At 38.4% G+C, this 62,336-nt stretch overlaps 1 protein-coding gene and 1 pseudogene across 1 annotated transcript; both read left to right on the top strand.

Moving 5' to 3' along the window:
* Positions 1 to 3,571: 3,571 nt before the first annotated feature.
* LOC113047993 (neuronal cell adhesion molecule-like) lies at positions 3,572 to 39,733 on the top strand. The gene is made up of 32 exons (XM_026209474.1): positions 3,572 to 3,638; positions 5,880 to 5,951; positions 19,834 to 20,055; positions 20,838 to 20,855; positions 21,265 to 21,370; positions 22,648 to 22,841; positions 22,952 to 23,074; positions 23,336 to 23,506; positions 24,771 to 24,882; positions 25,025 to 25,209; positions 25,435 to 25,566; positions 26,048 to 26,191; positions 26,272 to 26,383; positions 26,474 to 26,637; positions 26,785 to 26,932; positions 27,846 to 27,970; positions 28,153 to 28,182; positions 28,824 to 28,925; positions 29,053 to 29,250; positions 29,342 to 29,412; positions 29,735 to 29,960; positions 30,717 to 30,832; positions 30,952 to 31,156; positions 31,247 to 31,369; positions 31,481 to 31,657; positions 32,242 to 32,277; positions 33,774 to 33,842; positions 34,083 to 34,205; positions 34,491 to 34,646; positions 35,140 to 35,271; positions 35,496 to 35,574; positions 36,891 to 39,733. The coding sequence occupies exons 3-32, from the start codon at positions 19,950 to 19,952 to the stop codon at positions 37,123 to 37,125; spliced, it is 3,918 nt and encodes a 1,305-aa protein (XP_026065259.1). The 5' UTR covers positions 3,572 to 3,638; positions 5,880 to 5,951; positions 19,834 to 19,949; the 3' UTR covers positions 37,126 to 39,733.
* On the top strand, positions 38,653 to 50,033 carry LOC113048668 (contactin-1a-like; annotated as a pseudogene).
* The last annotated feature ends 12,303 nt before the right edge of the window (positions 50,034 to 62,336 follow it).

Below are 62,336 nucleotides of genomic sequence, written 5' to 3'. Positions count from 1 at the left end.
CTTTGCTACTGTTCAGTCGGCTGTCCACAGGGCGAGTGTGTCCGGTGTGATTCACGAGCCTCAGGGAGTTGATCTGGGAAGATTTCTCATCAGCTGAGTTACTGGCTTAAGGAGAAATCTCTCTATAGTGGACCTAATAATAGCCATCACATAAGCCTTCCTGACCCTCTCCTCTCTCATCCATCAGATGCATAGCTCCCTTCAGAGTGAAATACGGCCCTGTAGTTCCCCACTCTCTGTTTTATAACCACCAGCTTGTCGTGTTTTCTTTTGAAGAATACTTTTCTCATCAGGTTTCTCTTGAGTGACTCTCCCTCTGTGTCTGCTTCTTTTTTTTGGTTTGTTCTTTCCATGCTTGCTCATTGTATGTTACACAAGATTAGTTTCTCTCCGGAGTGCCGGCTTAATGTCTGGTGGGTCGGGGTCGCCGGGGTGGCCCCACCATCGCCGGGCCTTGTTGCCATAGTGAGTGAGTCTCCCTGGTGATGATGTTGTATGATCAGAAGAGACTGAGTTGAAAGAGAGACTGAGTTATGGCCATTCTGAGATAAGAGCTGATTTCTGCCATTGCTGTTTACCGCGTGTATTATAAACCCAAGGGTAATCTTGATTACAGAACAAATAAGAATCAGTGTGAATGAGCGCTTGGCGTGGAAAATATGGCCAATATGCTGACCTTATCAGAGAGGGCTGAATGCTGTTGTATTGACTGTTTGGAGAACTGTGGCCTTTATATAAACAGGCAGATCAATAAAATGCAAGGCACATAAGTCATCAGCGGGTATAATGAGCTGTGAGAGCTTTCATACACGGTGCGCCTGAATAATTGTTTAAAACAGAAAAAATCTGGCCTCAAAATGAAAAGTCGTTTTAAAAGTTATGCCAATTTTTTTTAATAGCCATTATGATATATATATATATAAAGCTAAATTAAATTGTTAAAGAAGATAAATAGACATACATATATACATACACACGTATATATTCACACGTATATAATTTTTTTTTTTGCTTTAATATACATTTCTAATGATTGCTTTTAGTTTTTATTGCATTTTTTACATCATTATATTTTTTAAACATATTTATTTATGGCATATCTTCTTATTTCAGATCAGTTTAGTGATGCTAGTGGGACAGAAATTATTATACCTTTAAAACACAATGCTACACCACTTCTTTTGTTGTCTGTAGATGATTGCAGTAGATTTTTAAGAACTGTACGCTCGTGTGTGGAAACCCTACCACCATCCCATCTCTCTCTTAGCATGTGGCCTTTGCTCAAACCACATCATTAACATAAAAATCAAATAACCATTTCTTATTGCAATGTGTGGCCTCCCCAGGGGGCATCATGCCAACAGTTCTAGTTCACTTCCTTTTGCTTTCTCTTTTCTCCTCTGTCTTCCTCATAATGCCATTGTAACTCAATACTTAAATATAAAACGTATTACTATAATATATAATATATAAAATATGTGATCCTGCTCAAGATCAAGTGGATTGTGAACTTAAAAAGGTAAAAAGAAATCAGGTCTTTTGTTTCTTTTCTAGTGCTGTTGGAGGTCTGGTGGGAATTATGTCCATGTATTGTCCGCTAGTATTGATAACTGTGTCCTCAGAGCTGAAGTGGAAATGACAGAGAGTTCAGTGGCGACTGGTCTCTGTGCTGAAAGCCCAGCTGGTGTGTGCTAAATCTGCTGTGTGAAAAGGCCTCTCCATGCCCCTTTGTGCAGCTCTCCAGTGCTCTGTATATTCTGCCATTTGTGTGTGTGTGTGTGTGTGTGTGTGTGTGTGAGGGACCCCAGTCTGACGGATGTTAACACTCAGATAGAGTATATTAAAGCTGAGAGCTGGGGAAAGTAATCAGTGCTTTTCTTTCTGGTCATATATACTCTAGACTGTATCTACATGTCCTCACTCATATGATACTCAAAAAGCCACAGTACGGAAAAATGAGCCCTTCGTTATTGGATATGGGTATTACTTTTAAGATACTGAAATATATCTGTTCATGGTGTAAAAAATATACAATACAGGAAGGTACAGGAATGTACACATTGGTATATGTCACATATAACATTTCAATATCTAGTTTAACACACACACTTGCGACTGCGTATCAGTTGATATCTACAATAATAAACCAAGTTGCTACGTTGCATGGCAACCACTGTCAGCCTACAGTTAGTTTCATTAGAACTATATTACTTGGCCGCAGAATTATTATTATTTTTTTCTGGTTTATCTTTTTTTATATATTACCAATGTCACAATTTTATAAAATACTTTTCACCATGGCTTATTGATGATAAGAGATTACTAATGGCACTGATTAATTTTTCTCAGAGAAATGTTGTCTTTATTTACTAACCAGAGAGTAGGATGTATTTGAGCACTGCAGGAAGGTAAATTATATTAAATTATAATTTAATATAAAAATGAATAAAAAATTACTCCATTTACTTTCTTAGTGCATATTGTGCACAACAATATATATTATGCAGGATTTAGTCTTCTAAATACTCAATCAAAATGTTACTAAATCAAAACTTCCTCTGAAATTATTTTCATTTTTCACTGATGCCATTTTAGTTAACAGTCTAATAGCAAGTTAATCATTGTCATCCAGATGGGTAGAATTAAGTCCTGTCCTTCAGTTTCTTTTTTTCTCTTTGAATATGCGTGTGCTTAAAAATAAGCCACTTTACAGAAGCAGTGTGCACTGCAAATGAGAATACATGTTGACTTTGTGTAAACAGATGCTCTGAACCTTTATAATGACCATCATATGACATTATATGAGTCATTATGTCAACATTGAAGGCTGTTTTATGAGCTCAGAGGGCTGTAAAATCACATCTAGCTACATTAGGATAAATGTTTTGGTTGCCATAGAGCTCTGCTTTTATAATATGAATTTTATTGAAGACTGTAAAGAGAACAATAAAGGCTTTTATTGTTTATCCAGAACCAGTATTGAGACAGATGCCTGTTGGTGCTGATTCAAGACCTTCTGGTTGGTTATGAAATCTGCGCACAATCTTTCACCACAGGATCCTCAGTCATTGATTGAGGCTTTTGTCACTTAAGTGTTGAAGCTCTGCACAGCTTTTGTACTTGACGGTCATTTTACACTGTCTTCAGCACATCTGCGATTCTGTTCCATTTAAAGGAAACGCTCAAGCAAACACTTGACAGAACGAACAGATCTACTAAATGAGTCTGATTTGTATCAGTAGCTCATTGTACAGTGTACAAATATCACTTTACCTGCACTATATATCTTATTTTCCGTGTCTTTGTTTCTCTACCTCTATTTTTCCCCCTTTCAGTCCCTCAGTCCCTACGGATGCTTTTGATTTGCTCCAGGACATGCGTTAACCCCCTTTATATGGTGACAAAGGGGTGTGTTAATCTCACCGAGTTAGGAGGCAGGCACATGGGGGTGGATGCCATGCAGGGAGAGTCGAGCGGCCATGTGTGTGTGTGTGTGTGTGTGTGTGAGGCAGATGCCTGTCAGAGTGTTCACCGGCCACACACATACTACATGAGCCACAGAGAATGGTTTGCGAGATTCTCAATTGATACACACCGTGACCAGGAAAGGACTGCTGTTGACTCTGCAGTGTATTAAGGTAATGGTGTTTTTTTTATACCCAAACTTTATTTGCTTTGTTGGTTGGTTCTCAGTGATTTGATCTTGAGGGATTTTTTTGTATTTATTAGGGTTTCTCACACCCTATGGGTCAAAGTAACACCTCCAGGGTGAACTATTTCCTTTCACTTGTGTGACTCAGGTTATGTGACTATAGTTACTTAGAACAAACAGCTTTTTGTCCATTGTGAAGTGCACTCCTGGTGTCACCTTTCCTGTTAAAACCAGTCAGATTTGTCTTTGTGTGTGCTGATTTGTTTATTCTGAAATCAGAGTGTGTGTTGATGGGATGTCTGTAGGTGCACAACTAAAGCCAAAGGTTTTATGGCAGCATGTATTTTTGTGATGGGACAAACCTTTTATGTTTTATCTGCCTATCTATCGTTAAGTAGTCTATATAATTATATATGTGTTGATTGATTGATGTAGGTGATACAGAATTTTTTAGTGATTAGTATACAAAAATCTATACCTGTGTGGACAAACGAATAAATGAATAAAAGTGTGGATAAATGAAAAGATGATGGATGAATGGATGGATGGATGGATGGATGGATAAATGAATATATGGGTGGATGGGTGAAAAAAGAAATGGATGAATGAAAAAGAAATCAATGGATGGATAAATGTATGAAAAATGAATTTATAGATGATTGATGGATGGATGATGAAAAAGAATTGCATAAATGGATGGTGGAATGTATGAAAAAAAGAAATAGATGGATTAATCAATGGATAAATGGATGGATGGATGAATTAATAGATAAATGAATGTATTGTTGGGCGGATGGATAAATGGATGTTGGGTGAATGGATAAAAAAGAAACTGATGAATGGTTAGATAAATGGATGAATATGAATGGATGAAAAAATAAATAAATATAGATGAATGGATGAAAAAGAAATGAATTGAAGGATAAATAGATGGATTGGTAAATTAAAAATAAATGGATAGATGGATAAATGGATGGATGAAAAAGAAATGGATAGACTGGATGAATAGATAGATAAATGGATGAAAAGGAATGGAGGGATGGATAAATGGATGAAATAAATAAACGGATGGATGCAAATAGAAGTGGATGGATGGATAAACAGATGAATGGATGGTTAGTTGAAAAAGAAACAGACAGATGATGGATAAAAGGATAACTGGAGAGATGAAAAAATTGGGATCCATTGAGTGATAAATTGATGAACAGATAGATAAATGGATGAAAAAGAAATGGATAAATATATGGAGGAACAAGGGAAAAAAAGGATAAATGAATGGATGGTTTGATAGATGGATAAAAAACAGAAATAGATGGATGAAAATAGAAATGGCTGGCTGGCTGGCTGGATGGATGGATAAATGGATGAATGTTGAAAAAAGAAAAAGATAAATGGATGAAAAAAGAATTGGATCGACAGATCTGCATTTTTGGCATTTGACAATGTAGATGCTGACATATTGTAAGATCTGTCTCTCAACATCACATATTCCATTCTCTCAGAACCCCCTTCATCTCTCTCTCTCTCTCTCTCTCTCTCTCTCTTTCTCTCTCTCACCCCATCGTGCCGGTATGCGGCCCGTCTCCATGACAACACCTCAGGTCAGCTTTGAGAGGTGGGAGGTAGTCGGTGTGAATTTTTTTGTTGTTGTTTTATTGCCTGTTTCTCTATCTTTCTCTCTCTCAGTCTCCCTCTTTCTGGTCTCTGTGAGACAGCAGCTGTGTGTGACAGCTTTACTAGAGGCTGGAGGTTTCCTCAGTTTGCTTCAAGTTCGAGAAAACAATACAGTAAAGCGACGCGGCTCTCCATCACAGCGTCTTTGTGGCCCGTCTCTCATCAAAAGATGGGGGGGGCTTTGTCAGCGGCCATGTTTCTGTTAATGTGAAATGAATGCGTGCGTCTCGAGGGAAAACGCTAATATATGCGCGACCATGAACCAGCACGTGTGATGTAGAGGTGCCTCTGTCACTCTATCTGCTGATCTACGGCATGCCTGTATGCACAGAGGCAATAATGTTTAGAAATCCCAGCGGGGTTTAGAATAACACATTTTGCATGTTTTTTTTATTGGATAGCACTCACTTTTTGGTGCATCAGTGAACTGGCAAGCCTTTTGTCCTTTAGTTGTAATGTCTATCAGTGTTTCTCAGACTAGCACAAACTTCAGTCACACGCTTTTGTCATGTAAGAATCCCTCTTTAAACAATGCCATTGGTTTTTTTTACAGCACCCACATTATTCTGAGCTGCTGTGGTCTGGTTGGAACTGAAGGAGCCATTCTTTCATACAGTCTAAACAGGTAAGATGAGGCTCACTAGATGCTTTTTGTGTTATTTTAACTTATTTTTTGATGCATGCATTGTGATTCAGTGGCAGCTTCGTTTCAGACAGAGAGAGGAACAGAGTAGAGGCATAAAAAAGAAAAACAGATGAAAAAGAATGAGTTATGTGCTTTTATGATTTATGACTTGCATATCCTTCTTCACTTCACCAAGATGAGCTAAAAGGCTGTCACTAAAATCGAAAGAAATTGTGTGCCGACAGATCATCATGTTGAAAACTGAGAAATGGTTTGAGTTACTAGTGCAGTTGGGTTTTTGATCTTTTTAATTTATTCTACATTAAAATTGATTTCGTAAATATATAATTTTTATTAAAATGTAATTAAAAGCTAAATTATTAGCATTTTAAAGATTAAATGCTTTAGTCCAAATTTGTTGCATGAAAATTGGTGACGGGATTCTTCAAAATCTCTCATTCCGCGTTCCACTTCCACTTACGGATTTGGTTTGGAAAAACATTTTTGTGTAAACTATCCTTTAACTAATTTTAGGGCTCTGAAACCAAAACAGATATAACGAAAGAAGAAATTAAGATGCTGTGTAGTAGCTAAAAGTGTAAAGTACACTAAAACGCAATCAAATGTACACATTGTGGGGGAAAAACTATTTGAAAGTGCTGTTTAGTGAATGTGCTGAATCTGCAGTTAAAGAAACATATGCTGTTCTGTCATCCAAAAGTGTTCGATTTGGCCTCTGAGGGCACACACCAGCTGTCAGCAGTGTTAGGCAACAAGTGAGACACTTCCTACAAAAAATCCAATGGATCAATTAAGCCTTATATAATCTAATCTGATTTAATTCAGGGAAAAAATACCTCTGTTTTTCTATTGAAAAAGTATTAACCTGTAGAAATCAAAGTTGAAGACATCTTTACCTGAGTGTAAAATGCTAACTTTTCAATGCTAACTTAATTAGTCACTTTTATTGAGATTAACTAGAATCCTTCATATTCCCACCAAGACTATTACTTGATTTCTTGTTCTAGGAATGCAAGTGATAGTGGTTCAAAAGCAGTGGAGTTGCATGTAATGTGTTGAATACATGTTTTGCGTGCTCCAGATGCTGATACTATGTGTTTTAAAGATTTAACTTGAAACGAATGGACTGAATGTGATTCTTCCCTAATGATGATCCCTGCTGTGCTTAGACTTTCCTGAGAGAGCCTGGTCCTGTTAGAGCAGATATACACACGGGGGGCTTCAGAGCTCAGCTGTGTTTAGAGCAGATAGAAATAGACAGTGATCTCGTGCCCTGATGATGATGCCGCTGGGAAGTTGTTTTTGTGACATATAATGCTGTCAACATTTTTGTGGTTTGTGTGGACTGAGACACATTTTGTGACATATTTCCATGATGATTCTTCTTTATAAGCCTTTTAGAACATAAAAGCAGAATGTGGATGCCTTTTTTTCCATTAAAGTGTGTGGTGACCACAAGATTTCCAGTGAATGACTACATCAAGCACCATAAAAGCAGTTTTTTTTTTTTTTTTTTGTGAACTATCTCTTTAATCTTTGTCTGTGATGCAGATTTGAAGTCTGGCTTTATGACTACAGCTAAATGTATTTCCTGGAAATTCTATTCTTTCTCCAAACAAGGATTAGATGGCATGTCAAGTGTTACATCATAACACATTTGAACCAGGTAATGGCAGTGATATCAGCACATACTGTAAAAGCTCTTGTTCACCCACATACAGCTTGTGGACAGATGACCACGGGTTATCTGAGCACCCAACAGATGGAACAGAGAGAGCAGTGTGCCAACCCATCCTTTCCTCCTGTATGCACTAAAATAAACTGTGGAAAGGGATTTTATAGAACATGGTGTAGAAACGTATAGAAATGTCATTCATTCATTCATTTAAATAATGCATGCAGTATATTATAAACAAAAACTGAACTGGTAATATTTTGGAACTTCTTGTATTCCTTTCCTCTCGTATTCTCTCAAATAAATTGTGAAAAGAGATTTCACATAACAATGCATAAAAATAGAATAGTAAATTTATTTATTTATAAAAAAATTGTATTTATTTACTTAATGTAACGTTTAAAAATAAATTATAATATATTCTAAACAAAAACAAAACGGGTATTACTTTGCTAACATATTTGTAAAAAGAATATTTTTATAATAAATATATTCTTAAAAATAAAGTATGGTAACAAAATTATTATTATAATTATTATTTACATTTTTTAATTAGTTTAAAAAATACTTAAAATATAATAGAAAAGATCCAGTTATTAATTCTTTCCTTCTGTATTCTAAAATACAACAGTAAATATTTGTAAAAAAAACCAAAGTCATTGAATAACATAGTTATGCACAGAGACATGTGTTTTTTTTTTATTTCTTTTTTTACAATTTCTTTTTTTATTTATACATTTTATGAACAAAAATAGAATTGATACTATTTTGGCAACACTGTTAAAGTGTAAAAAACAAAACAAAAAACCCTTCTAAATAAGAACAGCCATAGCAGCAATAATCGACATTCAAACCATGCTGGAACACTATAAATACTTCTCTCACTTGCTGTGACCTCTGCCGTTTTTCTAGAGTCATCATGTCTTGTCATTGAGATACATCTCACCCTCACTGTGTTTCTGCAGAATACAAATAAGCCTGGTTTACAGCGTTGTTGCCTCTCTTAGAGAAGATCTTTTATGAAACACACTGCCCGCCCCCTCTGTCTCTCATTGCTGATGGGAAGAGAGTATAGATTTTGCACAAGAGGACATCACTGAGGCAGAATATATAGTCTGATCATCAGATTGGTGGACAGTTGAGAGCCCTTTACAACCAACCAGTGTTGAATAAAACATAACGTCCCCCTGTTACAGTCACACAAAGCTGCAGAAATGAAGTCATTATGACTTGCAGACTTCAGAAACCATTGAGTCATTTCTGGACATTCCCGGCTACTTTTTAAATAATTAATGCTTTGTAGTTGTTTCTGAGAGCTCAGTCTCTGTATTCAGTATTTTTTTTTACATTTTAAACAGTAATTTCCACCTTTGTGTGTTCCTATTCTTCTGAACTCGATAACAGTGCAAATGATTGGTATTTATCTGAATGAGAAACTTAAAAACAGGCTGTCTGATTATTCTAGACTATTTCCCATGAGCCCTTAAATATATAAAACATAATTTTCATTGAAGTATCTAAAGGTCTGATAGACTGAGAGATGTTTTGTTACTGCATTTATAAATATATAATGTGGTAATGTGTGACCAGTCAATAAATATATTAATTTTTTTTTTAACTCTTACAAGTATCACAAGTATGAGTTTACATTATGAAAACCGGTTCTAAATCTGAGATCTTTACAAATTTTCCCAAGTTTCCAAATTGCGATTTTAGAGTGGGTTATTTATCTCTAAAGTGAATAGTTCTGCTCAGAGTGACTGGGGTCACATTGTATTTTCAGCTTTACTGAACTATAAACAGCATAAAGCAACAATACAGTTCATGAGTTGCCAGACAGGAGCGTGCTGACAATCAGCAACTTCCCAAAGCTCAGGAGAGAAAGAACGCTCTCTCATTCTGCTGACACTGCAAGAACGAGTGACCCTTTAGCTGTGGATAACCTCACACCAGCAGCTTGTTAAATGAAGTTAGCTCATTTATTTAGATAGTAACGCTAGGCTAACTCCCGGCAGTGACCTTCTGAAACAATGCAGTGCTGTGATTTAGCATTATCTTGCTTCCGAAAACGTCAGTTGTTGGTTTTTGAGCAAAACAACAGGGTAATGGCAGACAAACTGCAGACGGAGCAGTTTGACAAATACAGTTAAACATTTGTGTGCTTAGTCTGTGCATCCAGCCACTTTCAGAAGACAAATTTGTGTTTGCTGTGTCATACAAAGTGTTAACATCTATAATGAAATGCACGCTGTGAAGCCAGCTCAGTTCGTTCAGACAGATTGAATTGAAACAATTTTCTTGACTCATTGATTCAACTTCATTTTGTAACGACAGACAAAAGAGGAGGAAGCAATTGCAGGCAATCAGATGTTGTTTATTGATAAGGAATGTCCAGAGTGTTGGCAATGGCAAGGAAGGTCTACGGTGGCGTGCGAAGAGTGGGATGGTGAAGTCAGCGGTGCAGGTGAAGGTGGTCAATGGTTAGAACCAGGAACAGACCGGAACACTGACACGCGGACGACAACACGAATCCAACCAGCACACAAACACGGAAGACGGTAATCCAGTTAGTACGTGGAGACATAAGAGAGGATCTGACAACAGAGAGAGAGCGAGGTGAGTATAAGTAGCAGAGGTATGATGACGATCAGCTGGAGCGAGACAATCAACACCCAGGTGATGACAATCAACTAAACGAACACATGGAGACAACGTAAGTACAAGAACAATAACAAAACATGACACGGAGGAAACACTGGATTTCCTACCGTGACAGTACCCTCTCCCCTAGGACGTCACCTGACGTTCCCAGCCTGCTTTACCTGTAGATTGTAATCATCTATAAGGTGGTGATCCAATATGTCCCGAGCAGGAACCCAACTCCTCTCCTCCGGACCGTAACCTTCCCAATCCACCAAGTACTGAAAACCGCGTCCCCTCCGTCTAGAGTCCAGAATACGATTAACCAAATAGGTGGTTTCCCCATTAACGAGACGAGGCGGGGGGGGAACCGGAGCAGGCGGATTAAGACGGGAAGAAATCACCGATTTAATTTTGGAGACGTGGAACACGGGATGAATCCTCCTGTACGCCGGAGGAAGGCTAAGACGCACGGTAACCGGATTAATAATCTTGGTAATAGAAAACGGGCCAATAAATTTGGGAGCAAGTTTGTTAGAAACGGACCGCATAGGAATGTTCTGGGTAGAAAGCCACACTCTTTGACCGACGACGTAACGGGGAGGCTTCGACCGGTGGCGATCGGCCTTAGCCTTGGTGCGCGACCTAGCCTGGAGCAGAGCTCTGCGAGCTCTGGTCCAGGTGCGGTGACACCTCTGGACTAATGCGTGTGCGGAGGGGACCGAAACCTCGGATTCCGTACTGACAAAATTAGGTGGTTGGTACCCTAAACTACACTTAAATGGAGACATGCCCGTAGATGACACTGGCAAAGAATTGTGTGCGTACTCCACAACTGAGAGTTGCTGACACCAGGACGAAGGATTATTGGAAACCAAACATCGCAAAACCCTCTCGACATCCTGATTGGCTCGTTCGGTTTGACCATTGCTCTGGGGATGGAACCCGGAAGAAAGACTAACAGTCGCTCCTAACAATTTACAAAACTCTCGCCAAAATTTGGACACAAATTGGGGACCCCTGTCAGAAACCACGTCTGTCGGGAGGCCATGTATGCGGAAGACGTGGTCAATGACAGCTACCGCTGTTTCCTTGGCTGAAGGTAATTTGGGCAAGGGAATAAAATGAGTCGCCTTCGAGAACCGGTCCACTACGGTTAAAATCACCGTATTGCCTTTAGAGGGCGGGAGGGCGGTGATAAAATCTAGCGAAATGTGGGACCAGGGTCTTGAAGGGACAGACAGCGGTAAGAGTAACCCATCTGGAGGTCGATTGGAAGTCTTACCAATAGCGCAAACTGAACAAGCCAAGACGAAATCGTGGACGTCACGAGCCATACCAGGCCACCAAAATCGTTGCTTGACCAGAAATCTAGTTCTACTAACCCCTGGGTGACAAGCAACACTGGAACAATGACCCCACTGGAGAACGTCTGACCGTAACCTCTCCGGCACAAACAATCGGTTCGGTGGGCAACGAGCCGGGGGCGTTACCCCTTCTAAGGCGGTCAACACCTTCGATTCGACCTCCCATCTGAGCGCGGAGATAATGATGGTCCCCGGTAAAATGGGCTCGGGAGTAGCAGTACGATCGGAACGCTCAAAAAGACGGGATAAAGCATCGGGTTTGATGTTTTTGGAACCCGGCCGGTAAGAAAGTGTAAAATCGAAACGACCGAAAAACAATGCCCACCGAGCCTGCCTGGAGTTAAGTCTTTTGGCGGTTCTAATGTATTCGAGATTCTTATGGTCTGTCCATACAATGAAAGGTACACCCGACCCTTCCAGCCAGTGACGCCATTCTTCCAGTGCAAGTTTGACTGCCAACAACTCTCGATTGCCAATGTCATAATTAACTTCTGCAGGAGATAAACGGTGAGAATAATACGCGCACGGATGCACCTTTCCGTCTGAGGATGCGCGTTGGGATAACACTGCTCCTACCCCCACCTCTGACGCGTCGACCTCCACTATGAATTGACGTGAGCGATCAGGGGTGACGAGAATGGGAGCTGAAACAAAGCAGCTTTTCAGTTTGGCAAACGCAGCCTCAGCTGCGTCTGACCACCTGAACGTCAAACTAGGGGAGGTCAAGGCGGTCAGAGGAGCGGCTAGTTGGCTGAAATTGCGAATGAAACGCCGGTAAAAATTGGCGAACCCCAGAAATCTCTGCAGGGCCTTGCGAGACTCAGGGGATGGCCAATTTACCACAGCCTTAACCTTCTCAGGATCCATGCGAACACCCTCAGTCGAAATGATGTGTCCTAGAAAAGAAACAGACTGTGCATGAAAAACGCATTTCTCCGCCTTGACAAACAATCCATTCTCTAGCAACCGCAGAAGCACTCGTCGTACGTGTTGCACGTGTTCCTGGAGAGACGAAGAAAAGATCAATATGTCATCCAGGTAAACATATATGAACAGATCGACCATGTCTCGCAACACGTCATTAACGAGTGCTTGAAAGACTGCCGGCGAGTTGGTTAGCCCGAACGGCATAACGCAGTACTCAAAATGGCCTCTAGGGGTGTTAAAGGCAGTCTTCCACTCATCCCCCTCCCTGATGCGGACCAAATGATAAGCATTACGTAAGTCCAATTTAGTGAAAACGGACGCTCCCTGCAACCTCTCAAAAGCTGAAGACATAAGCGGCAAAGGATAGGTATTCTTTACCGTTATGTTGTTCAGCCCTCGGTAGTCAATGCAAGGTCGCAAGGATCCGTCCTTCTTTCCCACAAAAAAGAACCCCGCCCCCGCTGGAGAAGAGGAAGGGCGGATAAACCCCGTAGCTAGAGAACTGGATATATATTTCTCCATGGCCGCCGTCTCTGGAACAGACAAAGAATATAACTTGCCCTTAGGCGGAGAAGTACCTGGCAATAACTCTATCGCACAGTCATAGGGACGATGAGGAGGAAGAGAATCAGCACGAGACTTACTGAACACCTCCTTCAGGTCGTGGTACTCCGCGGGCACGCTAGCCAAATCCACTGCTTCCCCCTGAAACACAGACTCAGAAACATTAACACCAGCAGACAAAAGACAAGACAAATGACATTCCTCGCTCCAGCTAACCACAGATCCAAGGCGCCAATTGATGCTGGGGTTGTGTTTCTGAAGCCAGGTGTGACCGAGAACGATGGGGGATGAAGGTGAGTCCGTAATGTAGAATGATATCTCCTCTGTATGATTGCCAGAGGTGGTGAGGGAAACAGGTAAGGTGGTCTGAGTGATGACTGGTAGTCTGTGTCCATTGAGAGCAAAGGGTGCAATGGGGTGTTTGAGGGAGGTGAGAGGAATGTTGAGCTTACTCGCAAACTGGAAGTCCATGAAATTACCCTCTGCCCCAGAATCCAACAAGGCGTGATGCTCGAGTGCGTGGGTGGACCACCGTAGACTCACCGGAAGGAGTGTCGATGTAGAAGAGGTCTTTCTGGCAGAGATCCCACCCGATAGTAGCCTCCGTCTTACTATCGGGCTTGGTCTTTTACCGGACAACGCTGGATGTGATGTTCTTGACTGCCGCAGTATAAACATAGTCCCAGGGATCTCCGCCTGATCCTCTCCTCCCGGGAGAGCCGAGCTCGCCCCACCTGCATGGGTTCAAGATCTCCCGGTGGGCTGACCGCAACATCTGAGCGCTGATACTGGGCCTCCGGTCTGTTCGTGAGAACTGCTCTCCCCCTCCGTCTGGTGGCTTGATCGAGTCGATTCTCCACTCTGATGGTTAGGTCAATCAGACTGTTGAGAGAAGTGGGGAGCTCGACGGCGCGGATCTCCTGTTGGATGCGGTCAGCCAACCCATGCAGGAAGTGATCCCACTGCGCCTCCTCGTTCCACTTACACTCCGCCGCCAGGGTGCGGAACTCAATCGAATAGTCAGAAACGGACCTTTCCCCCTGACGTAGGTCCGTGAGAAGCCAAGCCGCTTCCCTCCCGGCGGCGGAGCGGTCGAAGACCCGTCTCATCTCTTCCGAAAGTGCGTGGAACGAGGCACAGCAGCTGTCTTGGTTCTCCCACACCGCCGTCCCCCAGAGGGCAGCCCTTCCCGTAAGTAGAGATAAGACGAATGCCACCTTCATTTCCTCGGTGTAGAACGTGCGGGGCTGCAGGGCGAAGTGCAGAGAACAATGAGACAAAAAAGATCGACAGAACTCTGGCTCACCCGCATATTTCTCCGGGATGGGGAGGCGTGGATCGGGCTGGGAAATCCCCCCGGAGACGATCGGCGGTGTGGGTGGCGTGGGAGGCGCAGCGGGTGACGATTGTTGTTGTTGTTGCGTCTGGAGAACGAGCTCGGACACCTTCGTCACCATTGCTTGGAAGGCTCGACCCATCTCATCTATCGCCTTGTCTTGGCGATCCATACGACCCACAGCTCGTTGCAGAAATTCTTCGAGATGAGATGGGGAGCGATCGCCTGCTGCTTCCATGATGGTCAGATCCTACTGTAACGACAGACAAAAGAGGAGGAAGCAATTGCAGGCAATCAGATGTTGTTTATTGATAAGGAATGTCCAGAGTGTTGGCAATGGCAAGGAAGGTCTACGGTGGCGTGCGAAGAGTGGGATGGTGAAGTCAGCGGTGCAGGTGAAGGTGGTCAATGGTTAGAACCAGGAACAGACCGGAACACTGACACGCGGACGACAACACGAATCCAACCAGCACACAAACACGGAAGACGGTAATCCAGTTAGTACGTGGAGACATAAGAGAGGATCTGACAACAGAGAGAGAGCGAGGTGAGTATAAGTAGCAGAGGTATGATGACGATCAGCTGGAGCGAGACAATCAACACCCAGGTGATGACAATCAACTAAACGAACACATGGAGACAACGTAAGTACAAGAACAATAACAAAACATGACACGGAGGAAACACTGGATTTCCTACCGTGACACATTTATGCTCTTGCAAATGAGACAAAGCAATGTTTTTCATAAACCATTTGAGTAAACAGGGATTTGATTGGCCCAGAGGTACTTTATGAAACAAAATGCAAAACAAAACAGCTTATTGTCTAGAGAACGGATAAAAGCTTGTAAACAAACTTTAACCCTTTAAAAACGGCAAACGTGTTTAGCATAAAGCTGCTGTATCATCTGTTTTTCCACAGTTTTATCTTAATTCCCTCTTCAAGGGCTCCAGACTTTGGTGTGAAAAGAGACATTTAATCAAGTCCCCTCTCATTTGGCCTGAAGGCATCCTCTGCTAAAGTAAAGAGCGGTTCGTTCTTTTCAGTCTTCAGTGACAGTGGAGAGCAGTTGAGAGGGCTTCTCTCAGTAGTGTCCTCTCCTTGAATTTACATTAAAAAGATGGATGGGTTTGGCTGCGTTGTGTTTCCTATAATAGACATGTGTGTGTGTATTAAGTGTGTTGCTGTGGACACGGCGTGATCGTTAAATTAGCGTCCCGATTCGCTCTCTTGACTCAGGTCTTCTTCAGAGTGAAGGAGCTGTTGAGAAGAACTTGTACTGTCAGAGGAAATACGTTTCCCATGTACTCTTCCTGAGAGCACATTCTTTGGATTGCTGTGAACTACAGAAGAGAGAGTTTACAAATAGTTTTTTTTGTTTTGTTTTGTGTTTTGTGTTTTGTGTTTTGTGTTTTGTCTTGTTATGTTTTGTCTTGTTATGTTTTGTTTTGTTTTGTGTTTTGTTTTGTTTTGTTTTACAACCACTGTCTTAAGGGTGGAATACACTACACGGCTTTTTAAAACACTTCATACCCTTGTTGATTTTTGTAAATAGTTACAGAGGGAAAACTGGGCATCATACACTAAATGACTGAGGATCACACACTACCTGACTTTAAAGTCGATTCGAATACAACAAACTCATGCAGAAATATTTGCCTTATGTATAACAAATTAAAACATTGTACTCTAAAATCATCTCAAAATATCATAGTCCGAACATAAAAAATCAAAGCCTGTGACCATTATACACTACATGATTTTATATGAAATCTGTCAACTCAAATCTGCAGACTGGTTCTGACTTTCAGTTTTACAGTATTTTGTGGATTAGTGTATAAAATCTGCAATATTATTTTGTTCCTCATTATCATGGTAATATCCGGCCCTATTCAGAACAAACACTCAGAAAGGCCCTCCACGACCCGAGATGGATATTCTGTTGATGGTTCTCACACTTCTGTGGCATAGTACACATGTAATTGGTGAAAGTTGATTAATGGGATACATGTAATCATAGTATTCTGACATGGAGCTAGAAGTTTCAGCAGAAAAAAAGGTGAACAGTCTTGGCTTTTGTATGGTTAATGGACACAAAGTTTGATCAAAAGGTAGTTTATCTAGAAATAAACTCAAATAGTTTGGCTTCTGATCTCTCTCCTCGTGAAAGAGAATAAGCACTTGTCAACACAAACAACAAGTGAGCCAAGCCCACAAAAAGCAAGAGGAGGTGGTCAAAACAAACCCACATGAATGAAGTTCTTTGGCTGTACGGTATTGTCTCTGTTCACTTATTACAGTAGAAGGCCATTCGTATGTAAATTATGTCATTCTCAGTTTATGCAGGGATTATGCTGAGATGAATACTAAAATAGTCGGGTTTTGGATAAGCCCGTGGCAACATTTCTCTTGCTGAAAGTGAATCTGCATAACGACTTAAGGATAATAATTCAAGCTATGTGAATGAAGTCTCTAAATATAAAATAGTTGCATATATATTTAGAAATATATGGGAAATTGTTAATAAAAGGGTTGACTCTGGTGTATTAGAGCATTTGACACATATTCTTTATAGTGTGTTTATCTTTTTTGCCCATCAAGGGTGGCCTTCATCCAATAAAGAGGCCATTAGCCAAGTTGGTCCAGAAAAGGGGCCTCAGCAGCCTGATTCATTCTCGATTGAGATCTATCTTTTAGGCAGATGCCTGTGCCTTTTGTCCTTCATCCAGCCAATCAGAGAGTGAATAGTGGTCTGTGTTGGATTACCTACAGCATGCTGACCGGCATCTTTCCTCCATCTCTGTTGATTCTCTCAAGATATGAATGACTCAGCAGTAACCAAATCACAGTGTTCTTCTGTTCTGTGAGTTACCCAAAGCATCCCTCTGAGATATTGTAAAGTCTAATTATGCCAAAGGTCCAGGGCTACAAGCCAGCATTTAAAGCAGATAAACTTTTATGATTTATATAAAAATACATAAATATTTTCATTTATAATTATTCATATAAATAATTTTTTATTAAAAATAGTTATACGTAGAAAAAAAATTATTATATATATATATATATATATATATATATATATATATATATATATATATATATATATATATAAATATATATTATATTTTTGAGCAAACCAACATTTTCAAATCTCTTCCCCCACCTTCCTGTCCTCACATCCTTTCCTAATCAACAAAAGTGTCTTAAAGCCAAATATATAAAAATAACAAATCTATAATGAAATGAAAATGTATTTAAAAATTAAGAGATGTAATTGAATTATTCATTATTATAAGAATGTTAATAGCATGAATTCGGGGAAAACATCTGTTGGTTAATTAATTCAGTCATAAATCATGCATTATTGCAGGAGAAAATGTGTTGAACATGTAATTATTAGAAATCTATGTTTGTGCGATTCAAGTTCATAATTCAGACATGACTGCACATCTTTACCATATGACAACACAGACATGAATCTAGGCTTTGTCTTTGTTACATCTCATACTCTCATTTTAAAAGGCCCAGATGCCAATGTCTACTACATTTTTTCACATATTCTTATGTTCGAGAATAGCTAAAGTTCAAGCTGATTGCATGGCAACAGGAAATGTGATTGACAGTTTCCATTTAAGACAGTGTCACTGTCACTCTCTCTACTGCAAATGACCGGTTCAGGTCTTTCCAAAGGGTGCTTGAGCACATACTGTCACCATAGCAGCCATCAGACACGCTGTGCACATTGTCTGGAATACTGAAATGTGGTAAATCTACTTGTCTTTGGGTACTGAGGGAGTCTTGCCTTTTCTTCAGCCAGAAAATGTGTTAATAAGCCCTTGGATTTCTTTATTCACTTCTGTCATTACTTTTGACTGTAGTCAGGGGACATTGGTTCCATTTTTAAATACTTTCCTATCGACACTTCATTATTATGTTACTGTGTGTGTGTGTGTGTGTGTGTTGTTTTTGTTTTATCCCGGGTCATGACCCATTACACCTGATAGTTAATATTTTTTGGTCTAATGCGAGCTTTTAAACCCACAATCTGCTTCAAATCTGTGTCTCAAGCAACTTCCTTCTACTGTAGATTTATCGCTGCCTAAAGTGCATCTAGGAAACTAGATACTGTTGGTATATGTGATATCCAGAAGAACCAGTCTGGATCTTGAATGTCTGAATCCTTCACCTTGAGATAAATCTTTGCCTCTACAGACTCATGCTATCCCCACCCCACCCCACCCCTCCCCACTCACTCTCTCTCTTGCTGTATGATGCCTTCAAGGTTTCTGAGCTCATGAATTATGCAAAGCAGAGCCCATTTCCCTGACACAGCCTGCTACACAGCAGAATCACTCAGATAGCACTCTCTCTCTCTACCTACCGACAGGAACAACTGATGCCTGCTCACTTCTGTGAGACATTATACTCCTCCATCCTCACTGAAAACTTTATTCGGCCTGATTATTATTACATTACTTGGGTTTATATTGTAAAAACATTGCAGCCACTCATCCATCATGATCACAATGTGTTTTAAAGTGATTGTGATTCCTGTTTAGTCACATTTATGTCACATGCCAAGGTCGGGAAACACATCTATCATGCTATAGCTTATAAGAAGAGTCACAATCAGTTGAAGCAATGCAAAAGTAAAACAATATTGTGATGTTACATCATCCAACCAAATTTTATTTTATGAGTATTGTATTTAAGTGATGTGACATACAGCCAAGTATGGTGACCCATACTCATAATTCGTGCTCTGCATTTAACCCATCTAAAGTGCTCACACACAGCAGTGAACACACACATACACACACACCTGCGGTGCCCAGGTTGCAGTTGGAGGTTCAGTGCCTTGCTCAAGGGCACCTCAGTCATTGTATTGCCAGAATGAGTCTCGAACCCACAACCTCATGGTTAGGAGTCACACTCTCTAACCATTAGGCCATAACTTTCCCACATTTTTGCTAAACCACATAATGTTTTAACTCCTCTGGAAAAAAGATGTGCTTCATACATTTGAATTCAGTGGATGCATGTGGCTGAACATTAAAACAAAAGCCTTTCTGGGGGTTCTTAACCCACCTTTGAAGAACCAGACAGCAGGCTGTGTAATTTTGTGCTTCAGCCATGTGTATTGAGATCCATATGTCAGTTTTGAGGGTGCTGCCATCACAGCGTTCCTGTCTCTTCCAGCTGAGCGCCCTCACATGCCTCTGTGTATGTCAGGACGATCTGAGCTCATGTGAACTGCCCGTCTACAGCACAGATTCTCTAATAAAGATCTTGCCCTCTGTTTGGTAGTAGCATAAAAGATCATTGTTTTTCTATCTGTTCTCTTTCAGTCTTGCTGGCTAATCTTGGATGCCCCTGTTTATTTGCATGGTCACACTGAGTGCAAATCACAAGGCCCAGTTGCTTTGACCAGAAGGGGAAGGATTTTCATGTAACACACCCTGCCATGGATAGGAAGAGGAGTTGCACGCTCTGTGGAGGAGCTGTGATGCTGCTGCTGCTGCTGCTGCTGCTGGGTCACATGACCAATGCATTAGAAGTGCCTCTAGATCGTGAGTATTGTGCAGTGAAATTAAATTAAATCTGATGTAATACATTTTAATAATTACCACTAATTTCCAATAATTCGACAGAATAATATAGCTTTTCTACCTTGCCTATTTTAAAATGAGTTGCAATTCTGTCTTTGATCTCCTTAGACATTTTAAGTATAGATTCTCAGATAAGATTCATTCAAACACACTTAAAAAGCACTCAGGTAGTTTCTCAGCTTCTGTTCTCTAGAGAAGTGTTTCACTTTTACCATACTGACAGTGTGTTACAGTAAGTCAGCATTACTACTGTGTAAGCAGAATATATATGGACTTTTAGAGAGCATTGGTCACCCTTTCTCTTTCTCCTTCCATTTCTCTATTTTAAAAGAAATGAAAAGCTCTTAAAAACACCGGAAGGCAGGTTTATTCATGTTTAAACACAGAGAATGAAGCTCCTTTTTAGGATAAAGTGGTACCAAAATTCTATCTTATTGTACAGTCCAGAACATTCATTATTTTAAAATCTTATATTTAAAAACTATAATGCATGAAGCACCTTTTTCAGGGTGGTAAAGCTAATGAATCATTGACAAACAATCAGTATCATCAAAACCGCATTAGGAGAATGAAATGGCATGAGAGTTGCATGATGGGTAATGAATGCCCAACACACCTCCGGAAGTTTCACTGAGGGAATGTGATTTTGTTTGATCTTCTCTTCTCTCCTCTTTTCTTACACTAATTTGAACTCTTTTACTCTCTGCTCATGTATTTCCTGATTCATTTGGACAAAAAAAAAGCTAAAGTTCTGGAGGGATGTAAGTCTGGGCACTTTTGCTGTGAAATTTTGTTGTGAATTAGGTCCTTTAACTTGTGTCTTTTGCTTTCTTCTGTTTGAAGTGTTTATGAGTTTGATATGAATATTAAGATGTTTAATCCTTTATCAAACATTAAATCCCCCAACTATATAGCTATATGTAAATTATAGCTATGATCTGCCATGAAAACAAGAACTTCCATGACAGTTTGTGTGCATGCTGCATGCTCTTTGGTTGTTTGTCTCTATGGGTTTGGTTACACTGATAAACTAAAGATGGGCACTTTTATATTTTTAGACAATTTCTTGCAGAATCAGTTTCTGCAAAGGTGGTGCATCTGTGCTGGTTTGTGCCAAGGTGTGTGTGAGAAATAGAGATGCTTGTCTTCACACTGGTTTCTGTGCTTCAGTGCCTCAGCCTCCCACAATAACTCATCAGTCCCCCAAGGATTACATCATTGACCCTCGGGAGAACATCATTATCCACTGCGAGGCGAAAGGAAAGCCTCATCCCAGGTGGGTGTCACTTTAAATCACCAATGGTTACCACTACTGCAGATTCCGCTGCTGTGGACGGATGTTTGACGCTTAACACCTACCAAACTCTTCCTGAAAATTTGCTAACAAACATGTACTTACCCTCTGTCTATCCATAATGTAGGCGATTTTGTTTCTTCATTGAAACAGATTTGGAGAATTTTAGCATTACATCACTTCCTCACCAATGGATCCTCTGCAGTGAATGGGTGCCGTCAGAATGAGAGTTCAAACAGCTAACAAAATCATCACAATATTCCACAAGTAATCCACATGACAGTCCATCAACTAACATCCTGTGAAACCTTAAAATATGAGTTCTCTATCCTTAATATTGCTTACTCTAGAGAAAAGTCGTCTCATATGAATTAGAAGAGAAATATGCACAGATTAAGCACCGTTTACAAATGAAACAGTCTAAAACAGTTCTTAACAAATATGTTGGTGGGTTTTGATGTGAGAGGACAACTAGGGATGGACTTTTCACCAGAGGAAGTATTATTATGGATTATGTAGTTGTATTTTAGCCAGTAGGAAAGGTTTGAAATTAAAAAGCCTTGATGTATTTATTTTTTAAAAACACACTACTTTTTCACTTCACAAGATGTTAATTAAATGACTGCAATGGATTGCTTATGGATTATTGTGATATTTTTTATAAGCTGTAATGCAAATTTTCTGTAATGCTTTGAGTATTACTAAATTTATCAAAATCTGAAGAAACAGACTCATTTACATCTTGGATGCCCTGAGAGTCAGTACATCTGTGTAAATTGTCATCTTTGGGTCATTAAAGCATCATAAAATTAGAATAAAGTGACTTGCGCACAGTAATGCAAGTCATACAATAGCATTATGTGAAGAACAGACTGAAATCCAATTTATTTAAGATATGACGGCATTCATTTCGGACTCTTTCTCACACAACGCTATTGTGAGGCTTCAGATGACTAGAAATATAGCACACAGGTCATATGAACTACTTTTTTGATGCTTTATTTGGAGGTTGTCAGTGTAAATCATAAATTTTTATATGGAAAAGAGCAGCTTGAACATTCTACCAAATAACTCCTTTTATATTTCATGTATAAAAAAAAAACCCGAAAAGATCTGACTTGTAAGGGTGGGTATATTTTCAAAAAGTTAAGGAATTAACCTGATTGACAAGTGATGATCGATTAATGTTGTTATAAATGAAAAAAAAAATCAATTGTAATGTCACTCTGCGTTGTCTATTTTCACTCCTTTCTATCTAGCTTTTCATGGACACGTAATGGCACTCATTTCGATGTGGAAAAGGATTCCAAAGTTATTCTGAAGCCCAACTCAGGCACTCTGGTCATTGACATTAGTGGAGAGAAGGCAGAGGCATATGAGGGTGTTTACCAGTGCATCGCCCGCAACGAGCACGGCTCTGCCTTGTCCAATAACATTGTCATCCGTCAGTCAAGTAAGACAGACACATCCAAACAGAATACATTGCCACAGAAATGTTTTGCTCATATTTTTGCAGTTGCCTCCTGTCAGTATTTTTTTCAGTTGCTCAATTCTGTTTCATAGGGTCCCCCTTGTGGTCAAAAGAGAAAGTTGAACCAATCACAGTGCAGAGGGGTATGTCTCTTGTACTGCAGTGCAGACCCCCAGCTGGCCTCCCTCCTCCAATCATCTTCTGGATGGATAACAGTAAGATAAATCACACAAATTCACATAGATCAGTGAAAGTAACCCTCACAACACACGTCAGTCTTGCTTGCACATTCTAGTGTAAGCAGCCACTGAATGTCTCATTTGGTTATGTTTTCATATACTTTACATGGCAACCCAAGTATGTAAAATTGCTGCTTTGCTTTGCAGGTTTAGCTCATTGTTGTTTTATGGTCCTTCTTTTTTAGCAAATAGTGTTCACAATGAACTTATTCAAACACATGCGCTGTTTTGTGTCAGATTTCCAGAGACTTCCCCAAAACAGCCGTGTGTCCCAGGCTTTAAACGGAGACCTGTTTTTCTCCAACGTGCTCATGGATGACAACAGAAACGACTACATCTGCTACGCCCGCTTCCCACACACTCAGACTATCCAGCAGAAACAGCCGATCACTGTCAATGTCCTCGACAGTAAGTGTTTTTTAGTCTGCTGCTACAAATAGAGTCACCAATTTTTGTTCCCTACAACCGTCTGTGTAAATCAGCTCTTTTTTGAAATAGAAGAACACTCTGCCTTATTACGTTGAATTAAGCTTGCACAATATATACAGAATCACATTTGTTTTTCTGTTATTATTAGGGCTGTCAAACTATGATAAAAGTTTAATTGATTAATTGTACAATATCCTTCCAATTAATTCATTGAATTAATTGAATATGTTACATTTTCCCTGTTATTTTCGAATGCCTCTTCAGTTTTTCCTGCACTGTCCAGACCCGTAAATGTCAAAGCATTGCATGTTCATTATTTTCTGTTGTATTCCAGTTGAAGCTATGAATGACACTGTGTTGGCAGCCTTTTTGAATGGCTCAGATTTTTGGGGTGGTGAGTGCTAGCAGAACTTCTCCAAGTGAACCCAGCCTTCATCCCTCCCATCACTTGTGTTTCTGCCTAACCAGGAATAGCTCTGTACCTAATAAATCACCTATAACCAGAAATATAACTCACTTCTGTAGAAACCCAACCCTGACTCCAAACAGCTTGATCTTTATGAAGGTCTTGCGCTATATTGCACTTGGTATTAACATTCATTTCATCACATCTTTTTAATGAAAACTGATTTTGTCCGATTTAACAAAAGGACTGAAGCCAACACTAAAGGAGTTGACTATCACTGGCATTGTGAATGGCAACAAAATTTCCAAGATTACTGTATATGAATGGTAATCAGTCCTTTTTATTTGTTTTTAATTGTCTAATTAACATGTGAGCAGTGTCTACACATCTACTGGTCACTAATCTTTCCCTGTTTTAGACTGAATGCATGTATTAGTGTTGCATTGTACATTCTGTATGCAACACTATATAAGGTACTGTAAAATATCTCACTAAAACATTGCTATTATATTTTTCATTTGGATCCTTCCATTATCTTTTAAAGGCCATCTAAAAGAAGCAATGGAAGGACAGAATTCTTGTCATTCAGTATGAGGTTCACTTGATAAAAGACATCAGGGCACAAGACTTTTCTAAGCTTCAAAATAAATACATTTTCCAACAGTGCCGTTTTCTTTTTATAGCGTCAAATTTGACCAGTAATATGCTGTTTGCACACTTGTTGATTATGTGTGGTTTTACCACCAAAACAGGATCTTTTCCCTTCTCTTAAGTCCCGGGCAATAGCTGGCATCTTACAAGATTTGTCTGTCTGATCGTTGCCTATCTATGTTCTAGACAGTCCTTCTGGGGAGAGAGCGCCCACTTTCATGCAGCCACCAGGAATGCACAGTACCAGCATGGTCCTGAAAGGAGACACGCTGCAGCTGGAATGCATCGCTGATGGCCTGTAAGTAGGAGAAAGTGGAAAAATGCCTCTCTCTTGGGTCAGAATTCTGTAACCATGTCCATTTTTATTCTGATTGGGGTCAGACTGCATCAAAGGATTTGCATAAACAGTTCAAATATGTTTGACTTATTGTGTTTTTCAGTCCAACGCCAGATATCTCCTGGAGCAAGGTGAACGGGGAACTGCCAAGCGGCCGTTTTTCATTTCACAGTTTCCAGAAAACTCTGAAGATAACAGAGGTGACGGACGCGGATGGGGGAGATTACCGCTGTTTAGCCAGGAATCGCCTGGGGAGCAACCATCACATCATCACTGTAGTGGTCAGAGGTCTGTCACAGGACATCTTTTCAAAAATCTTGTTTAGTCACATCATTCACTAACCCCCGGGACGCCATCCTGAACCAGATTCGAGTTGATCTGAAAGACCCTTTTTGTTAGTACGATATCTTAAAACACATGATGGAATATTCTAATCTGTTGCACAGGAAGATAACATTCTAAATTCAAATTTTGTCAGTTTGATTTTTGAACTCTTTCTTTCCATTTCCACAGCGGCTCCCTTTTGGATCAGTGCCCCTCAGAACCTCATCCTGGCGCCGAAAGAATCTGGGATGCTCACCTGCCGGGCGGATGGCAACCCTAAACCCACGGTCACATGGTCTGTCAATGGAATTCCCATTGAAAGTATGTAAAGCCAACTTTACCAAAATAATGCAGCTTCTCCAGTATCTAGCTACTATTTTCAACAAATATTTTTATATTGATACACAGGATGTTCTGATTTATTGCAGTTAATCAGTTTGTTGGCATTGTAGCTGTAAATAAACTGATTCCAGAAGATAATATATTTCATAATATTTCTTTAAAATTTGCTTTTCACTTGTAGAAACGAAGTGTTTTTATTTATCTTTCTAGTTTTGTTGTTGTTGTATTATTGCTGTTTAAGTTTTATGCTTTCCCTAATTCATTTCATTGTTTTTGTGCCAGTGGGAAATATTGTTCTTATGAAATTATAAATGATATCATCTGATACATAAAAAATTAATAATGTAGTTTGCACATTTTTTTTTGTCAGTAGCTTGTAGCATAGCTAATAACTTGTTCTGAAGAATGACTTGATCATAGTTCAATTATGAGTATGATTATGATGTTATTTCTTTGACAGACTCACATAAGGACCCCAGTCGGAAAATCGAAAATGGCAATATCATCCTCAGTGATGTTCAGACCGGCTCGAGCGCTGTTTACCAGTGCAACGCCTCCAATGAGTACGGTTATCTGCTGGGCAATGCCTTCGTCAGTGTCCTGGGTATGTTACTATATATTAATTTCTATTCTATTCTATTTTTCAGTTGTTCTGTATGGCAAATTAAATATATTACATTTCAGCTGAACCTCCAAGGGTGCTGACCCCTCCAAATCATGTGTACTCCGTCATCACTAACAGTAGAGCTTTGTTAGACTGTGCTTCGTTCGGCTCACCATTTCCAAAAATCACATGGTGAGATTAATATTATTTTTTTAAGTTTGCCTATGAAGTATTTACTGTGAGTTTTAAGTTGCATGGTGATTATGCTTCTGTGATCTGCAGGTTTAAAAACGGTCAGAGCGTGGTGGATGGAGACTTGTACATCATTCATAAGAACAATACCTTAGAGATCAATGTGGCTCGGCCCGTACACAGTGGCAAATACACCTGCATTGCCTCAAACAGTCTTGGCAACAAAGAAAATCATGTTTACCTGGAAGTGAAAGGTGAGTGAAAGCTAAATTGAGTTTGTGAAGCCTAAATCGTTGTGTATTTGTGATATGATGAAAGTGAATGAACAATAGTAGTAGTAGTATGATGGAAAATATAAGAGAAAAGAGCGAGATGTACTGTATGTTGTTTTCTTTCCGCAGAGCCTACACGGATCCTCAGACAGCCTGAGTATAAAGTGGTCCAGAGAAACAGCGTGGCTGAGTTTGAGTGTAAGGTCAAACACGACCCCACTCTCATTCCCTCCATGATATGGCTCAAAGACAATATGGACCTTCCTGAGGACTCTCGGTATGACCTGCAATCAGTGCTGCAATTGTTGTTCAAATAAAAGCACCATCTGAAACCGGTTAGCACCTGAGGCTCCGCGCAAGATTAAGGGAGATTAATATTTATTGTTTTATTTAGCTTATTTTAGAAATAATTAAGTCATTTGCACCTGCTGTATATGGCAAGAAAACTGCAGATGGAACAGTTTGGTATTTTTTTTATTAATAGGCATTTTCCCTTTTAGAAAAGAAATACACTACTGTAAGTGTAAAATTAATAATTTTATTCAACAAGGGAGCATTCAATTGATCAAAAGTGACAGTAAAGACTTTTACGTTGCTACAAAATATTTATATTTCAAATAAACGCTGTTCCTTTAAATGCTTTATCAAAGAAACCTGAAAACAAATGTACAGGTTTCCATAAAAAATATTATATATAAAAATGTAACATTGCAACTAGTTTTCAATGTTGATAATACTAATAATAATAATAAATTCAGCATATTAGAATGATTTCTGAAGGATCACTGAAGACTGGAATAATGGCTTTGCCATCACAGGAATAAATTGCATTTTAAAATGTTTAGAATAGAAATTTTTTATTTTAAATGAAATATTATTGTTTTAAACAGCATTATTGTTTTACAGAATTTTTTTTAAATAAATGCAGCCTTGTAATTAAAAAAAATATTGAAAAAACATAACAACCCCAACACTTTGAACTGTAAAGTATATATTCATCAAGAGAAAATTTTGGGGAAAATTAAAACAGTAATAATAATAAAAAAGCTATTTACAAAAAAGCACTTTTGATCTAAAATATGACTTCTGAAGTTTGAGAAAAGTAAAAATAATGTCTCAAGTTTATTTGCTTTGAAAGGCGGCCTGTAGCTACTTGTTTTTGACTGGCAGGTGTGTGTTTGTTTGTGTAGATTTGAGGTGGGCTCTGATAGTCTGACTATACGTGACGTGAGAGAGGATGATGAAGGCAACTACACCTGCATCAGAAACACCACCCTTGACCAAGATTCAGCCAGCGCCATGCTCACAGTAGTCGGTACGCTCAGTTCATCCATCACTCTCACCTGTTTCAGTTTTTTTCATAAACTGTACAATATACAATATGGCATCCTAGTTTTTTTGTCAATACAGATCATATGGGTAATATTGTAGAGTTGAAATTGTACGGTTTTTTTTATAATTAACTTCTGACTTCCTCAATCCTGCTTTCCTTGTCAGAGGCCACACCAACACCACCTATAATTATGGGTAAAATGCACTTCTTTCAGTTCCCAAACAGGTCCCAAAACCATTTGATGCATTTGTATTTTTTGCTTTTTTGTTGTTTATCCCTCATCACCTTCCTAATATGTGCTTATGGATGTGCTTTGTGGATGTTTCCCATTAATACATAAACTGTTAAAGGCCATTTAGGTTTTTAATTTTCGCAAATGAGGCAGCTCGCTAAAATTTTCCTGACCTCATTTGGAAGTAAAGACCTGTGTGGTTTCATCTTTACCAACAGGCTCTCATGCCAATTTGACATTTTGATGAGTTTACTAGTGAATTCGTACAATCTCAGGTTTATATTTTCATACGATCTGCTTACACCACACTGAGGTTGGCTTTTTGACCTTCATGCTTATTTTTTGCTGCAAATTTTGTGTTTTTGTACAACTCAAATCATACTAATTTAATCTCATGTAACATTTTCTCACGAAATCGGTTTGGCTGTACCTTTCAGACACTTTAAAATCATGCCTTTAACAGAATGTTACACGTCTGTGACAATTTTTTTTTTTTTTTTTATCTGGTGGTCTTTTTTTTTTTGCCTTATGTTGCATGTTATTAATGTCTCTTGTAATTCAGCTGGATCAAGTTTTGTGTCTTATAATATCCGTTTTTTCCAGAGCAACCGGATCCACCTACAGACCTGGAGCTGACAGACCAACGAGAGCACAGTGTTCGGCTTACATGGACCCCTGGTTATGAAAACAATAGTCCTATTCAACGTGAGTTAAAACATATTAAAGACTCATTGTTTGTTACCTTGTGGCAGATTAATTGGCCATCCACATAATAGGTCAACAGAAACATTTAGTTCTGCTCTTCTGATCCATTTCTACCTGGTTACCTCAGTGTTCCTGATCCAGTATGAAGATTCGCTCCACAAGCCTGGAGTATGGGTCAATATGACCGAAGTCTCAGGAACCAGAACCACAGTGAACTTGGAGCTTTCCCCGTATGTGTATTACTCCTTCAGGGTCCTGGCACTCAATGAAGTGGGTCTGAGTCAACCCAGCGCTCCATCTAGACAGTACAGAACCAACCCTGCACGTGAGTTACCTTAGCAAGAAAGCAGAATGCTTAAAAATCTTTGAACGTCCTTGTATTTTTATGAATTAAAGTCTGATTGTGATTCTCCCAGAGCCTGACGTGAATCCATCAGACGTTGAAGTCGTTGGAACATCACCTGACAGTCTGACAATAACTTGGAGGGTAATACACTTTGATTTTGTTTAGTAGAGTGCACTCCTAAAAACAAAAGGTTCCAAAAAGGGGGTGGGGGGTATAGCAATGCAATTGAAGAACCATTTTTGGGGACCCTTGAGAACTTTTCAGTGATCAGTTCTTAATCAGATCTGTTTTTTTAGGGTAAAACAAGTTTTTTTTTTCACTATAAAAACCATTTGTGCTTTGGAAAGGTTCCATGGATGATAAATGTTCTTCAAGGAACCATAGATGCCAATAGCAAACCTTTATTTTTAAGAGTATACCTACTAATTCAGCTGAGCTTCTTGTTTTAATGTCTGGTGACCAGGAGCTGACTGGACTGGAGTCGAACGGTCCAGGCCTACAGTACAACGTGAGCTGGAGACAGAAAGATGTGGATCAGCAATGGAATTCACTCTCTCTGGCCAATGTCTCGCAGTATGTGGTGACAGGAACGCCCACTTTTACGCCTTATGAAGTCACCGTGCAAGCGGTCAATGACTACGGCCCTGGTCCCACACCAGAGGTAGTGCTGGGATATTCAGGAGAGGACTGTGAGTAAGCTGCAGAAAGCACTCAAACTTATTTATACTATTCTACATTACTTGCAGTGTATTTATATTCTATTATATATTATTATTCTATTATATAAGTACTCTTTTCTCTCAAATTGTTTGGCAGTAGGAATAATGAGGTTTGTTTTTACTGCGTTTACTCTTTGCTCTACAATTGAAGCCTTTAATCGTGGTAAGAAAAAGCCCTGGGTTCAGTCTGAAGCGGCATTGGAAACTGCAGCCAAAGATGAGAATCTCAGCTCTGACTCTGACTGTTGTGCCTCATGATCCTAGGATTGTCTTAAAGTTTAAGGAAATTAATCTTTTGATTAAAAAACAGGAATGTTAGGCAGAAATGAATAGGCTTTGAATATTAGAGAAACAGGCTGGTTGAGATATCCAGCACTATATTGCATTTGAACGCATCGCTGGTATTCCAGTGTAGCCGTACAGGAAAATCTGCAGTTTTGCAAGTGTATGAACTTGTCCCTGAGGCCTATAGACAGAAAATAAGCAGTCATTCAAAAACAGTCAACCAAACTTTTGTGAGAGAGAAGAGGGTCCTTTTTGAAAAGTGGTGTCTTTCTAGCAAGGTTACTTCCATCGATGTCGCTGGCTAATGCTGCAGTTTTGGCAGATGAGTTTGTGCTGACACACAGTCACTGAAAATGTACATCCAAGATGCTGGACAGATTTCAAGAAATAAAGAATTTAGTTACATTACAAATAATAATAATTTATGTTATGTCATCTTAGTACCAACTATGGCCCCGGAGAACGTAAAAGTTTCTGTTCAGAATGGGACGATGGCTGTAGTGAGCTGGGACGCTGTTCCTCTTTCAACAGTACAGGGACGACTGAATGGATATAAGGTACTTACTTAAAACTGAAAAACATTCACATCTCTAATATTATTCACCAATTACGGAGATCTACCTGAAGATGTTGACATTTGAGCTGCAAACAGTCTAAGATGTCGGCCATCCTTTAGGTGAGTTACTGGAAGTTGAGAAGCCTACACAAGCAAGACCCTGAGCCCAAGAAACCACAGGAGCTCATCTTTCAAGAAAATGAGACGGAGAGTCTTCTGCTTGGCCTTCATCCCTACAGCCAGTACAACTTCAACATTAGAGCCTTCAACGGGAAAGGAGACGGACCCAGCAGCCCCAATCAGATATTTGAAACACCAGAGGGAGGTATAGTGTGTACTTGCTTACTATATGTGCTCACTTGTTAAAGTATGAAATATTTTTAAAGGAGAGTAAACTATATACATTTTTTTTTAGTTCCTGGGCCTCCTGCAGATTTAAAAGTTGAAAATCTGAACCTGGACTCACTGGTTGTGAAGTGGGCGCCACCTGTAGAATATAACGGTCACCTGACAGGATACTTGTTCAAATACCAGCCTAGTAAGTCTAAACTGAGGCATGTTTTATGGAATTTTGTTGCTGATTTATAAAATGATGGTGATTGCTTACACTTTTCATCCTCTCTATGTGAACTCTGTCTTCTTCTTGTAGTCAATACAACAGATGAACTTGGGCCGCTCAAAGAGCTGCTTCTAGCAGCAAACGAGACCAGCATCACTCTGGACAACCTCAAGCACAGCACACGCTACAAGTTCTATTTGAACGCCAAGACTGTCAAGGGCTACGGCCCCACTGTCACAGAAGAGGGTGTCACAATCATGGACGAAGGTGAGGACCAGCTTTCTGACTGATTTTACCATGAAAGGTTTTCAGGATTGTATGCAAGGATCCAGGTGCAGTATTTTATTCTCAAAGGTGGCTTCGCAGGTGGCTTCGCAGAAATTGCAAGCAGAACAAAACTTCACATTTCACTTTTTACATTTACATTTACATTTAGCTGACTAACAACATAATACTTTTAATGCTTTAAGGGTTGCATACTAGATTAATAGTTTTAACGCAAACATAACATGCAGTTTGTCTGTTTATTGATATTAGAAATTTTTATACTTTTATCCATACTTACAAATTTCATTTTGTGAGGCAATATTAGTCACTTTTTTTTAAAGCGCTATTCACCATGTCATGTTCTTAATCAGTATTTTTTGTCTTATTTGAAGCGTAGAACTTAAATATTTGTATTAGTTTTATTTTAATTTTTTGTATTTGTATTGGATTGTACCCTCCAACAGCATCATACTTCGTGACTTATACATTTAGAAACAATCTATTTTGGTTGTTCGGTGGCTGCTATTTATATCCCCTCTACCTTTGTCTCTCTTTCTTTCTCTCTCTCTCTCTCTTCAATGAAGCATTAATTCGTCATCCCGCAGTAGAGGCGGGAAAAGGTAACACCAGTATCAGGCTGATGAGAATGCATGCTGGTTGAGCATCAGCTATGTGACTAGAAAGTCACTGTAGCAGTGAAAAGAGATAGATACATATGCATGAACCTCCTCAGGCCAAAAAGCTTTACACCTGACTCAGCCTTCTCCATATGTCATGGAGAGTCACGTTACCAACAAATGCAAATTCCATCCCACTGCTTTCAGTAGGGCTTAGCTAGAAGATCTGCTGTTTAAAGGAATAGTTCACCTAAAAGTAAATGCTGTTGTTGGTTTTAATCTTAATGCAGCTCAAACAGTAGTGTACAGGTTGGCTCCAAAAATGACAAAAAAGTACCATTACAGTGATTCACATTATATTGATTGTGCACTATATTTGAAATTTGTTGAAGCCATATGCTACTTTTATATAAAGATCAGAATTATAGTCATTATTCACTTATAATTTTTCCACATACTGTAGTAAACTCGAGAACTGGAACAGCGAATGAATTGCTCTTCTAAATTGGTTCTTTTTAGTGATGTCTAAGTTTGCAAATTGGACTAAGCTGAATTGATTCATTCAGATAATTCATGAATTGAACTGAATCATCTCATTGATTCAATCTCAGAGTTAACATCTCACTGCATGGCACAATTATCAGGGAATAATGATTCTTTTGGTCACAGTAAAGCTACTGTATGATTTGATACTTGAGACTATTGATGAATTTTGAACTACCATGTGAACTTCATTGTACAAAAGCTCCAACTTTAATGCCATGCAACTTTTTCACTCATAATTGTTCACTCATTATCTTTACACTCAGTGAACTCCAGTGCATTCAAGAACTGCTACAAGTGAATCATTGAGTCAGTGAATTGAATTGGTTCTTTTCAATGATGTTCTACACAAATTGTACTAAATTATTTGTGCATGAATTTAACTGAATGGGGTCATTTACTCAATTGTAGTTGACAACTCACTGCAGAGGAAGATTATCAGTGAACAACGACTTAATTTTTGGGTTGTTCAACACAGCATTGCAATCGAATCACTTCAGAAGACTTGTTGCACATGAGTCATATGGCCTTCCTTTATTGTCCTTTTTTGTCAGTTTTGGAGGTTAACAACTGTGATCATTGTGTAAGACCCGTGTTAAAATTTTCATAATATAAATCATTTTCAAATCCAAGTCATATGGGTTTGGAGTGACACTAGGGCGAGGAAATGCCAGAAGTTGAATTTTGGGGTGAACTAACCCTTTAACTAGAGTAGCCAAGGACATTACAAGTTTTTCAGTGTGGACGTATGACAAGACAAACCCAGATCTCTCTGCCTCGATCCCAGTGTCCTCTCAGAAACACAGAGTAACTAGCTCTCATTGCATCGATGAACTGCATGTCCCTGCATGCTGTTAACTTTGATCTGCATTTCTCTCTTTCGCTGCCTTGTTTTCTCTCTATCTAATGTTTTGTGTTTCATGTTGTGTGTTTCACTATTCTCTGTATTCTTCCAGGCTCAGCCCCCCCTACACCACCACCAACCCCCCCTGTCACTCAATTTTTGCAGCCCCCGTTTCACAAGGGTACAAATACTCCTGTCCCGGCACCTTTTCTCTCTTTCCTTCATTGTTACGCTTGTGTGATACTGTATTGAACAGGAATCTGTAGATGTTATACCTTTTAAAATGTCACATGTAAATATACTTGTGGTGTATGTGTCTATATATTAAATACTGGGGCCACTAGACATCCAAATATACAGGATGAACTTCTTCATAATCTCAAAATTTTCACATCACTTGTATTTTTCCTTGTTTGATCAGCGCCACCTGCGGGTCGGATGTTTGGGAGTGTAAACTCCTCAGTGGAGGAGAACCATGCTGTGATAAGCTGGGAATACTCTGGGCCGGATAGGAATGTTTATGTGGAATATGTTGTTGATAACAGTAAGATTGTCCTCCTTACAGTTTCACTACTGCTGTGCGTTTATTTAATATCATTAAGTTCATAGACCAATTTATTTATTATTATATAGAATTTGTGTAATATAAAAATAAAAATACTGTTTTGATAAAAGCATTATAAATATATACATTTTATTTGATTTTAAATACATTTTGACTTAAAGAATAATTATTTAATAAAATCTAGTTTTTAAATATTTCCTGCGCAATTTTTTTTTTTTTTTTTTTTGTCATAATCTCTGCCTTGCCGTCGGCCCTTGTCTCCAGGTAAAGATCCCTGGAAAACAGAGTATGTAAATGGCACTCGGACATATCAGATTAGAGGACTAAAGCCGGGGATGTCCTATAGGGTTCGGGTGGTAGCCAAAGACCACTCAGACGCAACGGTCCACAGTACAGAGGAGCTGTTGATTACAGTTCCAGGTGAGGAGAGCATGTCTGCAGACCGTCAGCATCAACCTCACCTGTCACTCACCCGTGAAGCCCCGCCCAGCCTCAGTTCCACACATTACCTGTAGCTTTGGTTTGGAATCTTAACAAATTACGCATGAGTCCAGATGGGTTTATGGAAATGTATATGCATGCCAGAATTACATTTGTCCATTTCTTTCATACTTTCTTTTTTGACATCCTACAGCAGTCTTCGTACATCGTCAGAGAATTTTAAAATGCACTTCTTTAAATCCATGTTTCAAACTTGAGTTTTTTGTTACCTTGATGTTCAACTCATGTTCATTTCTACTTCACTGTTGATGCCAGTATTTTGTGTTTTTGGTGGTGTTTGTTTATATATATATATATATATATATATATATATATATATAAACACCACCACAATATATATAACATATATCTGCATAATACATTTAAAATGAAAAAAATTGAGGATTCATTCATTTTGTCCCCTTTTTTGCAGCTATGACTAGCAAGCAGGTTGACATAGCCACACAGGGCTGGTTTATCGGGCTGATGTGTGCCATTGCTTTACTGATCCTGGTGCTCCTCATCGTTTGCTTTATAAAGAGGAACAAAGGAGGCAAATATCCAGGTAAGTGACTGTACAAAGTTGATGTGAGATGTTTGAAACCGGTGGTTAAGTACATCTGTGTGGTGCTAATGCTGAAACTGAAATCTTTTAAACAGTGCAAACAGACCACATAAGATATCTGGAACATAAAATAAGAAATATTTAAGATTCTGCACACACGTGGACTCCTTTGTACTCCTTTGAACTTTAATGCCATACAACTTTTTGATTTTCCAATCTTATAGTAAAAGAAAAAGAAGATGCCCATCAAGACCCAGAAATCCAGCCCATGAAAGATGATGATGGGACATTTGGGGAGTACAGGTGAGGAAAACGACATGTAGGACTTAATCTACAGCTATTTATATCACTTTGGTCAGAGATCATGAAAAATAAACCTTTAAATTGCACCAGTGGTTCTTAAAAGTGATGTTGTTGTCATTTCACCACTCACTGAAGACAAACTTGCTTCTCCTCTTGCTCAGGGATTCAGACCGTAATTTTTTCATTCCTCTGAGATGAATGTAAACATCTTTGGCCTCACCACAAAACAGCTTGAGGAAAGCAGGAGCAAACCTTTTTATGCATTATAACAATTCTTAAACAAAGCTGTGTATTATTTGACTGTACAAATATTTTACACATTTTTCATTCATTTTTTACATTTTCATTCATTTACCACATTTAGAGTGTCAAATCAATTGCCTTCCTAATTTACGTTATTTCTGTAAATTATTTTGTTTTGTGTCATTATTGATATTTATTGTCATCATTTGTTTTATTTAATATTTTTTAATTTATTGTTTTATATTTGTGTTTATATGTTTGGTCATATTGTCATTATTGTTGCTGATGCAATGGAGCAGATATGATTGGAACTGGATGATTAGTCTCAACTCAACAATAGCTTATTCAAGACATAAATTAAATTATTTGAGAAATGAAATATTAAATGCAAAATTAAATTATATATATTGTACCCTGTAATATTTTAAATGATTAAATTCAATGTCAGCTTCTGAAAGTGCCAAAACAGAGCCATGGTTGACATCAGCCTTGTTTGTTTTTTTGTTTTTGTTTTTTTTGTCTTGTATTAACATTCCACATGTCCTGTTCATAAAGTCCTTTATTTGTTGTGTATGATGTCACTGTGTATTCATTTGTCTTTATTGTAAAGTGATAACCTCATTGTCAAACATGTCAGTCTGTCTTTTTTGTTCCTCCTGTGTGTTTTAATTTTGGGGGGAGTTTAGGACTTCAGAAAGGTAAGAGGGGCTTTGCAAGTCTTGCATGCATAAAAATCTCCCATTTATTCATCTCCTAGTTACAGAAGAAAATCAAACAGATGTCTGTTAATCCATTTGTTTAGAAATCCTCTATCATTTTATGATTTTCCAGTTTTGAGAGAAATGGTTTGTGCGTTATGAAGTATGTTACCAAATTTCCAAGTGCACGTTATGACCAGTTCTGAACATCTACTGCCTTTTGGATTTTGGAAAGACGCATATAAGGACTGTTGGGAAAATACCTGCACTAAACAGCATGTTGGAAATGGACGATCTCCACTATCTAGTTAAGATGGTTTAAATTGTGCTATTGTAATATCCTTCCCCTCCCCTTGTCTCTACTCTTTACATCAGTGACACGGAGGATCACAAGCCCTTGAAAGGCAGCCGGACCCCATCCAATGGGACGGTGAAGAAGGACGACAGTGACGACAGCCTGGTGGATTATGGCGAGGGAGGAGACGGCCAGTTCAACGAGGACGGCTCGTTCATCGGCCAGTACAGCGGGAAGAAGGAGAAAGACACGGCGGAAGGCAACGAGAGTTCGGAGGCTCCTTCTCCAGTCAATGCCATGAACTCCTTTGTGTAACTACCTGGAAACGCCTCGTGACCTTTGACCCATCCAACACCCCACCTCCTTGTCGCACCATTATATGGAGAACAGTCTCTATTGCACTGTGACCCCCTGACATCACACAGCAAAAGAAATCAAACAAACACCCCAAATGAAAGACTGAGAAATTATACAATTGCGAGAAGAGGGACAGTCCAAGCTTCAACGCGATTGGTCGGAATGAAAGTCACATGAGTGTATTATCTTACAGTGAGCATATAGGAATATATAAATTGACTTGTATTTTATTAACATGGCCCCTTTTACCATCAGATGGCATTGTATCACACCATCTTGTCTCTTGGACTGGCATGGAATCAGTTATTGACGTCACACCCATGGCGAATCAGCATTAAGGTGCGGTCACATTTACTGTTGTTCGGAAAATTTTCACAGGCAAAATCCAGTCGTTTCAGTAGGAATAAGTGCGATTGGGAATTTTGCATTAGGGCGAAAGATTCCCCCACACAGATTTCGCAACAGGTTCAGGTTTTCGCAGATTCATTGCGTCGACCACTATTAAAAAAGTGACTTCTGTGTGAACAGTGATTCATGCATTGCTACACTATTGTGAATATGCAATGGACCTTTACTGCGCACGAATAATAATAATCGCTAATGTGACTGCACCTTTAGCCAGCGTTGTGGAGACCGTGAAGCTTGTCTGACTATATGATACCCACTTTTGCTTCACACCAAATGCCTGTTGCATTCTGTCGTCAGTGTTCAAATCGGTATTATACACATTTCAGGCACCAATGTCTTTGTGGGCATTGTTGTGAAGTATGTAATACGTGTAAAAGCTGTTCTTAGGCGTCAGAGGTTTTGAATATACACAAACAAGTCACAGATTTTCAAAAACAGGTTGTCAGGAATGGGAGGTAGCATGTTTTGGACACACAAGCACTCTTTACAGTCACACAGATGTGGTTTTATCCTTTTCTCAGTTCTCTTGAGTTTATTTTTGCACCCTGTGTTTGTTTCATTTACGACAAAACCTTTTCAATGTTTTATCCCTGATGAAAAGTCATTGATATATTTAAAGAGTTAAGGTTCACTTCATCCAGGACTGTCATTGTGAAGGAAAGCCCCCCAGACTGCCATGTAGCCACCCGTGACCCCACTTTGGTTGCCAGAATACACGCTGCTCTCAGTGAGGTAGTTCAGTATGGGATGCAATGAAAGCCACTCAGCACAGTTCCTTAGTGCCTTGGTAGAAAACATTATTCTATACTCAAAAAACGGTTCCCTCTCATAGCTTTGAGGATAGCCCTCTTTTATATCAGTACTGCAAGTGATACCCAAATCCAGGGCTGAGCGAAGACCGCAAGACTCAAGGAAATGATGTCACCTACACAGCCGTCACAAAAGTCACCTCAAATCGGGGTGAGGGGCTTCTCATTCCCCTTATTGACAGCTAAAAAAATACTGCCTTTTCTCTGAAAAGAGTGAACTGCTGTTGATTGGTCTGATTTGACACATTTATGGGAACTCATAACGGCGATGGGAACAACCAACTGTGGTATTTGCCGTAGATCTCAACATTTGCGATACCAGTAGGCAGACATATACACATTCTCACATGTAACCATTTTTTAAATCATGTAACTGCATGTAATGAAGTATTATGAGCTGTCGGGTGTAGTGAAATCAGGGCTTCACCAAATCGGAAGTGGTGCTGTCTTCAAATATGGCTGGAGTGTGTGAGGCTTATGCAGGCATGCATGAAAATATCTGTGTGTATGGAATGAATGTTTGTGATGGCTATGAATGTGTGTCTGTCCACTGTATATATAGGGCAGGCAAGCCTTTTGTTTTTAGTTTTTTTGGCAAGGCCCTAGATTTTCATGATTTAGCTTGTCATAACTTGCATCAAGTTTTTTAGTTGGGAATTGTCTGCTTTTTAATGTATAGATCTGACAATTGCTTTGTAAATTTCCAGCCAAAATTATTTTAGACACTTAAAGGGATGCCGGGGTGGCCCATGAATGGAAAAGCTGCTGAGATATCCAATCACAACTGAGCCCTTGAGAATGACAGTACATCCCAAGGCCCTCTAGGGGAACTGTCCCAACAATTTGGGTGCTGAAAGTCACTTTGGATTAAAAGAAAAAAGCCTGCTTAAAAAGTGACGACAACCCATTTCCTGAACCCCATGAGTCTGAAAAACAAATCAACAGATGATTATGCGTAAGGTAGCACTCCAGAAAACCACACAGTGTTCCACCTGAATTCACACACACATCAGCTCTTACTCTTTTAATGGCACCGTTGTTTTCTTTTCTATTTGACCAGGAGGTTTATGACTTTTTTTTCTGTAGGAAAAATAAGAAAATGGATGCATCCCCAAAGAAGGAAGCTGGATTGCACTGGTGTGGGCGCAGAACATATTGATGAGTTTTTGTCAGAGGGGGCAAAGATGAATGAAACATAGTGTGAAATAATATTCGGGTTAATGTGAAAGCTACATGAAAATAGAGCATGAAAGGCTGTGAAATGGTTTACTCTATAATATAATCTCAAGAAAAAAAATATTTTGTATATAAAAGAATTAAAATAAATGTTGGTTTCCGGATTTCACTACCATCTGTCTGTTTTGACTTTATTCCTTATATAAGAATTAATTTAATCAATGAACATTAATTCTCTTAAATTAAAGAAAGCATTCTTTTTTTCTTTTTTTTTGCATATTCAAGTGACTTTTAAAGTCAAAGCTAACTTCATATATATTGATCTATATATTTATTTAATTTGTATCATTTAAATAATACTAAACCTTTTCGTTGTTGGTTTATTGTTCATTGATTTATTATTGCTGTTAATAATGTGCAGCAAAATGTGGATAGTGTAACTAATTAATGTTCATATTTTGATTTAAAAATGGAAATTCTTGACAGTTTCCTCTATTTTAGGGCAAGTTAATTTCTCTTTATTTGTTTACTTATTTATTATTAGAGGAAATATCATATTTCTATGGCCCTGGGATATAGCAGATAATCCTGCAATATATAATTAGGTTTATTAGTTTTAATTTGTGGATTCTCTTTCCCTAGAGAACAATTTAAGCAAACAGTAGCTCATCTTACCTTACTCTCCCGTAAATGTTATAATGCATGTACTGTACAGTTGTATGCATTATAACATGTTCGGCTGCCCTGAAGAGTAAAACGGCCTTAAGCCTTTACCCACAGTCATTTGGCCCCTTTATCCGATTGGACTGATTCACTTGGACTGGAATCTGGAGAGTCTCAAATGAAAAATAAGAATTTATTCTACTGGATTTGAACAGATGTGTGTCGATAAGCCTCCTCTTACCTTAAATCACATATAGATTTTGAATTCATAATTCATAAATGCCTTAAAAATGGACTGGTTTGAGATCCACTGCAGAAGCATCTGAACTCAGACAGCATCCCTCTGTTTTACGGCGTCCTGGCATGCGCAGCTTCCGCTCTCATTCAATAGCAGGCAGGTGCCGCGCGGGCCGTAAGTCTGTCTCCGCGCTGCTGCGGGACGACGCGGTGGTTCTGATCCAGGTCTGTGGGTTTGACCAAGGGTTAAACGCATTCTGCCGGTAAGTTTGCTGCTGATATGGTAATATGTAAAGCTTCGCGGGTTTCTGGTGAGAATATGATCTGTCTATGACCTTCAGGAGTTTATTCTGCATGCTAAAGTCCGGATGAAGGTGTTCCGCGCAGTTTGGGAACCGGGTGGATGAGTGCTGACATTGCTGATGTCATTCCTTTACATATATCTAAAATAATTATAATAATAAATACATAAAATAAATAAACAAAAAATATATTACAGGTATTATAAAAATAAAATACAATTAATAAGTGGGAATTCATACAAACTACAAAGGCTATATAAGGATTTTTTAACATATCAATAAATTTGCTAATTGTTATGCTGAAACAAGCTGAGATGCGAGTTAATTATATGATATTTACTTGCCTAAAGTTGAAACGGGACAGAAGTTAGTCCTCGGTTTCGTGGCAACAGAGGATAGAGATTGTAATGCCAGTGTTTTGTCGGAGGGCTGCGCTAACGAGTTATCATCAATGACGCAGTTATTAGACTTCTTAGTACTTGAAAATACACTTAATATGTCATGATCACTCCAAGCTGTAATTATAATAGCCTATTTTAAACAAATGAGGAAAAAGGACAGTGAAATTCAGCTATGATTTTTATTGCTCTGTTAAAAAAAAAATGTAAATCCATGGGTTTCAGTGTGTAAGATCATTTAGATCAGATGGTAGATTTTTACTGCCGCTCCCTTAGTATGAGTTTACAATAGGCATGCAGTGACCTAAATATGAATGTGCAGGGAAAGAGATAAAGCAGATCAGAGGATGCAATGAGATTATAAGAGATTGGTGAAAATACCATGCATTCAAGTACCACATGCATTATGTGCTGCAAATACATTTGTTTAGATAGATGGATGGCCAAACATGTTCTTGAGATGTATGATGAATGGATTAGGTTGCAGATGTTCACCATCTCTCCTTGCTCACCCTGTATGAAAGTGCAGTGGCTGCAAAGATGAGATGCTGAATGTGTTAGCAAAGATTGTATTTATAATCTTTAAAATATGCAATTGTGTGAGTATGCATGCATGTGTTTATGATAAGATTTACTGTTCCTTTATGCGTTACATTTGCAGTAATGGTGGAACTTGTGGGTGTAAACATGATCATGAAGGTGTAGAATGCTGATTCACTTTTAACATTGGTAGGATGTGATAAATTGTTACTGTTTTCAATTCGGACACAATCTGCTACAGTCTGCACATCAGAGTGAGACAATGCAGCTTTCAGTAGCTATAACACTGCAGCTAAAAAACAAACAAACAAACAAAAAAAAAACATTTCAACCACCCCCCCACACACACACTCTTTCTATTTTTCTCTTTCTCAGGTTTGGTTTTTAACTGTTAGATCAAGATGGTGCCCCAGCCATGCTTCTGTGTGTTCTCTCTTACTTCTTCTTATTGGCTGGTGAGGAACTGAATGTGTGTGTGTGTGTGTGTGTGTATGTGTGTGTGTGTGTGTGTGTGTGTGTGTGTTTTATTTTAAATGTGTGGTCATTTTCATTTGAGGGTGAACTATTTATTTAGATTATGTGTGTATGTTTGTGTGAATTATTTTAGTTAATACCAAATTAATGTTCATTGTGAAAATTGCTGTCCAAGTAAACAGAGTCAAATAAAAGTTGCTCTTTAATTTTTCAGCTGCAATTAAACCCAGGATCTTTGAACCCAGAATTTTTGACAGTAAGTATTTAACTTTCACCTACAAGTATAGAATTTATGTTTTTTCACCTCAGTATGTATTACCACATTTGAATTATTGGGTTGTTAGTTGGGTAGTTTTCTGTAAATTGAATATAATGCTGGCTCATTTAATGTCCATCGGAGGAGGCCACAGGCTTTGGGCCCATATTTGAGGAGGAGCCCTTGGACACAGTGTATGCGGAGGATTCACCAGAGAACAAAATCTCCATGAACTGCAGGGCGCGGGCCAACCCTCCGGCCATTATCAAGTAATTTGTTCCGCTTCTGATCTTGTGCACTGTTTGTCGTTACCTCGGTCTCTACTGGGAATTGCAGGGAGGTGTTTACCAAATTGTTTGCACTTGCAAGAATCTATGAGAAAACCAGAAGGTCATTAATAAAAGCCTGTATTTCACAGATGGTGGTTAAACAACTGGGAAATTAAACTGATGGAACAACCTGATGAGCACTATAGCCTGGTGGGAGGAAACCTGGTCATCACCAACCCAGACAAGAGCAAGCATGCTGGGAAATATGTATGTGTGGCTAAGAACGTGTACGGCACTGTCATCAGCAAAGAGGCCACTGTCAAATTTGGATGTATGTGACAGATACAGTCTTATATTTGTAAAGACTAGATTGTTTCCAGATATCTGTTTTGTCATATTCTGTCTTCAGTTGTTTCTTTTTTCTCTTTCTTTTTCGGACTGTAGACATAAACCAGTTCTCTACAGACGAGAGAGAGCCGGTGCATGTAGAGGAGGGACAGGGAGCGGTACTGCTGTGTTCTCCTCCCTCTCACTATCCAAGTAAGACATGATCACCTCACAAACCAGACATGATCACATCTCCAAGGAAAACACAGTTTAACAAAGTGATACTAATACTTAAGTGTTTTGTTTTCAAATCTCTGATTAGCAGTGCCATAGTATATTCATACAACCTTTTTTGTGGGACCATGATAAAAAGCAGAAAGAAAAAAAAAACTTTTGTGATTTTATATGATATGCTGGTCTCAGCACTGAAAAAAAAAGTAAAATAAAGATTTACTCAAGATTAAGGTTTTGGAGACAATTGTACATTTAATAGTAAAGTAAAATGTACATTAAAATGTAATAATCTAAATTAATTTAAATAATTTTAAATAATACAACTTTGTGACATAATATTCAACAAAGTGAGTAAATCTAAATAACATTTTTCAGATTCTAGAGTAACCTTTTCATAAAAATCGGATTCAGTGCCATTTAAAATAACCTATAATAATAATGATATTAGCACAATATTTAATAACAAATAATATTTGAGAGAATTCTTTGAATTTATTTAAAATAAGGTTCCATTTGTTAACATTAATTAACTATATTAGTTAGCATGAAATAACAATGATTATGTATCTGTTAATATAGTTTAATGAACCTGAGCTAACATGTACTAACAATGAAGAGTTTTATTTTATTAACTAATGTAAATAAAGATGAATAAATACTGATACACATATTTTCCATTGTTATACAGTACAATGTTAGTCAATGCATTAACCAGTGTTAAATAATTAAACTTATTGTAAAGTGTTATTAAGTTATTTTAACAAATACAACACTCTCAGAAAAAAAAAAGATACAAAAAGCTGTCACCTTTTAAAAAGGTACTAATATGTACTATTTAGGTATGAATGTGTAGTACTTTAGATACAATTATGTACCTTTAAGGTACATATTAGGGTTAAACAAGGTGCAAAGGTGTTTGTTTTTGAAAGGGTACTGTCCCAGTGACAGCTTTTATACATTTTTTCTCAGAGTGCATGATAACCAACAATCATAGAGGTACATAGTAAAAGAAAGTGCTTTAATCAAAAGGAATGCACACTTCCACTTTCCTTCCAGCAACCGAAATCTGATTTCTGTCAATTGTTGGTTTGTCTCTCAGGTGAGGTGATGTTCCGCTGGATCTACAATGACTTCCCCAACTTCATCATACCAGACCAGAGGCGTTTCGTGTCACAGACCACTGGCAATCTGTACATCGCTAAGGTCGAGGCGTCTGATGTTGGGAATTATTCTTGTTTCGTGTCAAGCCCCACCATCGGCAAGAGTGTTTTCAGCATGCCGATTTCTCTGATTCCACAAATAGAGAGTGAGCACTGTAAAATTACCCATAATAGCAAGATTTTTGCGCATTAATTGCCTTTCTGAGACCACTGTTGTTTTTAAAGGTCAATTAATGACCTACCTTTTCCTCTCTAACCTTTGCTCAGAGGAGGTGAAGCGGTATCCTGCTGATATCCGTGTGAAATTTCCCAAGACTTAGGCTTTGGTGCATCAGAACATAACTCTGGAGTGCTTTGCCCTTGGAAAGTGAGTCAACAAATGCAGATGCTGTCCATGGTACTGATGCCATGGTACTTTGATAAACAAAATACAATGGTACTGAATGAATACACTACTCATTTACCATAATCTTTACAGGCTACCCTGAAGTATTTCAGAGAATATGAGGGTATAATCATGGTACATGTCCATTAAACGTAGAAACACATCTGTACTATTTTGTTAGTGATTCATAGTCATTACTTAATAGTATTAGATTTGTTGTTGTTTTCAACCATACAGTATAAGCTCAATGTTTACCTTTCAGTCCGCTCCCACACATCCGCTGGAGGAAGTTAGACGCTGATCTCCCGCCCAACTATGAGGTCAGCATGAATGGAGCTTTACTGCACCTGATTAACGTTCAGTACGAGGATGAAGGGAGCTACGAGTGCGAGACGCTCAATGTTAAAGGGATGGACTGGTATCGACAGTGGCTTTATGTGGAAGGTAAAACAAACTCTAAAGACAAAAGTTTAAAAGACAGATACTCTGGTTTAGAATTTTGATAAAAATGGCTTATAATAATTAATTCTAAAAACATTCTATTATATTATATCATATCATATCATAATTTGTGATTTTTTTTTTTTAAAGAAATCTCTGACATGCTCTCCTAGGCTGTATTCATTTGATATAAAATAAACTTAAAAACACTAATACTGTGAAATATTATTACCATTTAAAATTTGTATTAATATATTTTAAATCAAAATTTATTCTTGATGGTAAAATTGCATTTTTAGCAGCCGTTACTCAATTGTTTTTAGTCTCCCATGATCTATCAGAAATGATTCCAACATGCCGATTTGGAGCTCAAAAACATTTCTTCTTAGTATTATTAATGTTGAAAACGGATAATTTGCTTTACATTTTTGTGGAAACCGTGATCCATTTTTTAAAGATTCTTTGATGCCTTGAAAGTTTCAAAAGAACAGTATTTATTTGATCTTTTGTAACATTTTAAATATCTTCCATGTCACTTTTGATTAATTTAATGCATCCTTTCTGAATAAAACGATAATTTTATAAAACAAATGCTGCATCCAAAATCAAATACTTCCCTACTATATAGTATGCAAGAAAATGTAACACTAAAAGAGTAGGAAGCCTAATTCATAGTATTCAAGAAAAAAACAGTAGGCAAAAAGTACCCAGGTGAAATACCTGAAATTCTACATTGCGCGTAAGATGGATACTTAACTATCCCATGAGACCAAAGGAGAGGATTGTTTTTAATGCCAGTGACACAAGTGACACTGATAGGTCATGTGACATTAACAACATGGCAGATGTAGTACATCCAAATGTCATTCCTACAACCCATGGTCATCCTATATAGAACATACTTGTTTAACAGTCAGTTCAAATGCACATGTAGTTGCGACTCAAGACAGGACAGGACTTGAAATGCAGCGATTGTGGTGTATTTGTCATGTGATTGTCTCCTCAGGTGCTCCAGAGTGGGCGGAGCATATCAATGACACGGAGAAAGATGTTGGTAGCGAGCTCACTCTCAGGTGTGTGGCCGTGGGGAAGCCTTTACCATGGATACGCTGGCTGAAGGATGGCTATTCGGTTAAAACACTGTTTTATTTGTTGAGGAAGAGAACCCAAATGAGAACCTCCGATTATTTTATTTCAAGTACTCATATGTGTTCTGTTGCATTTTTCCTCTTTAGTATGGCAAAGGGGAGCTGAAGTTCTCCAGTCTTACGTTTGAGGATTCGGGCATGTATCAGTGTATTGCTGAGAATGATTGGGGGACCATCTATGCCAGCGCGGAGCTTCGGGTTGTCTGTGAGCTTTTAAATACTTCTTTACGCTTGTAAAGTATAGCTTACGTACAAAAAAAAATAGCTGATCTTTTCTAGGAGTGTCTTCAAAAAGATACATCATTATTTTTGAAGGTTGAGTGTCTACAATGGTCTCTTCACAGCCTGTGCACCAACATTCATTTATAATCCGGTGAAGAAGGATCTGCTCGGGGCTGAAAATGGACTTGTGGTTATAGAGTGCCAACCCCGCGCTGCTCCTAAACCCAGGTTCATCTGGAAACGAGGCTCAGACCTGCTGACCAACTCTTCAAGGTTAGTCAGTCCAACTTAAATGCATGCATTTACTTGCAGGTAAATCATTATGTTGTGTCAGATATAGAGGCTTAGTTACAGTTATCTTATTTTTCAGGATGTTAATTTGGGATGATGGAAGTCTGGAGATTCTGAACGTGTCAAAAAGTGACGAGGGCTCGTACACATGGTATGCCGAGAATGACCGTGGCAAATCCAACAGCACAAGAATCCTAACTATCACTAGTCAGACAATTTAATTTAATTTAATTTAATTTAATTTAATTTAATTTAATTTAATTTAATTTAATTTAATTTAATTTAATTTAATTTAATTTAATTTAATTTAATTTAAAGCCAATACCAACTTTATTTTATTTAATTTAAAATTATTTATGCCAGTTCAGACGATACCACCTTTGTATTACTTTATTTTATTCATACCAGTTTAGACAATATAATTTTTTTTTATTAATGTATAATAATTATTAGAAATATGTCCACTGAAGTGTAGTTATTTATTTTTATTTTATCTTAATTGATTAATTAATTAAAAATAAAAAGAATTAACATTATCTTGTAAATAAAATTATTTAGGTGATGAATAGTTCATATGGGTAGTTTCATAAATTTCCATTTACTTTTTTTAATCGACATAAGAGGTTAGAATTTATATGAATTTAAGTGTGTATGTGTGTTTATCATAGGTTTTGTGACTGGTCTTTTTAATATTTAATCAATAGTAAATATGAGGTGTATGTGTCCGTTTCATTTTCTCAGAGGCCACCAAAATCACAGAGGCTCCATCAGACACTGAGGCAGTCGTAGGCGACACTACAATTCTCCAGTGCTCTGCATCATATGACCCCAGCCTGGACATCACCTTCATCTGGACTGTTGATTCCTACGTCATCAACTTCTACACAGACTTTGAACACTACGAGCTGCTCACGGTGAGTAGAGACAGGAATCTCAGGCATTCTGTTCTCAGAAAGACCAGTCATTTCACTGTTTGTGAGTGTGTTTTTGCAGGGTCACGAGAACAGCGGAGACCTGCTGATCAAGAACATTCAGGTGAGGCACGGAGGACACTATTCCTGCACAGCTCAGACCATAGTGGACGATGCCACCGCAGAAGCTGATGTTTTTGTCAAAGGTTGGTGATTTGAACTCCTAGTGTGTCCAAGCTTATTAAAATAATGCCTCTGATATGTGCATATGCTCAAAAACGCAGTGATGTTTAGTTTGTTCAACGACTAACCATCTGCATAAATCAAATAGACTTGATGCAAATATAACCATCATGACATTGCCGACTGTTTTCTCTTTAGGTCTGCCTGGTCCTCCAGGTGGTGTCCGTGTGGAAGAGATTGGAGAAACCTCAGTAAAACTACGGTGGAGTCTGGGAGCAGACCACGGTAGTTCTCTTATCCAACATGTTGTACAAACACGAGACTTTTACGCCCTGGATCCTGAGGACTGGAAAACCGCGTCCACCTGTGAGTAGACACATATTTTAAGCACTTCCAACATATCTTCTAATATGTCTGAAAAAGAACACAGAATTAATGTTTTTTGTTCAATTTTTCATTGTATTTTAGATTATAATTCATTGAACTTGATCTTTGTCATATTTAGGAATAAGATCATTTGAAGAACTTCATATATTGTTAAATCTTCGTGTTTGGTATTTTGTTCTTGTGATCATGTTCTGCGAAACTTAAAGGGATAGTCCACCCAAAAATGAAAATTTTGACCATTTATTCACCATCAAGTTGTCCCAAATCTGTAAGAGTTTTTTCCTTCTGCTGAACACAAGAATGATATTTTGAAGAATGTTGATAACCAAGCAGCTGCCGGTAGCCGTTGACTTCCACAGAATGGGGAATAATAATATGGAAGTCAACGGCTACCGGCAACTGTTTGGTTACCCAGGATTTTAATCTTTGGACGAATTATCTCTTTAAATCTGAATTTTTAATAGAACAAATATTGTCATCCCAGCTCCTGTGTTTTTGGACGGATCTACAGAGTCAGCCACCATAGTTGACCTTTACCCCTGGATGCAATATGAATTCCGTGTGCATGCCTTCAATGAATTTGGAGCTGGGGAAAACAGCCGTCCGTCTATCAAAGTCAAGACATGGGATGCCAGTGAGTTTATTTAGAAAAAGCACTAATTTCAGTGTTTAGTATTTTTCGGACTATAAGTCGCACCTGAGTATAAGTCGCATCAGTCCAAAAATACAACATGATGAGGAAAAAAACATATATAAGTCGCACTGGACTATAAGTCGCATTTATTTAGAACCAAGAACCTAGATAAAACATTACCATCTACAGCCGCAAGAGGGCGCTCTATGTCTTCAGTGTAGACTACAGGAGCACTGAGCAGCATAGAGTGCCCTCTCGCGGCTATAGATGGCAATGTTTTCTATTGGTTAATTTCTCTTGGTTCATTTCTCTCGGTTCATGTCAAATTAATTTTGATAAATAAGTCGCACCTGACTATAAGTCGCAGGACCAGCCAAACTATGAAAAAAGTGTGACTTATAGTCCGTATATTTAATTAATTACATTTAAAATAAATTAATAAAATAGTCAGTTATATATTCATATATATAATATGAATAAAAATCATAATGCTTCTAAAAAACATTTTGTTTATAATTAATGTATATGTGTATATACAACTATTTACAGTACAGTAGCACATACAGTATATTCTCCCTTCGTGTTTCTCATGTCTCAGGGCCTACAATAGCTCCTTCTGACGTACTGGGGCAAGTTGGAATAAGCGGAGAGCTCATCGTGACCTGGACTGTACGTGTTGTTCATATGCTACTGTATTTATGCTATGTTTGTTGAGAAGAGGTCAGTGTCAACTTTCTGATGTCTTTCATTTCCTTAATTTCATCGCAGCCTGTAAAGCCTCAGTTCTTCTTTGGTAAGAAATTTGGCTACGTCGTGGCGTTTAAGCAGCATGAGGATTTTGAATGGAAATGGGCGACTGTGGAGGATCCCGAGACTAGACGTTACGTCTACAAAGAGAGCATGGCCCCAGACACTGAGATACAGGTCAAAGTGAGCACCTACAATAACAAAGGAGAAGGAGCATCAAGTCTTATATCAGTGGTCTACTCACCAAGGCTAGGTGAGATGTAAGGATTTCATTTTTTATCCACCTCATTCATCATTTTCCAACCCTAATCATGTTGATGGTACTGACAAAATGATATCTGAAGTTCTGCATAGTTTAAAGTATATATTCAATGCAAGAATTGAAATAATTTCATGTGGTCATAGATGCAGTTCTACAAATGTAACCGTTATTCATGTTGATCTTTCTTACCATTGTTTTGTATTATGTTCAGGGAAAGCTGCTCTGGGTGCTGAATCTCTCAGCATTGCCTCTGTCTTGCTGCTGGCACTGGGTTGGATGAATTCAGGCCTGTAGGCAAAAACAACTGCAACACTTTGGTGAAATTCACTTTTAAGAAACATTCTTAATATAGTTTGAGTGTATTTCCCTAAAGGGGTGGTTTTCGTGGTGCGGATGAAGTTTTTTGGGGAATACAAATAATTTATTTTAATTTACCCTCTTGGTTTGCCTTACAAACTACCCACAATCAACGAATGAAATGGTATTGTAAAATAAATGTTGTGGAAGGGTAAGGTGAATATTTTTAATGACTTCCCAGTCACTTATTCAGAAATAAGACATATTTAGTTATTTATTTACCACAGAAAATATCATTTTTTTAACGTCAACAGCTGCTGTAGATTATTGCTTACATGTTTCATCTTCAGTGTTTGTTTATACACTTGCTTGTCCACATATTTAATTTCCATTTGACAGTGTTTACAAATCTATTTTTGTGACCGTGTTTGATTTTTTACATGTATTTTATATTCCTAGTATTTTGCTACAAGTTTACATTGATATTTTCATTCGTGTATCAATAAACATTGAAAACATCACTAAACAAAGTGCTTCTCTTGTCTTCTAATACTACTGTAAGTTTTTCATAGCAGAAAGATTTAAACTACCAGTTACCAGTATATTGGAAATCCTGCCATTAGAGTTTCTTCCTAAAATCAAAGAACGTTTGAATTATGTTGATGTACTTAAAAAATTGTATATGCAACTGGGAATATGGTACTCTCTGGCTTTTTCAGATTATTTTGTAACATAATATTGAACTTGCATTAAAGTCTAGTTTTAAACACATCAAATGTTATTTGTTAAAATTGATAAGCTAAGTATATATATATATATATATATATATATATATATATATATATATATATAAACGCCAACCAATTTCAGTTTAGGTTCAATTTGCAAGTTGCTGTAAATGGACTACAACCCGATGTCTGTCTCGTCAGGTACATAAACTCACATCCTTGTGGTAGTTGTAGTCCGTATTTAGTAACTTCTTAGCAAAGAAGGTCTTAAGAATTCACTTTTGGGGAATGAATGCGTGTAATTTATTTTGTACAAAAACACTAATCTCTTAAAGTTTTTTTTTTCTTTTAATGAACGTCCTCTAGAGGGCACCAGTGGTTAAACTGGCTTTTGGATGACGCCATTAACAAAGCGTGGTGCACGTGCGTTACTTGCCTCTTCTTTTCAGATAAATGAAGTTAAACTAGACAAACAATCACACCTGTCAAGTCCATAAAATCTCAACGTTGGAAGAGAAAATCGTGAGTTTTTTATTTATTTATTTTTTTGCTATCACATTCTTTTTGAAAACGGTTTACATCTGCTAATTGTTGAAACAACATCCAAATTGCTGGCATCCAGTAGATGTCAGCATATAACGAAGAACAATTGCAGACCAGTGAATCCTATTCAGTTACTATTTCACGTACTGTGGGTATTTAATCACTTTTTTCTATAGTATGCACTTAAATGAATACCTTTTAAGGTAAAATCATATTTGGAATTATATAGTATGCTTATACTTTGTATAGTACATAGAAATAATTATGCAGATTCACTTAAAATTGGGGCAAATTTTGCCTGAAATGGAGGATATGACTGTAATATTCTTTGCAAATGAATTATAGAATAGTGTCTATCTGCATGACAGGGTTGCATTAATGTCTGTGTCGCTAGTATGTGGACTGTAAACACTTAATGGTACATAATACGTATCTTCAGTTGTTCCTTATTGTCTGATGCATATATTTGACTGGTGATTGTGGCTGAGAAACCCCTAATTAACATTATCATTAGGGCTCTTAATGAAGCAGCACTGGCAGTGACATATAGACCAGAGATTTACACAACTCCTGTAAGGTGTGATGAATACTGTATTTTTTTTTTTTTACAGTGTTTGTGGAGGCATGTTTTGAATATAATGGCATATATAATGTTCTAATATAGTGTTAATTCAATACCAGATAGCTGGTGTAGTTTAGTGGGTCTTTATTATGAATTGCTTGTTTTCAGAGAGAAAAATGACAAATGAGATCTCTTTATACTGTATCTTAGTTGTTAGTCAGCATTGAGAATAAACAGATACTTTTGATTGATTTTTTTATATTTTTTATCCTTTGATCAAAAGACCCCTATGATCTATAACAAGTGAGTTTCAGATTAGATCTCTAACAGTTCTCTAACTAGTTTGCCATGATTCCAGAGTCATTGATCTTAATATGAACTCCATTTTTTTTTCTTCCTGTCTCCACATCTCAGAATATACATGTATGCATTTAACAGATGCTTTTATCCTAGGAGTAGAGGAAATAGTTCACCCAAAAATGAAAAATTGCTGAAAATGGACTGACCATGAGGCCATCCAAGATATTAAAGTGTTTGTTTCTTCATCTGAACAGATTTGGTGAAATTTTGCATTACAGTACAACTTGCTCACCAATGCATCCTCTGCAGTGAATGGGTGCCGTCAGAATGAGAGTTCAAACAGCTAACTTAAACATCACAATAACATAAAAAGCTGTGTGTTTGTAATTTACAAATTCATCAACACATTTAAACTTTAAACCTCTAAGTCCTCTATCCAAAATATTGCATCAGTCATCTTTTTAAATCGGAAGAGAAATGTGCACACATTTTGATGTGAGGGGGCAGAAGTGGAAGGAATTTGTTTAGGCTAGAAGTGATGGTTCAAAGTTAAAATGCCTTCATTCTGCAAATTTTCATTTTGCAGACAGCCCTGTATCTGCCTACAAATGCATTTTATGCAGATCAGTCATGCAGCTGTGCTCCATACATTCAATGTTTCAGAGGAAAGTGCATTGTCTGTTATTTAGGAGCACCATTGTGGCAGAAAAAGAAAATGGGAATGCTGGCGGATGAGTCTGGCTTTGTTTTTGCTTGGTAGGGAGCATGTAAAACAGGCCGTATTAGCTCTGACAGATGCTCATAAATCACTGTATGTGTGTGGTTGGGCCTGCGGTGCAGGGAAAGCATTTTCGAGAAGTGGACCGCTGAATCTCAGGGTTCAGAGGGGTCTCGATAAGGACATATATGACATATACAACCCTCCTGGGCCGGTTTGATGCAGATTGTCATTCATAATACATACCAAAGCGTTACGGTGCCTGTCAAACCCCCTGTAGTTTCATTTGTTTGGCGGGGGGGGGGGGGGGGGGGTCATATATGTGCGTAATTGCTGGTCGTGTGGACGATTTTATTGGCTTGTTTGCACAGTCAAGAAGAGCTATGTGGTCCTCTGTGCCTCGAATTCAACATATCCCATGCTGCTTTTTTTTTGTTCGTGACATCTTATTTAGGATTGTCTAACAGCATTTCTCACCCTTAATGCATGAACCGGCCGATCTGATAATGAAGCATTCGGAGAACCAAACGTGTTGTGTAAATGCACTTAACTCGTGACTCTAAGCTCAGTATAGGTGATCGATTGCATTTTACGGCCGACAATAGAAGCATACCTCCTTTAGAGATGATATTGAGGTTTTTATTGTGCTCTGTCTGCAATTGCTCTTCAAATCTTTCCTCTGGGTTGTCAGCACTTTGCCAGCGTTTGCCAGCCCCACCCGCCTGCTGCGAGACCCTTTACCTCCACTGGATCTTCCCACTTTATCTCAACAATTTTTCACCCCTTTAAGAAGCTTGGCAAGACTGCTGGCAATCAACACCATCATCTCCCAGCTTAATTTAGGATTACCCAGAAATTGGAAATGAGTTCTGAACCATAGATAATATTCAGCCCAAAGCATCAACAGCCAAGCACATATAACCGGTTGAAGTTGTGATTGAGTTAATAGTGTGTTAATGCACACCAAAATGCTTTTATTTTATTTTATTTTTTTAATTATTTTTTTTTAACTTGCTTGGTCACACATAGCAGAAATTCCTGTTGCTCTTTATACCCCTTTTCCACAAACACAGTACTGTGGAAACCCATTTTGGCCTAAATAAAGGTATTTGTGAGCCAGAAAAATCTTCTCGACTCCTAAAATGGAAACCAAACATTTCCAAGGCATTTGACCAATTTATCTGCAAAAAGTAATATAAAAAGTATTATTATCGTTAATATTATTTAGGATTTATTACTTTTTAATTATTTGTTTGTACTGTATATAAAAATCACTTTTTAAAACTGTTGTATCATTACCGTTACCCTTACTTAGCAGACTCTGGGCCCTATCTTGCACCCAGCGCAATTGACTTTGTACACCGACGCATGTGTCATTCCTATTTTGCACCCGCGCAAAGCGCGCTTTTTCCTCCACAGAAGCACGTCGCTAAACTAGTGAATGAACTTGCGCTCCCTGGGCGGTTCAGCGCAAAAAAGGAGGCGTGTTCCGGCGCAAAAAATCCCTGGTGCTATTTTGCTGTTCCATTAAACAATTGCGCCACTGACCAGAAAAAACCTAGTCTAAAGTCAGTGGCACGTTGCGCGTTGTTCATTATGCTATTTTAAGGGCGCATGCTTGACCATAATGTATAGCGTGCACAACGCGCACACTTTGCTCATGTAATCTACACAGATGCAACAGTTATTTTTGCAAATCATAAATTGTAACACTAAAAAATATTAACACGTGAGATGACGGAAATCATTGTGGTGTGCCACGAAGATGTGAAAAAATAGGCATAAATCTAGCTTACAAATTATTCAGGCTAATTGTAGTAATTAAGGATCAGACCTGTTGGCCAAATAGTGGCAAGACATATGTGTATATAAGGACATCTGACAAATTGTGGCTATTTCCTCCCACGCCTGTTTAACCGACGCTATTTTGGGTGGGTTTCTCCCATCCCCATACAACACAACTTCTCTGTCTTTCACTGCTCTTACAAGAACATCAGTCTCCTCGGCTGTGAACCGCTCCTGGCGTGCGCCTGGTAAATACGCCATAATAATAGCAATCCATAATGGAACTTGCGCACCTGCTTTTAAAGGGAATGTTGGATGAAGTTCTGATTGGTTTATTTCACGTTACGCCCAAACCACACCTATGAATAATGAAGCTACTTCAGACCAACCCATTTTAGATTTGCGCCGGGCGCAAGAGCCATTTATCCCGCCAGGAAAATAGCAACAGCGCCGAGACCCGCCCACAAAGTTACTTGCGCTTCGCGCTTTGACACTTGCGTTTCAGATCGTTAAAATAGGGCCCTCTGACTCATATAAGACTAAGCCATATATTTTAGCATGTACTGGCCCTAATATCAACACCTTTTCCGTAGAAAGGATGAATTTGAGCAACAGAGAGACGCAATGAAAGAGTGCAGTATATCATTGTTGAGACTGTCCTCTTATCTAGTAACCTTTCACCAACACTGGGTTTTCACACTCACACCTGTGTGTGTGTGTGTGTGTGTGTGTGTGTGTGTGTGTGTGTGTGTGTGAGTAAAGATGCATCTCTGAGGCTGGTGTAGCACAGAGCAGGCCTGCTCATGTCATGCCGGGAACAGAAAGATGTTCTCAAAAATGCAACCGTTGCATTTGCTTCGAGGTGGGCTACAGACTGGTAAGACTGTGAAGACGGAATAGACCAGAACCATTAAAGGTGTCTGTTTTGTATTCTGTGGTCAGATTTTGATTCAAACAGGCTCAGATATGTATTGCATGAGCAGTGTGGCTTAGCCATACACAAAAGTGCATTTATTCTTTTCTTTTATTAAGGCTATAAAAATTATTTTAGTCAATTTAAATATTCCCCTCATTTATACTTGCATGAAGGCAAAAAAAATTAAAAAATCCTTTTGGGAGAACTCTTCCTTGGAGAGGTTTGGATGAAATCAAATTTTAAAACTTCTTTCTCAAACCCTTTTGGAATTACTAAGCTAGAATTTTGTCACAAATATCAAAACTGTGTTTTGGTGTGAACATTTACTGTCAACTAATGGCCGCAGTCTTCTCTACAGCAGTATTTTACTTTACTAAGTATTTTACCGGGACTGAGAGGTGAGAGGGGGTGTGCTGTAAACTCAACGCTCAGGAAGTGTCATCACTTGTCTACAGTGACAGGAAGCTAGATAATAATACTGACAGTCTGCGAGCAGCTTCGAGGGAGACAGACTGACAGTGGAGATGTCACGAATCCAGGTGCACCACAAGAGCAGAGGTGTGTGTTACAGTTATGCCTGACACCCCCATTTGGTATTTTGGGGTCTGGGATGTTCTGGGGTTTATAACAAGTTAAGCAACAATTATGTCAGTTACCATACACTCTTCCCTCCACAAATAAAATAAAAAGGGCTCTGGATGATTTTAAGTTATTTATAAAATTTTTTCAATTTACTGGTTTAGACTGTCAAATTAAACCCACACAGTCATAGACAAGGATAGTAAGGATACTAGTGTTGACATCGTCATTGTCGGGCAGAAACCTCATGTCCAATTTTTTAAATAAATTTCACAGATCAATGCTATTGGTCAGTCCCCACGTGGGTCTGTAAATTTTTCAAGTTATTAACCAATCTAAAGTCTTAAAAATAGCTTGAGAGCAAATCTCGTAACTCCATTGGAGACTTAAACTGTCTGAGAAGTCTTGTAACTCCACCTCTTCTTTACTCGCGGCATGTGTCTCGTCAAGAGTCGCAACGAATCCTCGTCGAGCAGCATGTCCTCTGAGGTAAATGTCCTCAAAACAATGGTTATTCATGATTCAGTTATATGAATTATACAGTTAACAGTTCATATTTAATTAATTTGGAGGGGCTGGGTAGTAGCATTATATATAATGTATCACTCTGACATATTTTACTTTATGCCCCTCAAAACTCTGGCAATTTGATAATTCCTAGAATATTAACATCAACAGCACACCCTTTTCCTATTTAGCTCCCAAACTCTGGAATAACCTACCTAACATTGTTCGGGCAGACACACTCTGTCAGTTTACATCTAGATTAAAGACCCATCTCTTTAACCTGGCTTACACATAACACACTAACACATTTCACATTTTCAAATCCGTTAAAGGATTTTTAGGCTGCATTAATTTGGAAAACCGGAGCCGGGGACACTTCCCATAACTACCGATGTATTTGCTACATCATTAGAAGAATGGCATCTACGCTAATATTAGTCTGTTTCTCTCTTATTCTGAGGTCACCGTAGCCACCAGATCCAGTCTGTATCCAAGACAGAGGGTCACTGCAGTCACCCGCATCCAGTAAGTATCCAGACCAGATGGTGGATCAGCACCTAAAAAGGACCTCTACAGCCCTGAAAGACAGTGGAGACCAGGACTACTAGAGCCCCAGATACAGATGCCCTGTAAAGACCTTGTCTCAGAAGACCACCAGGTCAAGACCACAGGAAACAGATGATTCTTCTGCACAATCTGATTTTGCTGCAGCCTGAAATTGAACTGCTGGATTCATCTGACTAGAGGTTCCTTGCCACTGTTGTCTCTGGCTTGCTTAGTTGGGGACACTTTATTTACAGCGATACCGTTGACTTGATTGCATAGATACTATTTAAACTGAACTGAGCTAGATTATGATATCACTGAATTCAATGATGAACTGCCTTTTTGCATTATTGACCATTTAATGCTGTTCAGTCGTCACAATCTGTATTGTTAAAAGCGCTATATAAATAAAGGCGACTTGACCTGACTCAAAAATATCAAAATAAACTTGAATTCAGAAATGAAAAATATGCACATTATCATGTGTTTTCATTGATGGTATTATTTTCTATAACAGTTGCTGTCAATTGAGCTTAACTTGTATGAATAAGTTTTGTTTTTTGAAAGAACCTTAATATGTACATGAAAATGGTCTAAATTTCTAAATGTAACTTTTTTGCACGTTTTACTCTAATTTTTCACTAAAATGTCATAACTTGACATCTTTCGTCTGAAATGGTAGACTTCTCTCTGGTGACGTAAACAGCACTTCTCCAATGATTTTACACCATATAAACCTAATATCTTTCTTACGATTGGCAGAAAACATTTATCCATCTGCCTCCATTGAGTCAACAAACAATGGATAGAACCAAGTCCTCGCCCTAATTTTTTTTTTTGATTGTCCATTTCATTTGGCTGTACGTCACAATACAGTGGAAAAGGTCAGTCACTACTTTACTTCATGGCAACTTTAACCGTCATTATAATTATTTAGTCTTTGTTTAGCTCAGAATTGCTTTTCACACATGTATCAGTTAATATGGGAAGACCTTTCTCACATGCAGAACACCTGTGTGTGAGTATCTGTTGTCTTGATTTGAGTGGATGTAATGGATATTGTGTGGGAACTCACCGAACTCATCACCTAATTGAGATGGATGCATTTTTAATGACCAAGCAGCCTTTATTGAACCTCATCTGCTGCAGAAGACATTAAAATATGCCCACATATAGTGGACTGCTCTAATAAGCTGCACTGTGGTGAGATCCTGTAAATCCCATCAGCCCTGTATCACGATGCTGGGTGTGTCATGTCTGTAGTGTTCTTTGCTTGAAGATAAGACTCCTAAAGGCAGTATATATAGAATATGAACATATCTGCCTTTTACTGTCAAGCAGATCAAGACTTTGATTTGAATCTTATCGGTTTCCATTCCATCCACAAACACTAGAGCCTAATTAATCATATGGGAAGACATTCCCCCCTCTAAATAAACTGATTCTGCACATAGAGATGTACAATTATCTTTAGTTTCGACTTAAAGGAGACAGCACGCTCTGAAGACAAAGACTGACTGGGGTTCAATTAGGAGAATGTGATGTGACTCTGAAGCACATAAATTCAATTAAAACAGAATTGTTTATCCATTCTGTTACTAATGGTTTAGAGCTTTTACACCAGTTGGTTGCTCCGTCTGGAGTTGCTTAAATAAGGTTATGTGGTAGATTAGACGATTAGAGCCTTGCGATTTGCAGTTTTTGCAATTAGGACTTTGTTCCTAATTAACCAGACTTTTCAGATCGAAGGTAAATTAGCATTATAAACATCACAGGCACTTCTGTCACAGAGGTTGTTTGAAAAGGAAGGAATATAACGCAATTATGCCATGTAAATTTTGGTGCATGCGTCCTTCGCAGATTAGGTGATCCCAGAATGCATTGCGACAGAGATTGTTGAAAATATTTCATATATCAAAAACATATTTAAATATGTGAGAGAAAAGGCCTATATAACATTGCATTTTGAATTTAAATTGAATATTTCACCTAATATGGACCCTTAAGTCATAGTTGGGTAAACCTATGTTTACTGTTTTTTAAACTTATGTGTGCTACTATTTTTCTTCTCATTCCTATCCTATTAAATGCTGAATGACAAAAAAAACATTCATACAATAGATGGTAGAGCATACAGTGCATAGTATTAGTGCATTGTGTTTCATTAGGGACACAACATTTGTAAACAACACTCCCTCTGGGTGAAATAATGAAGTGAAAAGCAATGACAGTTTATTTATGTTTTGTCGATGCTCTATCCGATAATGATCCTAACAAAAGTGCATGAGTCTTCGGTTGCTATGGTTAGCTCTGCACCTCAGTGTCTATTTACCACGAGATGAATATCCTCACTAACTTTTGTGGTTACTAAAACCCGGTTGAAACACAAATAGATGCTTCTATACATGTACTTCAGATCCAGCCTTTTGTGTTGACTTTCTCTTGTAGTTTCAGGCCTTGTAGGGGAACGATCCCCTGATACTTTGTAGTATCAGCAGAAATGAGCTAGTGTTTTACATTCAGGGGGTATATTGTGCCCCCGGAAATCTCATTCTCTCACACACTTCCTTTCTCACCTATCTCTTTCCCTCTCTTTCTTTTTTAGTGAGCATGACTGCGCTGGAGGTAACAATCTCCTCACCATTCTGCCGTCTCCCCAGCAGAGAGAGAAATGCTCTCTGAAACACTCTCTTCGTCTGCTCTTTTGTCTGGCAACAAAGTGTGTATTTTTCACTGAGAGCTCCAGAGGGGTCTCCAGAGATAATGCGAGGCTTTATGAAGGATATTCTCGGTTCAAACCGAACGCAAAAATAGCAGGAAATCGACCCCTGTGGAAAGACTGATGGGACCTCAGGGATAAGATAGAGGGGGATGAATGTTGTTCAGGGTTAGCTTATAAAACGCTGTGAGCATTTTCCGGCTCATATCTGTCATTACAGAGGTTCTTCACTATCTGTGCGTTATGAGCAACCCCATATGCTCAGAGGTTAGCACATAGTAAGAACTTGCCCTCTACACCATTATGCACTGGTAATGAGTGTTAAAATGTAATTTTCCCAGTGGACTTGACTATAATTAATCAGATATTCTCACCTGTTTCTCTACAAAGAAGAAGAAAACTCCTAAATCTCTCTGGATCTGAGGCAGGATGCATTTTAGGAACACCTGCTCTGCTTGTGGGAAGAATAACGATGTCCTTGAAAGCAGAGTAATCTAAACGGCTCCTCAATAACTCATGTTTTGCAAGCTGTAACATTTATTTTTATCCACAGGCTGCAAAAAGAATTAGATATTCATCTTAAGTATTCATGGTTGCATAGGTGATTTTTCCGGTCCCGGAATCATCAGAGGAATAGAGATGAATGCATAAGTGCATGCTGGGATAGGTGGGTTTTGCTAAGGGCAATCCTATGTTTGGAAAGGAATACTAGTTTACTGCATTTCTACTACTATAAAAATATATTATTATTATTACTAAATCAAATCCTAATAATTATTATTAATAGTTTTTACTGTACTCTAATATTGCTATAATATTATTTAGTGGTTAATTCTTCATTCATTTATCAACCTTAGTATATTTTAAGAAACTGTATATAATAGGGAGCACATAAAACACGAAATAATTTTTAAACAGTTGCAATTTTTGCAGCTTATCTTGGTGCATTTCACACAATATAGTCCAATTGTGTATAAAAATGGCTTAATATTTGTCATTGTGATTAAACAGTGGGTCAAGCAGATATAATCATTTCGGGTTTATTCCTCACACTGGAAATGGAAGGTCAAACACATTGCATTTTGGGATGCACTATTCTAATTCTGTAGTGTTGATGCACCTTATGGCAATTGTAGCAGCTCATTCTTCATTCTGTGCATATACTGTGCCCTGGATACATCCTGTAAAAATAGTACAAGTAGTGTGACTACAATACTGAGTATGCAAATATTTCTGTTCCTATAAATCTACAATGACCAGCCACAGCTAAAAAAGATAAGATATCCCTCCAGCGTTTCTGCAATAAAAGAGCAATTGAGACAACCAAATCCAGTTATTAAAGCACATTCTCTAATTTGAGATAAACAATACAGAAGTCATTTGAGAGAAAAAAGATTTGTTCCATCTTTGGTAGAAGATAACAAACGTCATCTTTAGTCTATCCTTCATCCAAGAACTTGGAGTGGAAAATGGTGGAGTAGATCATTAACCTTAATACGATGAGTTAATTGAGCTTAATCACTCAGAGAAAATGAGAGCAAGAGACCCTGCACAGGAATGTGATTTGAGCACTTTCCATTAACACCGGTTGTGGCTCTAAAAAGTGCAAATGCTACACCATATAGATGTCCAGGTTTATTTGATATATAAATCATGGTAAAACATATCACATCAGCTGGACAATTATCACTGTTCTAAACTTCAGAAATAATATTTGTTACATCTTTATAACCAAATACATTTTAAACTAATGCAAATGATAAAATTTTCTAAAAACGTTGATTAAAATGAAAGATGAAAATATCTTTAAATAAAAACTCATTAATAATGTTAATAAATGCTATAATAGTAGATGAATAATACTAACAGCATAGGTTTAATCAGAGTATAGATGTCTGAAATGCCTGCATGTGTCAGATTCCCCAAAGTATTTAGGATTTGATGGATTATGCTGTTGGTCTATGTGAACTTTGTCCCATCTATGAGCCAAACTCAGATAAGCTCTAAACACATTCTTCAAGCCGCCACACTCCTCTGGGTTTATGTTTTAGCATATTGGCTTATTATGCTCATTATGCATTATTCTATGCTAATGACGTCTGCTG

Source organism: Carassius auratus, chromosome 29, assembly GCF_003368295.1.
Source record: "Carassius auratus strain Wakin chromosome 29, ASM336829v1, whole genome shotgun sequence".
NCBI lineage: Eukaryota > Metazoa > Chordata > Actinopteri > Cypriniformes > Cyprinidae > Carassius > Carassius auratus.
This window is presented reverse-complemented; position numbering and strand designations above follow the sequence as displayed.

What these genes read in the sequence shown, in the direction of transcription:
- LOC113047993 (XM_026209474.1), top strand. Translation starts at nt 19,950, where the DNA reads ATGGATAGGAAGAGGAGTTGCACGCTCTGTGGAGGAGCTGTGATGCTG. An exon ending in AAACAATAGTCCTATTCAAC is followed by an intron (nt 28,926 to 29,052) that starts GTGAGTTAAAAC and finishes TGGTTACCTCAG; the next exon opens with TGTTCCTGATCCAGTATGAA. An exon ending in GCAGCCCCCGTTTCACAAGG is followed by an intron (nt 33,843 to 34,082) that starts GTACAAATACTC and finishes TTGTTTGATCAG; the next exon opens with CGCCACCTGCGGGTCGGATG.